Source organism: Triticum urartu, chromosome 5A (genome assembly GCF_056163025.1).
Source record: "Triticum urartu cultivar PI428250 chromosome 5A, HENAU_Tu73, whole genome shotgun sequence".
Lineage (NCBI taxonomy): Eukaryota > Viridiplantae > Streptophyta > Magnoliopsida > Poales > Poaceae > Triticum > Triticum urartu.
The window spans coordinates 548,935,173-549,007,261 of record NC_141877.1 but is presented as its reverse complement, the minus strand read 5'-3'; the positions used below and the strand labels follow the sequence as shown (position 1 = coordinate 549,007,261).

Genomic DNA, 72,089 nt, shown 5'->3' with positions numbered 1-72,089 from the left:
GGCACTTATCATTTGAGATCTAATATATCATGATAACTTAATCCCGCTACTTGATGTTCAAGATTATTTTCCTTTTATGCTACTAATACATGAATTTAAAAAGAGCATGTATAATAGATAGACGGACTTAACCAGATATAAAACGATGCAATCGTTTACCTTATAAGCACCAACATAGACCATACATGCATGTCAAACTTTTCGTTGTCAGCAGAAATTCAAAAACACAAAATTACAATCAACTATTACTCACTATACATGATAGAGCTTGTATGTAGAGTGCCATTTGACCTACATGTATATTAAAATAAATATAAATTCAAGCAAAATGTATATTCAGGTACTTATATATTTTTTCTAGCCCCATCTATAAAAATAAATTAAAAATTCAAAAGTTTGTTCTTGATAATGCCGAGTGTAACCGTCGACAACGCACTTGTTTGTCGAGTGTCAATTTTTTTTACCAAGTGTGACCACTCGCTTCTGGTTCCAATGCATATGGGCTTGATGGGTGGATTCTTTCTTATTGAAGTGGGCAAGGCAAATAGAGCCTTAGCTCAGTCGTTCGGCATGCGGGTGTGCAGCCTAACCATTCGGGTTTAATTTTTAGAATTGAAAGGGGATGCATATGGTTTTTCTTCATTTATTGAGAATCAAGCTTGGTGTGTGATGGGAGAACTCATCAAGATAATCCTGCTACTCATTAAAAAAGTCAATGTGGGCCATGCTTATCTTGGTACTCATACTACAAGGATGTGTGCATTCCTAGTTGGTGCAGAGGCCGGGAAGTGAAACTGTCTCCCAATTTTTAAGACATTATCCCCATAACAACTGTGGAAGGACACTACTAGAGAAAACCCTAGCAGTAGCGCATGTATTTTGCCTATCAGTAGCGCGGGATACCACGCTACTGATAAGGCGCTACAGCTAACATGTAGCAGTAACGCGTGTCATCCAACGCTACTGCTATACATGGCTAGCAGTAGCGAGCTTTAGTGCAAAACGCTGCTGCTAATATCTGCAGCGCTTTTCAGCAGTAAGCGCTACTAGTAAGGGACCGCTACTGTTAACTTTATTCCCCTCGCTACTGCTAGTTTTATAAGTTTTTGTTTTTTTCTGCATATTTGTTTTGTATTTGAACAGGCTTTATACAATAATCTTTAGCATATCATACACATACAAATGTAATCATAGCATATACATACAAATAGTCTCATCAAATCATGTCATCATCATAATCATCATCCAACACAAAGTGGTCTCTCATCATCATCTCGAAAATAGCGATACAAGTCTCGATTACTCGCAACTACATCGTCATCCATCTAAACAATGATATACGCGAGAAGAGCTATCACTATGAGTGAGAGTGGAACTATGCAGTACATGAGTTCGTATCCCTCTCTCGCATTAGCGTGAACCTAAACTAACTACTAGCTGTCGCTCGGAAACCGAAAACTGGTACACCTGGGCCTGACACTCCGGCCACTCGTCGTATACTCCTGGCGTAGCACTTCTTCGCCATCGATGATCTATGCACCTACATCGTCACATGAGTCGATGATATGCAACATATATAGTTGAGCAACAGAAAGAGACAGACTTGGCAAAAATACAAGCAACATATCATAAGCATAAATAGCAAAGTTCATCGTACCCAAAATGCCCTAACGAGAGTGATCTTCGCTAGTCGAGGAGGACAGTTTAATTACATCACAAATAAAGTTTCATCGTGTATAACTCAAAGTTTCGTCATACAGAAAGTATGGACTAAACGGACACATTGTCATATATCGACAATCACTCCAACATGTCGTGCCATCCATCCAAATCAGGGAGATAGTCCTCGAGCTTAGTGAAAGGCTTCGGGTCAAGACGCTGAGCGGCTACGCGTGTTCGGATGTCTTCCTGCGACATTTGTCCTTCTTCGTAGAACATCCCTATGTTTTGGACGACCTCCTTCATGATGATTTGGGCAAGTTCGCGCTGCATGTGATAGAACTCAGCTCGAAGTCGATGATCCTCAATATCTCCTAAGTTCTTTGCCCATTGCAGAATATGGGCATCGCCAGGTTTAGGTGACATGCAAAGGTTCTGGTGATCCCGTCTGTACTCCAGCATGTGGTGTAGGACATAGAATCCATCATTAAGAGAATCACTCGGTTGCTGGATGCGGCAGAAGTCGGTCTTATGACCGAAGGCGGGCTTGCTGTCCCTTTTCTTCTTGTTCTTGACCTCTCCATCCCGTGCGCCGTAGGAAAACATAGCACTGTCGAGAACAGACTTGGTATGGGTGTAATCCTTTTTGTTAATGTTCTTTGACGAATCCAAGTAAAGAGCGTGGGAGTATCGGGGGTAGAGGATGATGAGGACGGCACGCCCGCCGCTGCACAAAATAAGTACACCTCAAATTAATTAGCCTCCACCGTGCGAATAAATGATTGAAATCGAAGGAAGAATATCCGCGTGGATGACTTACAGGGGATGATAAGGTACGAGAATCGCCTCCTGGTCCTTATTGGCGAGCATGAAATTGACGATGTATTCTCTCACATATTCACGGTGCTTTACGTAGACTCCCAAGAAGCCCTCGTGCATGAAATACGGGTCAGCGACACAGATATGAGGTATCTTCTCAACCCCGATGAGGTAGTTCATGTGCAAGACATAAAGGCGGACAAACGTAAAATCCGGCTTCTTCAAGTGAAAAATGCCGAAGATGTAATCGAATCAAAGGAAGAACTTCTCCGAGGGGAATGTGTCGACGTATGACAATTGCCGCAGCACGTTAACCACGTAGATAGGGTATCCTGGATTTTTCGAGGTGATGAGGCCTTTCTCTATCCGCAGCACATCGTCATTAAGTCTCCTTAGATCGCCGAATCTGGCCCCTAACGCTGCTTTAATTAGGTAGGATTGGTTCACCGGGGATATGCCATTTTGCCGCACCGGGGATATCTATAAGGTCTTGAACCCGAGGCTGCTGCAGCGGCTGGATCATAGAAGCAACTTTGTTGCCTTTCCTCGGTCTCTTCCTAGGCTTCTTTGCTACCGAAAGGTCGTCTATAATAAGTTCAGCCTCCGGAGGCGGTAATTCAGGCACCGACTCATGACGCTCAAACCCTGAGTAGGCATCAGTATTGAGATACTGTTGAGTGTTATTGTCGTCCTCATCTATGACGACGTCACTAGCAACTAATGGAGCCTCTTCCTCACCCCGTCTGCTATTACCCTGCACGACAGCCGACGCTAATTGGATAGGTGGGATGTTGATGTTCATACCTAATTGCGTGATCGTGGGTGTGCTCCCGGCCGTCTCCAGACGAAGCAGACTCTTTGACCACAACAGGACCCACCCATTGCAATCACCAAGTCAGGTAGACATAATCGCGATCATCAGAACCCTGTCCTTCATTGTTGCTAGCCATGTTTCCTACGATTAAATCTAGTCAATTAATTCTAGACCTAATAAAATGAATATGACATAAAAAGGCCTATGTTTTGCAGAAACGTTGACTCCTTCCCGGTGCGGCAAATCTCGGGCAATCGATATGTCCTAGTTCGTAGCACAAGTCATGCCGAAATTCACGGAAAATTTCGGCATGACCTTTTGCTAAAAAGTGGACAAATCGAGCACCTGAAATTTGCCGGAACGGAAATGAATCAACATTCCGGCAAAACATAGGCCACTCGGCTTCATTCCCTGGAAACACCAAAAGGCCACTTGGGTACAATCGAACCACTTCAATGAAAAGATATAACATAACCACTTCAATGAAAAGATATAATCAACAATAAAAGTCTAGGAAGGGATCATCTTTAAAATAAAACTTGCCTAAATTCTTTTCCTAGAAAAATAGTGGTTTTTTCAAAAATCAAAAACCTTTGCAAAATGATCTTACAAAACACTTCTCTGCCTAGGACAGAACCCAAATTCTGTTCTAGCTATTCCTCTCTCTCTCTCTCTCTCACACACACACCTTATTTTCTCTAACCCTTCTCTGCCTAGGACAGAACCCAATTAAATTGCAAAGGAACTCTATTTCTCTAACTCTTCTGACCTAATGCTCTAAAATAAATCTTTCCTCTAACCTAGCGAACCTAGTTAACCTAGCTTGTTAACCTAACGAACCTAATTAACCTAGCTTGTTAACCTAGTTTACCTAGATAATTAACCTAATTAAACTAGTTAACCTAGCTAGTTCTCTTTCAAAGCCCTAAATAATTTTTTTCTTAACCTAGATAATTAAGCTAATTAAACTAGTTAACCTAACTAGTTCTCTGTCAATGCCCTAACTAAATTTTTGCACTAACCTAGATAATTAACCTAATTAAACTAGTTAACCTAACTAGTTCTATGTCAAAGCCCTAACTAAATTTTTGCACTAACCTAGATAATTAACCTAATTAAACTTGTTAACCTAGATAGTTAGTATGTCCAATGTTTGTGCTATGCATGAGAGAGAGAGAGGAGGGGTGCTTACAAAGGATTGCTCCAGTAGTACCGAGGGAGGCAGTGGTGGCGAGGGAGGCAGGGGCGTCTCCGGTGACGGCGAGGGAGGCAGGGGCATCGTGGGTGGCTCCGGTGGCGTTGATGAGGCCGCGCGGCTCCGGTGGCGTTGGGGGTGGCTCTGGTGGCGTCGACGGCGCGCGGCTCTGGTGGCTCCGGGGGCGGCGGCGGCGGCAGGAGACGGCGGCGTAGTGAGGCGACGGCGAATTGGGGACACGGCGGTGAAGTGGGGCGAGGGATTTGGGAGAGAAGTGATGGCCGGAGGGAGGGAAAACCGCTGGTTAAATCAAACATAGCGGTAGCGCGTTACTGAAAACGCGCTATAGCTAAGTTAGCTATAGCGCATTTCACAAAACGCGCTACTGCTAAGCCTTTCTTCTTTTTTCCTTTCTCATTTATTTTCTTTACATTTTATTTTTTCCTTTTTCCTTTTTCCTTTTTCTATTTCTTTCATTTTCATTAATTTTCTATTTGTTTTTTGATTTATTTTCTTTTCGTTAGTAGTAGCGCCTTTCTACGTAAACACGCTGCTACAATAAAATTAGTGGTAGCACGGTTTCTATATGAACACTACTACTATGTGTAGCCTATCGGCTTAGTGGTGAGAACTTTAGTAGTAGCGCATTTAAAGTTAGACACGCTACTGATGTGTTTGTATCTGTAGCGCGTTTATGCTGCACGCGCTACTGCTATTTAGCATGAGCGCCCTTTTTTAACAAGCGCTACTGGTAAAGTTATGTGTATAAGATTTTCCTTAGAAGTGGGATGCCAGCTATCCCTTCGGGAAGGCGGTGCTATGGAAGAAACTGACATAGGCATATGTGTTACATCCATATCTTGTATTGGCTTGGCCGTAGTTGCTTTTATTGTGTATTTTGCTGATTGTTTTGGTCTGACTGCTTTACATCAACTTTAATAAAAATAGATGTGTGCATCACATTGATACAAATGCCGGAAGTTCCAACCTCCTTTTCAAAAGCGGCTCTAGCGAATAGATTGATTGGTGATACGTGATTTTCGAATAAAAGCTACCCTACTCGGGCCTGTTCTTGTTTTAAAGCTTTGTCACCAGTACACTCGACAAACAACTTGCTTGTCAAATGCTCGATGACACACACTCGGCAAACCCGATACTAGGCATGCAACATTTTTCCTATAATGACTTGCCGAAGACTTTATTTTCCATTTTGACTCAACATTGAAAATGAACAACCACAATAACCAAAAGCCACACGTGCAATTCACCGACCCAAAGAAGAAGATGTTAGAGCGGGCCTAGAGAATACCCTAGATCTCGCCAAAAGGAGCACAAACTCCTCGACTAAACCGGCACTAACCAATCTACGCCAGTTAGTTGGAGCCCTGCCGGTCACCGGAGCCGGAAGAGCAATATCCGCAGCCACGCTGTCCGTTCCATAGAACAACGCCACCGAGACAGACATGCACAAGCAAAACCAGATCCATAGAACCAGATCTGAGGACACACCACCCTCTACACGCCGCCTCTCGGTGACACAAGGAGAGGAGGCGATGATATGATTTAGTCCACGTCAAAGGCAACATCATCGTCTCGCCATCGACGACCAGAGACCAGACCATAAACTTATTCCTACTCCTACCAAGGTCCCCTCCCTCTTGGTTGCCGGATCAACGGACGGAGGGGGCCAGGGCGATGTTCTCGCCGGCAATGAGCAAAAAAAAAAAAAAACCGGGTGCAAACAATCCAACAGCATGATCACTATAGCGTGGTCAAGGAACGCACGCCTGTACCGATCTACTCTGCCGGCGTCGGCGTGACCGTGACTACGACGTCAGTGAACCACCGGGAGCACGTGTAGACGGAGCAGAAGGCCTGCAAGGTGGTGAGCAGCAGCATGCTGATGGTGGCGAGGAAGGTGAGCATCTTCCATGAGCTGAGCACGTACTTACGCATGAACCGCTTCGCCTTGACGCTCCACCGGCGGCCGTAGTAGCGGTTCACGTCGTCGATGACCGCGTCCAGGTCCTGCACCTTGGAGTGCTGCACCGAGCGGCTCATGCCGTTCCACAGCTTGGCGGCCTCGCCGTCGCTCTTCTTCATGCGGTTGATCACCACGCCGCGCTTGCGGAGATGCGTGACGTCGTCGTCGGTGTCGATGATGCCGTTCATCAGCTCCGTGTATCGGGTGAACACCAGCGGGCCCGACGCGGCGGATGACTCGTAGGCGACCAGGTTCCGGAGCACCACCTCCGTGTTGCAGTCGAGGGTCACCGCCGGGAGGTGCAGCGTCGCCGTCTTGCGGTTGAAGGTGATGGTGGACAGGTTGCCGTTGGTCGGCTTAAACCGAACGCCGCTGCTGGCCAGTTCGGTCACCGATGGGATCGCGATCTCCTGGCTCATGTCTGCGTCCGCGTGCATGGACAAGCCTGAGATGCCGGGTATGCCGGCGAGCATCTTCCACGGCGCCTTGGCCGCAAACTCGATCGGCTTCATCACGTGGCCCAGGCGGCCGCCCTTGAGCCTCGACGCCATGCTCAAAATGACGGCGAGCAGTTGCATCACGTACTCGTTGCCGGTGCCGGCGGGAGGGCCTTCGCCTTCTTGTTCTTGGCCGCCATCGCCGTCCGGTCGCTGCTCCTCGATATCATCCTCGACGGGGCCAGACCACGCCGGGGCGGAGTTCTCAGAGGCAGAGGGCTTGGGCCTGGGCACGAGCAGGTGGTACAGCAGCTCGAGCAGGTGCGCGTGCTTGGCGATGTCCCTCTCGATCTGCTTCTCCGGGAAGTTGCCCTCCATCTTGAACGGACAGAGCTCCTTCATGAGGCCCGTCACCATGCAGGTGAGCCGCGCGGTGGACTCGTCGACGGACTGGGAGTGGCACTGCGCCTGGAGGATCTCGCGGAGGAGGAAGAGCGGAATCTGGTTCTCGAGCATGAGCATGTCACGGAGGATGAGGCTGTGAGCGGACTTCCGCCCGGTCCCGCCCAGGTCGATGAGGTGTGCCATCCTCGACGTCCAGTTAGAGACGGCGACCCTCTCGGGCTCGGCGGCGGCGGCGTGGTGGTGGTGGATGGTGAGGAACTCTAGCAGGAAAGCGCCGTCCACGAGCATCATGAGCGAGAGCGTCCCGTCGCGGAAGTCGAGGTAGCGGTGGTAGTGAGCGCGGACCTTGCCCTCGAGGTGCCGGAGCTCGCGCACGAGGTCGTCCAGGCTGCGGCCGGCCGCACGGAGCGCGCGGCGGGCGGCGTCGATCTTGTAGCGCTCCATGTCGTACAGGTGAGGGTGCCAGTGGTGGTAGGGGCCCAGCGCGATGAACTGCGGCGCGTAGGCCTCGGGCTTGTGCACCAGCAGCTGCTTGGGCACGTCGAACACGGACACGGGGATGCCGTCGTCGTCCTCCTCCCCGGAAACCTCCCGGAGGGATTCCCGGATCAGCTCCACCCACCGGGACTCATCCTCAAAGCCGTGCCGGGTGCTGCGGGCCTGCTGTAGTTGCTGATCGGAGGCGGCCATTGCCATTGCTGCTGTTGCTTGCCAATCTGCCCGTCAATGGCAGAGGTACTGCTATATATAGAGAGAGCGTGGCTATAAACGTACCGCATAAACCCTAAGCCCAAGCCCAAACCTAAACCCCGAATGGCCACCACATCTTTATCCTCTCCCACTTCCTCTCGCATCGATGCCCGCGTCTCCGCCGTTGACGTCGCCATCGCCATGTGTTGCGCATGCTCGCAACCCCAAAACCCCGGTGAAGGTCATCGTCTTCTTTGTCCAGGCCCAAACCTGATCATAAATTAACGACTTGTAAAGTTGCAAAGCATTGCTGTATGACAATAGTTCAACTCTTTTTTTATCTATCTATATATACTCTCCGATTTCTATTAAGGAAGCCCAGGTTCTACTACAAAGCGGACATACATCCACACTTTTAACTCCAGCTAGCTATATGTAAGGTGCCTGATTTATAAATTTGGTTAGCCGGTTTTCTCGTTTGTTGATTCTTTTGTCAAGATTCGCGCTATTTCAAGGCTTCTTGGACCGAATTTTTGACTTACCCTGTTTGGAAAAAACATATTTATTAGTAGCTTATATGCCATGGGAAGGTTACAATTTTGAGGATGCAGTACTAATTAGCCAACGTTTGGTATATGAAGATATTTATACCTCTTTTCTCATCTGGAAATATGAAATTCAGCCAGGGCTATCTGCTGAAAAAATCACTAAAGAAATACCACATCAGTCAGTACATTAATCTACCGGGCTTGAAGCCCATTACCCATTGCCTTTTTTTTTCCTGTTTGTATGTGTTTTTACTTATGTTTTCTCATTTCTTTTTAGTCGGGTTTTCTTTTTTCTTATATTGGTATTTTTGGGATGTTGGGTGAGTGTGCATATATACACACAAGTTGTATGCAGTATCTGTGTAAATTACACTAAAGTTTCAAAATTGCACTGTTATATGATTATTCTTTGCATATTACAAAAAAAGCGCAATTTCAGTACAAAGTAGTGTGCAATTTTTTTCATTTTCATTCTTTCTTGAAGGGTAATATCAATGTCACTAATTCACCTTTTCTTAAATATTTTTGTTATTTTTTTATTTTCACTCATTCTTAAGGGTAATACCAATTCCACTAATTCATTGCTAAAAAGGAAATTTATATTTTGATTAAATTTCACTATTATCTGCTTATTTTTGTATATTATTTCAAAACACAATTTTTGTGTAAATTGTGTGCAAAATATATCAATGTTTTTTACGTTTTTATTTTATTTTTTCTTAAAGGGTAATACCAATGTCACTAGTTCATTCTTCTTACAAAAAAATTGTAATTTTAAATTATTTTAGTTTTTATTTCATTTCTTTTATCATAGGGGTAATACTAATGCCATTAATTGATTACTTCTTAGGGAACTTATTTTTTGTGAAGATGTCACTATCAAATGCTTATTTTTCATATTATTTTTAAACATAGTTTATGTATAAATTGTGTGCAAATTTTTTCACTTTTTTTTATTTTTATTTCTTTCTTCTTAAATGGCAATACTAATGCCACTACTTCACTCTTGGTTAATTTTTTATTATTTTGATTTAATTCAGTTTCTATTTCATTTTTCTTTACTTTTTAAGGGTAACACTAATTCCACTAATTCATTCCTTCATAGGAAACTTCTTTTGTTCTGTGAAAATTCTACTATTATATGCTTATTCTTGCATATTATAAGAAATTTAATTAGTTTATGTGTCAATTGTGTGCAAATTTTGTCATTATTTGTTTTCATTTTCTTCTTCTTAAAGGGTAATACAAATGCCACAAATTTATTCTTTCTTAGAAAATTCATTATCTTGATTTAGTTTTATTTTCATTTCATTTCTTTCTTCTTTCAAGGTAACGTGAATGCCACTAATTAATTCCTTCATACAAAAATTCTGTTTTGCAAAATATCGCTATTATATGCTTATTCTTGTATATTATTATTTTTTGAAACGAGGCAAAAGATTTGCCATTTCATTAAATAAGAGAGAGTTGTAACAAGATCCGAGGACCACAGCCTAACAATGGCCGAACAAAGGCGAAGATAAAGCAACTACTCGCGATGTAAAATTACACCCAGCCCTTTGGCACCTGCCAGCGTCCACAAAGTCGCCTCATCCATGATTCTTGTATATTATAGAAAACACAGTTTCTGAGTAAATTGTGTGCAAATTTTGTCTTTTCATCCTTAAAGGATAATACCAATGTCACTAATGAATTCTTCCTTGGAAAACCTTATTATTTTGATTTAGTTTTAGTTTTTTATTTCTTATTTTAGAGTAATACCAATGCCACTAATTCAAACGTTCTTAGGAAGTTTCATTTTGCAAAAAGATTCACTATTATATGCTTGGTCATGTATATTATTAGAAAAGCAATTTGTGCGTAAATTAGGTACCTCTTTCTTTCTTCTTAAAGGATAATACGAATGCCACTAGTTCATTCTTACGTAGAAACTTCATTATTTTGGATTTTAGTTTTATTTTATATTTTTTCCTATAGAAACTATACATAATATAATAATATAGGCATGCCTGCGCCTTTGCTCATCATCCGCATGCAAAGATTAAGGGCCAGTTTGGTTCACTTTCACATCTAGTGACGCCTGGCCTGGCACATCCCTCAAACTTGCCTGATAGTTGTTTGGATGGTGCCCTGAAAGAAAACGTGATAGCCTGGCCTGGCCTTTCTGGGTTGCATGATTTTTTTAAAGGAGGTTAAACCCAGGCCTCTGCATCAATCGATGGATATGGTCATCTTTATTAATTATTCCATGAAGGTCTGACAAAAACATACATCAAACCACCCGAAGACACCACTCATACTTACAAACTTGATAATGTGGAGTGCTTTCACTCAACAGATCTATAACCGATGTTGTCGCCAATCCATCCATATAACGTATCGGAACCAATAACCTGTGTAGCAGACCTAAAGCGTACACCACGTGCACATATTTTAGAAGCCGCCATCATCATCGAACCGATGTCCCATATTCTGGAGAGAGATCTGCATCATCCTTGCCAGTCTGGTCATTAGTCGATGCCACCACGGCGCCCAACAACGCCACCGCCCTGCGCTCTTCCATCCAGAGGCGGAGACTCTAGAAGATCTGCCGTGTGTAGCACCTGCCGAACATGCATAAAATAGTGTAGCATCTGTCGGCCAGGCATGACTTGACATCTCCACTGAAACTCCGTTCCAGATGAAGCTGCTCCACCTTCCGCCTCTGTGTTCCAGCGCTACTCCACAAATTATGCTGCCAAGAGAGAAATGACACCATAGTGCCGCCATCGTCCGTTCTGGAAGACAAGATCCAAGGGTTTCCCCCGGAGCAGCACGAATGTGTTGACAGTAGTTCCACGACGATACCTTCATCAAGGTAACGACACAGAACACCACCATCGCCCGCCGTCGGATCGATTTTCATCGGCAACTATTTCTCTCCGACTCACAGCCGGGACTAGATGGCGGATCTCGAAATCTGACCACCCAGCCTCATGCCGACCACCTCCGACGGAGGAGAAGACCACCACCGCCGGCAGCACCGGCCAGAACAGATCTGAACGGATATGCCGCCGAGCAGTCCACCAGGCCCTCCACACTAGCGCCGATCCGAAGCCAAATGGTGCGCCGCCGCCCGTGGCCGGGCTTCCCAACGCGCCTGCAGCCACCGTCTCCCGAGGCAGGGCCGGCCACCGCCGCCATCGCCGCTGCTTGCTGGATCAACCGCGCCTCCACTCATGTATGGGCCCCGCACCACCCCTGAGACATGGGATAGAGGGAGTCCCCCGTCACCACCGTCGGCCCCTGGCGTAGCCCGCCAGCGTCCCCCGGTGGCGAGGGAGGGAGGGATGCGGGAGTGTGCGCCCCCGGTGGCTAGGGTTTGTGCGCTGCCCGAGTTGCCCTAGCGGGGACGACGTGGGGGCGTTTTCTTTCTGGGCGGCATGATTAGCATGGCTCAAATAAAAATATCAAATAAAACAAAGTACTTATCCCAGGCAGGCTGATCAGCCTGGCTCAGGCAACCCTTTTTGTGTGCCTGGCTCTACTGCCTGTACCAAATGAATAGATTAGTTGCACTTTGTCAAGTACTGTCACATCTCAACCGTATAACAATTTCTTCAAGCCGAATACTGAAACCAAACACCATCTTTGCATAGGTGCCTGGCCAGGCAAAAACTAGCAGATTCCCAAGCTGCTCCCAGGCTCTATTTTTTTCCCAGGCATGGTGCCCACGGCATGAATCAAACTAGCCCTAATTGAACTCTAACTTCATATATATACGCAAACCTAGTACCGTAATTAAGTTTCATATGATTGATCGATCAACACTTACACATAGAAGATATATCTATGAACTCGAACACATGTATGTAGTTTCCAGGATTTGATCAACACGGTGCTAGCTAGCTTATGCTCTGAGGCGAGCAAGACGTACATTCAAAGCTTGCACCTCATGACAAGAATTCAGGTTGTTCGCCACTGACTAGTATGTACGTGCGCCCTCTTGTAAAAAAAGTGACTGGTCAAAATTGTAAATTCAGTCACCTAACCCCGCCGGCTCCATACATTCAACATAACTAATAGACAAAGCTCAAAGCACAAAGAGAAAATCCCAAGCTTCTTAAGAGAAAGCCTGAACTACTACAACACATTCCACCAGCAGGACCTTGGGCAGTTAAATGTTGATTCAGGGCATATGTGGCTATAACTTTAGTACAAAAGAGAGCAAACCTTAGCAGGCATAGGCTCCTCGTAGAAAAAAATCAAATAGAGACAGGGCATGCAGCAACCTTGATCATCTCCTCGTCGTGAATCACTCACTGGTGAATTGAAGAACTCATGTTGCTCATCCATGCGAAGTTCTGAAGATTTCACTTCCTACTCATTTCCCCCTATCCCCCCACCACACTCACTCACCCATATCATTCTCTGTTGCTTTTTTGGCTTTTTCTGGAAAATGGACCAACCATTTAAGCGGTGGCGGATCAAATGGAACAATATGGAGGGATCATCAATTCGCCTATTGTTAGAACAAACATCGTTTCTGCATCTCCAAATTATCAAAAACACAGGAGCGAAAGTCGTCATTTTTGCGAATCTCAAGCTTAGCAACCAAGCAAGAAAAGAACTGATGGTCAATGTTTCCATCCTGTCTCGGAAGACACAAGTTTTATCCACTTCCCATCCTCTCTTAAGAAAATTTTCTTCCGTAATTATATAGCTCCTCCTCATTAGAGGAACACTTTGATTTTCACTGGAATCATCACTTTCCACGAAATTTTATGTGGGACATACATGTTGTTCAAAACCAACTTTGTATACAAAGATTTAACAGTGAATTTGCCATTAGCTGTATTAGCTGTAAGAACGCAACTAGCTTCTTATTCTGCTGAAAATTTAAACTGTGTGGAAACAAATCACGCGAGAGAACATACGTAATTGTACCATGCAATGGCTTGCACTATTCATTGGCAATAGAGCGTTAACCCAATCTGCTCGCTTAGAGCACCTACAACCGGACACGTCAAATGTAACCCCTCAAACGTCCGTGTCCCTCATCCCTCATATCACCCCCCCCCCCCCCCCCCCCCCCCCCGTGCAACCACACACACACACACAATGTACAGTAGCCATGCAACGTGATGCAAAGTACGTAGATCAACATTGGAACATACGGACAGCACAAAATAGCAACATTCTGACATCCAAGCATAGCACAAACCATACTTTTTTTCCGAGTGAAACCATACATATTTGACATAAGTTTGTACATTCTGACCCAAAAGTTCATCACATGATGATAGTTTTATTTGGAAAAGGAGGATGACCCCCCGGCCTCTGCATCTGGGAGAATCATGCGGCCATTTTATTGATTATTCTCGAGGACATTACAAAGTAGAACAACAATATGCCTGAATCCGCCATCTTGACAATATCTGCCGCTACTCCTATCCAAATGATGAAGGGGTGCAAGCTGGGCCACATACCCAGACTTCTCACCTAAGCCTAAGATCTAATCACATGATGATAGTTACTAGGGAAATAGCTAAGATGGAGGGAGGTAGCCGGACTTCACCATTTCTGCGCCGGGCCCTTGCCCTTGCGGTCACTGGAGCTGTAATAGTTGTCCTCAACGTAGGCGCCCGTTGCTGGAGGGGTGTCATCATCGTCCGTGCTCGTCATGCGCTGTCGTTGGAGGAGGACGAGAAGAAGCCCGCGAGACGACGGGCGGGTGTGACTCTTCTCCTTCGCAAGCCGGATCGCTTTCGTGTCGCTAATGAAAATCTTTTACGGAACCATGGTTCAGCCAAACCTACGCTCGACACCACTGATTTCTAGACACTAATCATGAGGATCCATGCATGGTTGATTAAAAAATGAAGTTGACATGCATGTCACAGATTCACATGTAATAGGATGTTAAATCATACGGCATAGACCATAGGTTCAGCTAAACCATGGTCCTGAATCACGCCTCTCGTGTCGCTAACCTCCCTCTCTATAGGGAGGGGCTTGGACTCCTTGATGCCGAGCCGGAGCGCCTTCTCGTTCTTGCGGCAGAGGCGCCTCGCACCCATCTCCGCCATAGTACCTTGCGCAGGAGTTTCTCCTCCGGATCTACCAGCGCGGGTGTGGACACACGCGACCTGCGGGAGAAGTTACCTCCTCCGCCGACGCCCTCTCCCTCGCTCGCTGCCTCTTGCGGTGTGCAGCACATGCTTCTGATTCTGGCGTCCATCAACATGGGATCTAGGCTGGCTAGGGCATGAGCACCCATCGTTGTTTGTGAGGAGAAGCGGACGGAGGGGTGGGAGATGGGTGGCGAATATGCTCCGGCGCAGAGCACGCGGAGCCAATGCTGAGCGACAGGGGATGGCATGGAGCTCGAGCTCCCGTCCATGTCCACCCGCAACCATGCTAATTTGACGCGGGTGGAGAGCACCTCCTCGTCCTTCGAGCGCAGCAAGCCGTCCTAGTCGAACGGGTTCGCGTCGTAATCCGATCCGCCACTGATCGCGTTGCCGGCGCTCGACATGACGGAGAGAGACGGGGAGCGGAGGGGATGGGACAGAAAGGCGAGGGGAGGAGACATAAAATGGATTGTGGACTGTTTGAGAGTGTTTGAGGAGCGGTCTAGGGTTCGTCCGGGGTGGGGTATATGTGGGACATTGTGGACCAGCATGGGCCGGTCCGACATGGCAGACTCGTTCGGGCACACCCAGGCCTTCCCATATACGTTATAGATATGGACTGGATATGGCTGGATGAGTGCTGGTCAACCCGAACGTATAGAGACGGTTTAAGGAGCCGTCTGGGTCGTGATTTTGTGATCGGTCACTAACCAGACCGTCTGACCGGACGTGCAGGGGGCATTTGAGGATATTCTTATGTGCCAGCCCGCTGAAGTCACCATGGATGGGTACGTTGTGGCCAGTAATAAACGACTCGACGGCAACAACCAGCACCGGCCCCGTAATGTGCTCGGCGCGAAAGAAAGAAATAAACGACTAGCAGGATTGATGTGATTGCTTGAGATGACTGTGTTTGTTTAAACTGGTTTTTAAGCTGCTGTTTTAAGCCGCTATTTTAAGTAGACATTACGTGTGCATAGCTTGTTCATTCTTGACATGGAAACCTTAACAACCTCTTTTATTCATTATCTAATTAATCGCGTTACATCATTCACCAAAAGAGGTACAACTGAGGGAAGGATCATCTAACCAAGTTATTGGGTCTTGGTATTTCGCCAAAATCGGCCAAATCATTAGCAATATACTGTAGTTGGCATCACGATAAGCACGCTCATAGTCATATACAACCACCTTCACAAATCCCTACCGAGGGATCTAGTAGCAGCAATGAAGATCGATGCTGCTGTCCGTGCAGCGGGGCGTCATCCTTCATGAGATTAATCACTTCTAGATTGTCCGAGCTGATGATTATTCTGTTACAGCCCATAGATTCTGCCAGCTGCAGTCCATTCCTCCGTGTCCATGCCTCAGCAAACAGAACATCTTGCGCAATGTCCAGCAACGAATTGCACCTGCTATCAGCTGTACCTTTCACACGGAACCTTTGCATTTTGGGCTACCATGCAGGGCTTGGTTCTGGGTGAGGAGACCTAGGAAGGCTCAGGTGTGAACGTGGGAAGGAAGAGTGTTGAGTCAGAATGTTACTAGATCATTCGCCATGCAGCAATTCCAATATGTACGTATAATATTCCAGTCTCCACTAATATGAGATGCTGATAAGAAGTGAAAATTCATCTTCTGGTCTAGACGATAAAATGTTGAAACTTGTCCCTCACTCCATCCATGTCTAGCCATCCATCTGGTCCTTCGTTTTTCACATATCTAGCCATCTGGCGACAGCCTAGAGCTGCGGAGATGCCGAACAAGGTTGGCCTTTCACTTTACAGTCACCCCGTATGTCTTCCTCCTTGGCTCCTTCTCTATGACTCTATCTGCTACCAAGAGTTTCCGATCAAACGCAAAAGGAAAGTGGTCGTTTGCATTGGCACCTGATACCCTGGTTCGCTTGCCTAATCTATGAACATTAGAGCATCTACAACTAGACCCCTTATATTGTCCCTATATGTCCGGGTGGACGGCCCGGTTAGTGATTGGTTAAGAAATCGCGACCTAGTTACACCCCTCGTATCAGCCCTATACACCGGGATTGACCGGCACCCCTTATAGTCAACCCATATTTGGGGGCGGATATGGGGAGGCCCGCACGCGTCTGAGCATGTCCACCACGTCGGATCCGGCCCACCCCCATCCCATAAATATCCACGTCCGGACGAAACCCTAACCACTTGCCGCTCCACTCCACATCCAGTTTGCGCAGCTCTGCCCTCTCCTAGCTCCTTTTTGGCGATCTCTGGCCTCCTCCGGCATGGTGGACAGTTGATCAGACTCTGACAACTTTCAATCCATCGAATGGGACCTCGTCCCATGCAGGGACGAGGAGGAGCTGGCTGTCCACTTAGGTCTCCGCCGCTCCCTGGAGGAATCTGCCCGTGCACCGTGGACTGAGTCAATCCGCCGGGAGTTCATTGCGTCCGCCTGCGCCAGTAGCTCAAGGCGCCTGACCAGTGTGACGACACAACCCCTGTAGTGGAGCCTCGTCCCTGCAACGTTGGGCTCTAAGTCTGAGGTCAATGCCACTAGATGCCTCCCCTTGGATGCACCGAGGGGCTTGACCGAGGGAGAGGCATGGCAAATAGCGGAGGACTTGTCACACGTTGTCTCAGAGATCGAGGATGCCCACTGAGCTCGCATCCTCGCGAAGCGGCAAACCCATATGGCACGTGCCATCGGAAAGCCGAGAGGTCCATGCCCTCGCTGGACTATCCCCAAAACAGGAGGACTGGGAGAAGGAGGATGCCAGTGACGGATCGGACAACTCTGACAATCCGTAGATCTGGCTCGCTCGATCCATATTGTGCTTCAACTGCTACTTTCGTGATAAAGACGACAAAGGCAAGGGCAAGGGCAGCTGTGGGTGAAATTTGTCCATAGCTTAGTATTCGGAACATGCCAATTTTTGGTAATCCGATGGCATGTATAATGATGCTATGTGTGTGTGATCTACATGAAGTATGTATGTTTATTTTACGTTGCATAAGAGTGTATGGATTTGAAAGTTGCAAATAAGATACACGGCTGGGTACATGGACATTTGAGGGGTGGTCGGTCACTATATGTGGACATGTTTACAAACGTTTAGGGGGCTGGATTTATTAGGTCCGGCTGTATATGCTCTTACTTCCTCTGTTTCACAATCTAAGTAGTGGATGAAAGATAAAACTGATGAAGCAGACTAATTAGTAATTTGTTATTGGCTGGTTGTGTCGGCACTTTTGTTTTCTTTTAATATAGTTTTGAATGAATGCTTCGTTTCTTTAATAAATATAGTTGTGTGCATCATCTGATGTAGAGGCCTAGGGAACTTCTGTTCTAGAATAACAATAATAACAATAATAATAATGATGATGATGATGAAGATGATAATGATGATGATGACGATGACGATGACGATGACGATGACGACGACGACGATGATGATGACGATGACGATGACGATGACGATGACGATGATGATGATGATGATGATGATGATGATGATGATGATGATGATGATGATGATGATAATTTTGAGTGTTATGACATAAAAATAATACAATGTAGTTACATTTATAAACACTTCTAAAAAGTATGACTTATGTTTCTTATAAATAACTATTTGTCAGTTCAATTGTTCGCTCAAGTTGAGCTTTAACGTTTGTCCACCCTTCAGATTATGGGGCGAATGGAGAAACATACACTCTTACTTCACTAGTATTGTGTACATTGGTGCAAATCGAAGTGTTTTGAGAAGATTTTCCACACATATGGACATTGTATTTCGAAGAATATATAGTACATAATACGAAACGTAACGTTATCAACTGTACAATGTAACTGAATCGATATACTCTAGAAAACATATTGAATTGGCGGAGATAATACGCTAAGCATCCAGGAATATATGCTATGCTAACACGTGTTCCCGTCACACCAATAGCTGGCCATATGGCGAAATTGTTCTCGAAATCCAAGAAAAGAGGTTATGCCAAACCATGGGTGAGGATATCATCCATTCTTAAAGCATAAAAAATGTACTCCTAGCAAGCAAGAAATAAAATTACCACTATTTCGTATTCCTAGGTAATAAACATAAGAATGTAAAACCAACAAAAAAATCTTTTGTTGCTTTCAAATGTTGCATAAGCAAGGGCAACAAATTAAAGACTGAAATTGAATACAAGAAGCTTAAGAAAGATAAATACAAGAAGTAAGAGAAAATACTAACTCTAGCGTTCACCTCCCTGACAACAACGCCACAAAAATCCTGATGTTGGATTCGTAGCAGTGGCGCTAGAAAAAGGTCTTGGTGAAGATTGTGTGATTTTTTCTTTGTGGTGAATGGCTTTTCTGTTACTTCCCGGGCCTCCAAGTGGAAAGATTTTCCATAAGCGGTGATTTTTTCCCTTGGTACCACATTTGTATCTTATTACTAATTAATAGTTAGTTCAAGTATTGTTCTAAGTTGAACGTTTAATGTTTGTCCACCCTTTAGATTGTGAACTAAGGCATAAACAAATACTCTTATTTTGTTACTGCAGTGTCCATTGGTGCAAACTGAAGTGTTTGTGAAGATTTTCCACACATATGGACGTTGTCTTCCAAAGATTATACAGAACATAATACACAATATAAGGTTGTCAAGTATACAAGAGAATCGCATCGCTCTATTCTAGAAAACGTATCAAATTGGCGGAGATAATACGCTAGCCATGCAGGAATATATGCTATGCCAACACATGTTCCCATCACAGCGGGAGCTTTCCATTCAGAGAAATTGTTTTGAAAGTCCAAGGCAATGATAATGCTTAACCCTTTGTAAACATATATATCACTCATTGTTAAACCTGAAATTGAATACAAGAAACAAAAGAAAAATTAATGCAGGAACTAAAAAATATTTTGACTCTAGCTCCCCTCCCTGGCAACAACGCCAGAACAATCCTGATGATGGATTCATAGCAGTGGCACCAAACAAAGGTCTTGGTGAAGACTGTGTGATTCTTTGTGGTGATTAGCTTTTATTTGCTTCCTTGGCCTCCAACTACAAAGATTTGTGTAAGTGATGATTTTTTATAGCTTATGTACCTTATAACTAACTAATTATTAGTTTAGTTGTTGGTCTAAGTTAAACTTACAAAACAAATCAACCCTTTAGATTGTGGGGCGAAGGGAGAAACATGTATTGTTACTTTGTTAGTGTTGTGTGCATTGGTGCAAAATGAAGTGTTTGAGAAGATTTTTTCCACACACGGTTATGTTTTATTCCAAAGAATATGTAGTACATAATGAAAAGATAAGTTTGCCAACTATACAATAGAACTGAATTGATCTCTTCTAGAAATCATATTGAATTGACGGACATAATGCACTAAGCATGCACGCAGGAATATATGCTATGCTAACATGCACTGCTGTCATAATGGAGCCAGCCATATAGTGAAATTGTTCTAGAAATCTAAGAATGGTGGTGATGAAAAACACTTATGTCAACCATTGCTTAAATCTAAACAATATATTAGCGACCAAGAAATATGATTAATGGCAACTTTTTTTATGCAAGTTAGTAAACAGAAAACCCATAACTATTTTTTGTTATTTTCAAATGTTGAAAAAGAAATCACAAAGTAAAGATAATGAAGAAAAAAGAAAAAAATCAACTACAATAATCTTTAAGCAAATTTAATGCAAGAACCAAGAAAAACACTGACTCTAGTGCTTTCCTCCCTTGCAGTAGTGCTAGAAAATTCTTGATCATGGATTGATAGTAGTGAAACCAAACAATGATCTTGGTGACAATTGTGTGATTTATTTTTCTGTTGAATGGCTTTTCCATTACTTCTTGGGCCTCCAAATGGAAAGATATGCATAAGTGTTGATTTTTTCCTTAGTATCGCTTTGCATCTTACAAGTAACTAATCATAGTTAAATTGTTGGTCTAAGTTGCACGTTTGACGTTTGTCTACCAGTTTGAAAATGGAGAAACACATACTCTTACTTTGTTAGCATAGCGTACAGGAGTGTAAACTAATGTGTTTGAGAAGATTTTTCACACATGTGAACGTTGTATTCCAAAGTATAGTACATAATACAAAAGATAAGGTTGCCAACAATACAATAGAATAAAATCTATTCTAAAATCATATAGAATTGGGAGAGATAATACGCTAAGCATACATGAATATATGATGTACTAACATGCAATCCTGTCGGAACGAGATTTTGCCATATAGTGAAACTATTCCATAAATGCAAGAATAGTGACGATGACAAAACCTTGGTTAAGATACCACCCATTGTTAAAGCTTAGACAATGTACTAGAAAGTAATTAATATGATTACTGATGTTTTTGTATTCTTAAATATGGTGCAAGGTAATAAATATATATAATAATGTAAAAGAAAAACTATTTGTTTTTTGCCCTGTTCAATAATTTGCCCGATTAACCAGTTAACTCGTCAATTAGTCCCTACTTGTAGGGTCAGCTAGTAGCCGATAAACTAATAAATCGGCCGATAATTGATTAATGCTTGATTAACTTGCCAATTAGCCTATTAATTAATCCCTACTCGCTAGCGAACCGAGCAGTTACCAGATAACGATTTCCTCAACAGTAGTTTTTTGTTATTTCAATGTTGCATAAGCAAAAGCAAATTAAAAAAATTAAGTAGATAACTAAAATTGAATACAATAAACTAAAAGAAAATTTAGTGCTAAAACTAAGAAAAATAACTAACTATATTGCTTGCCTCCCTTGAAGTAGCGCCTAAAAAATCTTGATGATGGATCCATGATAGTGGTGCCCAACAAAGCTTTTGGTGACAACTATTTGATTTGTTGTTTGTGGTGAATGGATTTTCTGTTACTTATTGGGACTCTAGGTGCAAATATTTGAGTAAATGATGATTTTCTCTAGAATGACTAAGGTCATGGAATCCTTGAAGGGGTGGTTTTGAAATACTTCTTGCCTCCCTAGTTTTGACTTAGGCAACAATGAATGGAAGTGGAATCAAACTTATGCAGCAAGTAACAAAACAAAGAAGGAATGTTGTGATTTTTGGTGCAATTGTGCAAAGAGAGTAAATAATATCTAAGTGCAAACAAGAAATGTAAAATATATCTAAGTTATATAAGCAAGTGAATTTTTTGGTGGAGGGGTGTTTCTTCATGTGTGAGCAAAAACAAATATACTAATTTGGGAGGGGAGGGGTTTAGACAAGTATAAAGCAACAAAAGGCAATTCAAAATAGAGTAAGAAAAGAAATGAAAAATGAACTAATATGTAGATATGGTAGGAATTTAATTGCATATATGTTTTCATGAACTAGCCCCAAAAGAATTATTCCTCCGCAGAAGTGGCAACATTTTGGTAGCTTCAATTACACCTAGAAGATATCTTGAATTATTTAGGTGATTGTGCGCAGTTTTTGGTGAAGATCAGCAACGTTGTTTTCGAATACCTAGTGTATTTGTTGGTCCCTGAGCGTAGAGGATTTTAGTACATGTCTATTAAAGGCTCATTTATTTGTTCAAGACGAAGATAATAAATCCTTGGAAAACTCGACTTTGAAATTGTTCTTCTCCTGCAATCAAAGTAACAAACCTCTCTTGTGTCACTAGTGAACTAACAACATTCTGAAGGATTCCAAAAAATTTCTTATATGATATATTAAAATTGTTTGGAAATACAGTTTTTATATATTTAAATAATAGAAATTGACGAGGTCCTCGTCAAAATTAATGACTTGCTAGTTGGAAGGCTACCTTTTTTCATATGGCGGCAGTTGGCTTTAATTAATGCCATCCTCAACAACATTGATTTATACATCTTCTACTTCTTTCAGTTATCGACGGGTGTACTACAAACACTAAACTATATTTGGGTTTTCCTGGCGGAGTGATATTAAGACTACAAAATATCGACTGGCCAAGTGGAATGTGATTTTCCGACCCCAAAAGTCGGGTTAGTTTGGGTTTCAGATCATGAGATCAAAACATCGTGATTCTTAGTAAATTACTATAAAAACTTCTTACTGGATACAGGGTGTGGCAGAAAATCATTTGTAACAAGTGTGTGGGTAACAATGTCATCTCTCAACTCCATTGGAAACTTGGTGACTCTGATCTTTGTGTAGTCTGATGACGGCGAAGGAATTAAATTTCCAATTATGTAATTTATTAGTCAAGGATGGCTCTCAGGTTAGATTCTGAGAGGCTGCCTTAGCTGAGGGATAGCCCACTTAAAGTTAAACATGCAGGACAATATCAGATTGTTAAGCATAAATTTGTAAAAATCGCACATGTCTTGGGTAAAACTGGTACTGATATTGAGCCTTCGTCCACATCATGGAATGAGTTGCTTATTCCTTTGGTGCCATCCTAGTTGTAGAATGAACCAGACATGTTTAAATGAAATTTGCACTGTAATGACAAATTTTCCGTCAAGTGATGTCTCTATGGATAATAAAAAATTGTGGAAGCTCAAAATACCACATAGGATCAAAATATGCTTCTGGTTTCTCCACCAAAGAGTGGTCCTGACTAGAGACAACCTAGCACATTGTAACAGGCAGGGTAGCAGGAATTGTGTATTTTTTCACCATGAAGAGTCCATGAAACACTTTTATTAATGTACACTGGCTCATCTAGTGTGGTCCATATACCCACCCACCCCCCCCCCCCCCCCCCCCCTCTCCCTAGTGTGCTCCAACATGTTTGGTAGTTGGCTGCGGGCATCGATAGGAAGTTTTATTCACATATCCTTCGGGAGGAGACAACCTTATCTTCGGCTTTGTAGATTTTTGGGAATTATGTGATTTTTAACAACAAAATAATGTGTTCCACCTCCTATGCAGGTTATTCATGCATGTACACACGGGCTCTGTATATGGTTTGTCCCGAAGAGGACGGAGAACATACATAGACCTTTTTAAGACGGCTCTACCCAGCTAGAATATATGGCCAGGGAGATTTTCTCTCATATGGATGACGGAGTAATATTTGCACATGACCTTCACCATATGCTTGCTTTTTTCTCTCCCCTAAAACAGTTTTATTTCTAGACGTGGTGGTTGTGTGCATCTTATTAGGCATAGGTTGACCATTCACGTGTTGCTGTTGTACAAGTTCAATATAAGGATTGAACAAAAATGCCCTTTATCAAAGAACCAAGATATAAAAGGGATCCAAAAGTTTACAAGTTCACAAAATAAGCTTTGAAATCAAAACAAGCTGAGATGTACGTCACTAGCCAAAAGCTCTAATACAACTGGAATGCGGCACTCAGCTCGCAAGCTGTAACTTTTGGTGTTCCTAGCAGGAAATGTGCAAGTATCTATAGTAGACATGGTCTTCCTTCCCTACTTCCATGACTTAGGCGACTAGGGGTGGTAGGTGATCTACCACTTTCTTGGAGAGACCACATGCCATCTCCCCCTCTATCTATCGCTCCGGCGATGCGAGGGAGCTGAACCCCAAAGCTTCGGTCCAATAGTGGTAGGGTTAGAATTTAAATTATATTTTGTCTCCGATTGGCGGTGGTGACACAATGATGTCACCGTCGGTGTGGAATAAGATCTGTGCCCCACTCTCATTCTGTGGTGCTTCTTCATATCGCCAGGAATCGTATGCTGGATGGTGTGCCCCTTGATCTCTCTCTTCGGGTGGCGTTTTTGTGTGTGGGTTTGTCTCAGTGGCCATGTCCTATGTAGCGGACAACATGGTTGTGCATCTTGATCCTACAAATATAGTTTGAACCGAGGAAGGTTGGCCGGCCTTAGCCTCGTCAAGGAGCATGTGAGATTCCGTCTGACCGGATCTGGGGCGTTATGTCGGCCCTCACCAATGTTTTCTTCTCCAAAACGGCAATTTGCTACGTAGATCGTGGCTGCTGATGTCTTCCAGTCTACATCGACGACTCGCCGACCCACTAGTATGTATCTAATGTAACATATGTGAATGCATAGTTCTTGATTTGGATAACTAAGCCACTTTGTAAGTGGGCATAGCTAAGTCCTGATACATGCATACATGCCGCAACCATGTATCACATACGCCACCATCGTTCCTCCCCACAACTGGTTACAGGGAAATGACTACGGGTTTCCCGTGGACGTAACAAAGGCGATCTTAGGTAATCCCATATCAAGTGGTCAGGGAACGAAGAAGATAGCTTTTGGCACCAGAGTACGTCCGCAAACCCATTATCGCACCAATAGTAATAACTTTTACTTCCCTAAAGGAAAATGTTGAGTGTTCCACTTCACTCAAATCGAAATATTATTAGCATAAACATACAAGGAGGATGTTGAATGCTATCAATGTTTAGCACCTAAACATTCTTTTTCTCTTTAATGCTCTAGATTCCCTCCTCGGTCAAGATCCTGGTGAAATAGGACAAAAGGGTGTGCGAATGCAGTAAAATGCCGGAAATACTATGACTACAACACAAAACTAAAGGTAAAAAGTGATGCAATTTCGGACTCATCACGCCAATCACTTGAATAATGTAATACCACGATATTAGTCTTTAGTTCTCCGCATCATGCGGACATTTGTCTAAGCCTCCACCTTTATTTAATAAAAGTGGAAAATATTTCATTTTATTTCAAAATAACTTTTTAAGGGATTATTTCAAAATAACTTGCAGCGAATGATCACTGCAATCAAATAGAGTTTTGTCTCGCACTCGGATCAATCGGACCACCAACGCAAACTACACGAATTGGACCGGGGCATCTTGAGCCCACAGGCCTTCTACAGAGAAATGGTCAATTAACTAGTTACCCACACCGCTTCCGTTTCTCTCTTTCGGCCCAACCCTGTCTCACCAAATCACTTTGTATGTCACGAGTTTTGTTTTATAAAAAATTAAACTGTTTTTATGGAGCCAACTAATCACTACTGGACGATCTAAAAAAACTGATCACTACTGTTTGAACAATGTTTAAATGATTCAGCAGCAGCAGCAGCATCCCCATATTGTGTCGCCTTTATTTTCACTTCTAAACTATATTAACTTCTCATGCGGCACGATCATTTTTGGCTTCGAGAGAACATGCCAAACTGAGAAGGGTGCGATATTGCTTGCTCCGTAGAGACAATGATCGGATCGAATAAAAAAGGAGAGACATGCACGAGAGAATAAAGTGACCATGGAATACGTAGAGTAACATGTAGAACACACTCCACAAGCTTCATTTTGTAGGCATAAGCATATATTCTCCTATATATTCGTTAGTGTAGCTCCTCTGTATATGTTCAGATCGGGGGCATCTAAATGTAACTAGCTAGGTATGTGGTGCTGCTCCATAAATATGTGCGGGCCTAATAGATAGCTCTCAGCAAAAAAGACAAATTTGAGGTTTGTAAAAAAGTTTACTGTTCGTGTACTGTTCTGGCTAAATTTGCCTTTTTTGGTGAGAGTTACTTGGATGTCCATATGATGTGAAATTTGGAGTGTATCTCACGCACCAAATTATCTACCATACAAAAAAATTGAATTTTTTTGAATTTGTCTGAATTTTTTGAGAATTTTTTTGAACCGGGTGCAGATGAGTCTGGACTTAGAAATAGATATTCGACAATGTTGGTATCTTTACTGATCAATAAAGCCACCATGAAAGTTTTGAAAAAACAGACGAGCTGCTCTGCTGGTCTTTATTTTTAGAAGGTTTACTTGAACCCCCGGTAGGTAACAGTTGCATAGCTGCTTTCACCATCGTGATAGCTGGCCCTCCCCACCAATTCATCTTTTATCATCACGTGTAGAGCTCAAACAGCAAGCAAATGTATACACATGGCATTGCCGCATTCCAAAAAAGAAATCTGGATCAAGTTGAACATGAACTGGTGGCTAGCTTGTGAGGTTATCCTTGGCGTCCTTCACTGCATAGTCTGATATATTATATTCACCATGTTTGGCTGCTAAGAATGATGCTCGAAATCAAAGAACAAGAATTGAAATTTGGTAACGAGGCTGCTTGATTGCAAGTAAATATGGAACTGCAGATTCTAGGGCCGATTCTGGGAGACATAATAGAACTAGAGGCAATTCAAACCTTCTAGGCGCATTAATCGGTGGGTCTCACTAGTTCTTGATTGCAAGTGTTGCAACTTTGTCATGATACTGGTGACGGGTTTCCCGTGTGCTGTATTCTTGTTCTTGTAACTTGTTTGATGTTACGTACATTTGAATAAAGTGTGGATATATGTATATTTCAATTGCAAGATGCAGAGGCAATGAGGGTGACCTTCAGTTGTCTAGAAAAATAGAAGAGGGGCTATAGTGTAACGCATAAGCATATTGGAGCACTCGCATGAATGCGGAAAGGGGATATAATTAAACTATGTTCAAATCGCTTCAAGAATTCTATAGATTAGGGTTTCTTTGGTTCTGATGAATTTATATGAATATTCCAATATGACCATTTTCTTAAAAATTCATTCAACACCCTATTTGTTTAAAGGCGCACAAAATCTTTCATTGTCCATTCAATAATGGGACCAATGATTAGAGGCTTCATTATGTTGGCCGTGATCAATCTCACCATCTGCAGGAAGCAGGGTACACATGTGCATTGATACATTGATGCATACCTCAGTATTAATCACATCTCATCTATATATTTAGAAAATCATAGTCATTCACATGATATATAGAGCAGACAACAAAAATTTCAACGTGCACCTACAACGACCCATGGCACGACCTTCATATAGTAGATCAAAACCAAAAGGTTTCACCGATTCTAGCTTGCCCACAAAAAAAATCACAAGTACTAGTTATTTTTAACAAGTTGGGTGTCGGAGAAGATGTTAAGTGACAAAGATTTTGTAGAAATAGGATGCACTGGGAATGCGAGTTGGAGGCATAATCTTTCACAGTTAAGAACCCCGACGTTCCAAGGCATCCTCTCAAAGCTGAGTAGTGTGGCAAATATAATCGAGCATGAAGTCTCCTTATGGGCTACTACCACTCTTGCAGGTACGACCCTGGAGAGGGGCAGGGGGTACGACCGCCCCAGTCCCCCAAAAACCAGGAGTAATATTCCAGGCAAGCAGGTAAGCCCATTGGGAAAGGGCTAGGTGGAGACATCTAGGTAGCACGCCTAGTAGGTAGCCCTTCTGGTCACGAGTTTTACGGTGTGTTGTTTTTCCTTTCTATCAAGAGTTAGCATCTTTCGATGCGTTTGTGAGTGTGGATCGCAAGAAATTCACGATCCAAAGGGAAGGTGGGTAGCAATTTCAGTTTCCTCTTCCTAATTTTGTGAATTTGGGTTTGGTTCACGTCGCTCTGTTGCCGCCAGGTCTGCCTCCGATGTTCCTAATGAGAACGAAGAATTCCTTGAAAGAAAAATGATCTGCCTCCGATCTCCTGATTGCTATGTGATTATTTTGTCCGTCCTCTCCATAGCTTCATGCTCTTCTGCGCAGGTGAATCTTAAGCTCTTTTTTTCTCAATGGTTGTTTGGTCGTACTGAGTCACCATGTTGTGTTCTTTTCGTTGAAATTCTTGCTTGGTCAGTCAAGGATTCGGAGTGATTATTTGGTGCGGAAGCGAAACAACTTTGGTAGTCTTGGAATGTGGTTGTTCCTAAGTGTTTGCTGGCTTCTCGAAGCATGCATTGATCGAGAATTTGCGGTAAATTAGAGTGTGATAAAAAGTTTTGGTTTTATAGGTTTTGGCTAATAATTACAATATGGCTCATGTGGTCAATGTGTTAGGTCTTGTTTTCTTAGAGGGGATCGACTGGGATCTAGGTCCAATTAATGTCGATCTGCCTGCATGGTCACAGTTTCACAATGAGGGCATTTTCATGTTTGGCCGAGGCTAGGGTGGGGAAGTTCCCATCCTAATCGTCGTCAATCAACGCGGCATAGAAAAATTGTCTCAACCTGTGTAAGGGCTCGCAACGAGGAACAACAAGGCATAAACCGGTTCCATAGACAGAACAACACAGGGCAAAGCCCACCCTAATTGACGACATGTCGACCTGCAGCCATACAACGCAGCTCCGACTCTAACTAAGAACTCAGAAAAACGAAACCAGGCATGGCTGGCGCCATGGAAGATCGCCGAAAGTGCCGTCTGCAGCCAGTCATCATACATCATAGGGCCCCGCCGCCGCAGTTTCGACTCCACAGCAACAAACAAAACCGAGGCAATACCATGGACACGCCGGAGAAGAGCCGACTATCGCAACCATTGCCGCGTCGCCGACATCGCTCCCGCCATCATCTTAGCCACAGAAGTCTGGTCGCCACAGTGATTCTCTCGGGGCCGCCGCCCCGACATCCACCGCTCCGTCGCGCCCAGCGCAATCCACCGGCACCGCCTTCCGGGGCCGCCGCCCCGACATACCACCGCTCCCCACAAGTAGCAACGCTGCACAACCCGGCTGCCCGCAGCCCATGCTGCTCAGGGCAATCGGTCGCAGACCACGAACGTCGCACCACATCCGGGGCCGCCGTCCCGACATGAAGTCAGACCGCCCCCTCTGGAGCGCGTCGATCGGACCGACAAGCCTGCCACCCAAGTGGCCCAAGATTGCCACCCAAGCAAGGCCGAGCCGTCGCCCCGCCCCATGGAGCCGCCCCGCGCATCACTTTCCGAGGCCGCCGCCTCGACACACATTAGCCGTCCGGGGCCGCTGCCCCGGCATCCACCAAACCCGACGTAGGGGAAAACCAGACACATCAAGTACAAGCTGACTCTCCCAAGCAACGCCCCCAAGGGGGAAACGACGAAGACGCCACCGCCCGCCCACTCCGGAAACATCTGGAGCTTAGGTTTTCACCCGGAGAGCCCAAGCCCCACGTAGAAGAAGATGAGTTTCACAACGGCGCCTCCAAGGAGGGAAAACGACGCCCGAGAACGCCGCCGTCGACGGCACCAGCAAAGTCAGGTCAAGGCTTTCGCCCGGAACACACACATCAATGTCATTATGGCTTTCTCTCCACCACCACGGTTGGAAGCAATCATATTCAATGGCCATCATGGGCTGATAAAGGGGGGAGCACAAGGATGAGAAAAGGTGTCTCATTTAGATGGGATTGGGATGCATGTGTCGTCATTACATGTGATCGGGAGTGGAGGAGGAAGACAAAGAAATAAGCAGCGGAAAAAATGCAAGCATGGTAATGGAGTCGTTAAGAGAGGAGAGGTGAAATGGAACATACAATGAGAGGGGTTCCAACGGAAAATATCACCACAAAACAGGAATTTGCGAGTAAATTGTTTTTTTACAAAAGAAAATGTGAGCATGAAAAAACGCAGAGCAAATTGAAATTAAGGGAGTACTGTTTGTGCTAAAGATAGAGTGTCAACGTATAATTAATTAAGACAGTTGGACCTGACCGAAAAACGAGTTAAACCATTGAAACTGTTCCTAGCTTGTGGACTCCCTCGTAGCACCAAAGCACAACCAGCACCAATGAACAGGATGGCGATGTATACTAATAATGAAGAATCAAAATATCAATTCAAAACTGCTGCCAAGGTGGGTTCATCGGCACTAGTATGAAATTAAATTGAAGGGGTATACGCCTTTTATTTTTTTTCATGCATGCACGTGCAAACTTGGATGACGATAGGAAGAATGGAAAAGCAAGCAATGACATGGGTCTATACTCTGTGCATATTTGGCGAGTGGCGGATACAAGGGTGGGCGAACATTGCATAGTACTTCCTCCGTTCCTAAATATAAGTTTTTATAGAAATTCTTGTATTTTTATATCCTTGCATAGTGTGCGAATAACTTTGAAAGATGGTCATTGGATGAAGTCAATCTGACGGTGTAGAGATGACGAATCCAAGCACTACTGGCCGTTGGATATCATCTATATTTCATTAGATTCTGCCACATGTACAATTTAGAAGACTATGGTTGAGCTTAAGCATAATGCACAAATCTCAAAACACAAACACTTCTCCTTTGTTATAGAATCTTCCATATCATAATTGCCCAAACTTTTTTCTAGATGAATTGCCATTATTTGTTTTACTTTATGCTTTACAATGCATAATTTCATGAATCTTAAAATAGATTAGCTTTTTTATTAAAATTAATTGATTTTGAATTAGATGAACTATAAGGATTAAATGAATCATCTACATCATGCATATATTACTCGAAGCTTACATGCTATAGTATGGTATTTATTCATAATTTGGTTGCCAAATCTTATGCGTGCAATGCACGTGTACCTTAATAATAGGAACCGAGGGAGTACAAATTAGTTAGCGATATGATTGCACGTACGTAAGTACTTGGCCCCGACAAATCCTATTGCGCCCACAGCTTCCAATTGTCACACAAATGCACAGTCAGCTAGCAAGTGATGCCTTTTTGGCTCTACGGAATCTTTGTTTCGGGAACCTTCTAAAAGGTTCCTTTTGGGTTTTTTCGGCTTCATTTTACAGTTATTTATTTTATTTTATTTCAAGAAATGTTTTCTAAATTTCAAAACGTTCAAGATTCCAAAAAAAAATCACCAATTTTTAAAAAGTATTCATGTTTTGGAAAATGCATTTTCAGAATTTTTCAAAATGTTCTCATTTTTGCAAAACATTTAGATTAAAAAATTAAAAAAAATAGTGCTCTTATGGAAAACCAGTAAAACCAAGAGGAAAACAGAAAAAAAACAGATTGGCTCCCCTAGCTTTTTTTTTAGCATCTGTAACCTTTATTAAATCTGGATGTTCATAGGGATACAGATGATGTCGGGCGTATTAACGAGCCACAGGTGGCGCCCGAGAGACAGAGAAGCCGTAGCTTTTGCAAGAGCATGCACTTCAAAATTATGCTTTCTATTCTCATGAACAAAACGGATATTAGGGAAATTTCTAGCCCTATGGTTTATCTCACTCAAGACCGAAGCGAACTGACAAGGAACTTCCCCGCCGATCATAGAGATCACGGTGGCACAGTCTGACGCCACGCAAACAGAGTTGAGATTGAGATCCGTCGCCAACGCCAGGGCTTCACTGCATGCTTGTGCTTCCAAAGAGGGCGGATCCGTGAGACCGTCGAAAACTCTGGCAGAAGCTCCCAGAAATAGTCCCGCTCTGTCACGGCATACCACAGCTGCTGCGCCTCTGTTACCAGATCTGGACACGGCCCCATCTGCACCCCTAGCTAGACCGATTGTCCGCTTCTAGCGAGACCTAGGGACCCCTCACTGCAGGGGAGAGCGAGATGCGCCGGCCAGGCGCGTGGGAGGACATAGCCTCGTTTTTTCCGCTTTTATGTTTTCTGTTTTCATTTCTTCCTTTATTATTTTTATTATTTTTTCTATTTTAAGATATTTTAAATAACAAAAATCACTATGAAAAACCATTTCAAAATGTTGACCAAGCATTTGAAAAATGTTAAATATGTATAGAGAAAAAGTTTATCACATATACGAAAAATGTATACAAAAAACAGTATGTATGAAAAAAATTGATCAGGTATTTAAAAAAAATTAATCAAGCATTTGAAAAAATGTTGAATAATTATTTGAAAAACGTTAATCAAGCATTTAAAAATGTTAAATATGTATAGAAAAAATGTTGACCATAAATTAAAAATGATGAGAAAAATGTGATTATGTATATCCAAATGTTAATCAAGCTTTTGAAAATAAAATAAAATATTAATAAATAATTTGGAAAATGTTAAATGTGTATAGAAAAAATGTCGACCATGTACTTAAAAATGGTGAATTTTTTATCATGTATATAAAAAATTTAATCAAGCATTTTAAATAATGTTGAACAAGTATTTCAAAAATGTTTATATTTCCTTTGAATAGTGTTAGTTAAACATTTTAAAAAATGTATAGAGAAAATGTTTACTATGTATTAAAAAATTTAATGTTGTAATTTAAAAATGTTAATCAAGGATTTAAAAAGAGTTGATCATGTATTCAAAAAAGTATTGGACTTGTATTTGGAAAATGTTAAGCGTCTATTAGAAAATTTGATTACATATATACCAAAAATGTCTATTGAAAAACAAGGAAAGCAGAGGGGAAATAAAAAGAAAAATAGATGAAAGCAAGAAAGAAACAAAAGAAAACCGAAGAAAAATGAAGAAAACTAAAAAGAAAGGAAAAAACCAAGAAAGAAACAAAGAAAAATGAAGCAAAACAAATAAAAAGAAAAAACTATGAGAACCATGAAAGGAAATAAAGAAAGCCAAAGAAAAATAAAGAACCAAAAAAAATGAAATTTGAGAAAGGAACGAAGAAAAATCGGTGAAAAAACAAAGGAAAAAAAACTGAAAACCCAATCGAAAACCGGTTCTTTTCCCCTTAAGTAGGTTGCGCCCTACTATTTTCCGCAAAGCCGTAGCCGTCGCTAACTCACTGGCTTGCAGCGCTGCCTATCATGCCAAAGTCCTGTGTTCGATTCCAGGGTTGCTCGCCTTTTTCTTCTCCCTTTCTTATAAAGGTGCACTATTGGGCCGGCCCGGAACTGTAGATGCTTAACGCAAGACGTCCTACCATCTCGTTGAATGCGAGATATAGTTCCACTCTGCTTTCGCTAACCTTCAATTCTTTACTATGGAGGTTGATTCAGTCATCAACTCTTTAGGCTGCCAATGAACCAACAAAGGCTAACACATCACGTTGTCTACTAATTTCTCTCAACTCTCATGTTGTAACATGTCGAACTTATACATTAGATTACCTATTTTTTATTGTCTGATTTGTGATGCATCACCGCATTAGGTCATAGGCATCCGCGATCGTTTGAAAGCTCGGACCAGTCGATGCCTCGTTGAACATTGGTAAGCACAGATGGTTGTTGCATGGCTGCCAAAGATGACTAAGCAATCAGGTTTCTCCTAGCAGTAGAGGGGATGGGCACGGGCTAGATTTTCTCTAGGTATGTATTCTAGCAACATTGATAAAAAAAATCTTAATATAACAAAAAAATTCCTATCACTGTTGATTTTTCATTAAACCTGTATAGATACATGCTAAAAGTCATTAAGCCATCAATTTGGTTATACAATGATTGTTATAGTTCGTATATCTTAAATTCCTTTTGATAATGTTTTGTAGCAAGGCATTTAATTCATGTAATATTTCGGAGTAGTTTGATTATGATATTCGTCTACTTGGCACGTAGAATTATGAACCAAATTAGCTATAGCTAGACAAGCTCCAACTTCAAGAAAAAAATTGTGAATCTACTGTCTTGGCAAGCCTTAGCTATAGCTAGATATAAACTATTGAGTAGTTTGTGAGGACAAAAAATGACTTCACCAATATCTTGCCTCCCTTATGTCTAAATCCTGACTCGGCCCTTGCTACTAGCTAGCATGTGATGTTGTTCTATGCATGCTTGCTGGATGCACAAGTTCATGCTACCTGTTCGGCATCAAGTGTGTAATGCTACATGAAACAATTTATGCACACTATTTTGTTATAGGTTAAACTTGGAAGGCTCAAATAACTAAAAGAATGTTTAATATACAAGTCTGTTTTATAGTATCAGAGTCACAATATACATATCAGCAGTAGGTGATTGATCAGTCATCGGTCATCGCTAGTTGCTTCTTGCACCTACTTACATTTCTACCGTTACACGTACCTTATCAACTAGTTTTCTGTCGTATTGGTAGACACTCAAAATTGTATCCTTCATTTTTTTTTCAAAAGGGGGTGTACCAACAAAGTTGATGCACATAACCAATTTGTTAAAAAGAACAAAAGTAGTTCACCAACTTCAATTTTTTTTTACTTAAAGTTGATACAAGTAGCTCAAAAAAATTATTTCAACTTATTATCTTCTTTTGATGGTAGTGCTGTCACATGATATATGCTTGCACTGCTACTGCTACACACAATGACCCGTTACTAGATTCGTAGTTTGGCTTTCAAGCTTCATGTACCATAGCACGGATGAACGCCTCTCGTCTAGTTGAGTTGGATGCATATGGGATATTAACTAGCTGCGAACATGAGGATGATGCTGGATGGAGCGTATCAATAGTTCATCGGAGGATTCGATATTAGTAGCATGAATGGGATACATCAGGGATACAAATTCAAGCTCAGGAACATGAATATGAGTTCAAGCTCAAACAGACGCATCTATATGATAGACAGGCTCTCAATGATAGACATCCTCTGTGTAATTGACAGGTGACAAGTGAGGGCCACATGGGAAATATGCTAGCAACACAAAGTTGAGGAGTAACATCTAGTCGCTCCTTACGTCTCCCTGCACTAGGAAGCAGTGCACGCCCAGCCCTATGAACCACATGAGCTGGCCGGCGCTAAGTGGAGTCCCCAACAACAGCCACCGACGACAAGCATATTATCTTGTCACTAACAGAGGAGTAAAGGTCAGATGGCCAATTTGATAGTTTAATCAAGTACTTCCTCCGTCCGGAATTACTTGTCATAAAGATGAATGAAAATGGACGTATCTAGAACTAAAATACATCTAGATACATCTATTTTGCCGACAAGTATTTCCGGACGGAGGGAGTATTAAAAGACAACCTGGTAGTTATTATTGTTGTAACTTCTATCATGTCAGTTGAGTCAATTGAAGAGTTGGATCATGGCAAGATTTAACTGAATTGGTGGTATGGAATATACTGGGATTTGGATTCTTCTCAGCCTGCAATATCAAGGGATTTTGGTTTGTATGAATATTTACATAATTTATACCTGGCCATGGCAAGATTTAACGAATTGGCAAATTTCTGCAACCAATTCACAACCACTGAACCAAACAAAATAAAAATATTACATCAGAAGTTTCGAAGAGTTGCATCTGAATTTATTACTAGAAGAGAATACCCTGTACATAGTTGCAATGAACAACACAAACAAGGATTGGACACGAGGAACTAGACCCAGGACTCCCATCCAGATAGCGAACACGCTGAAAGTCTGAAAACAATGCTCCAAAGCATTTTATCGCTAGCCAGCATAGAGTTTACGTAACCAGGTACATTACAATGCCAAAGCAAAGTGCCACCAAAGTTCTCATCAGTTCCTCTAGCAATAAAGTGAGACCAATGACCTCTTAGATTGGCCGCATGCATCTTTCGAATGCAGAGGCCGGGGGATAACCTCCTTTTCTATAAAAAAAAATGACCTCTTAGATTGGGATTAGCGTGCTCCAGCCATGTCTTAGTGAATAACAGCAAAATATGTTGTAGCTGCTGTGGCAAGCGAACCAGTAACACCTGGACTAATTCCCTTGTAAAAACCTGCAAACAGGTCAAACAGTAGGAAACATCAAAAAATAGAAGGCCAGGAATACTTTGTTTATAAAGATTACTACTAGTGCTGTGAACAAGTTGAATCATTTGGCTATCCTTTACCTTCGGGATCAGGCGGTATGCATTTTCGCCGAGTACAAAAGCTGAAAAACATGCATGAAATCAGTGCGGTGCGAGAGAGGAGAGGAGAGGTGGCATGCATGGGGAGAATAATGGCGAGACAAGCCATGTGCGCAAAAAGGAAGATGAATAAAGCTTCCATGGGTATAAGTCTAGAGTCTAGAGTAGATGTGGATTAGCAGGAGAGGCTCTGAACTTTCCCCTCCTGTTCTCTCAGCATCTCACCTACTGTATTGTTCCCTCATCTCGTCCCACCCAATGAATCCTTGCTGTATCCTGTACCAAAAGTCAAGAGAGTTTGGGACATGGCAGAAAAGTCGGTGAGGTTTGGAGATTAGTGAGTTGGGCTCCGGACGCTGCTGCTTTATTCGGACGTGACACCACTGTCCCGCCACCGCAGCCAGCAAGCTACAAGAGAGGCGCAGCGGCAGCGGGGAGTAAACTCGGGCAGATTCCGCTGCCAAAGATCTCCCCACCTTCCCGAATTTCGCCGCAGGCCAGAGGCCGTTCGTCCCCTACCCGGCCGGATCATTACTTGGTAAGCCGCCTCCCTTTCCTGCTGCGATTGCTTGTGTGCACGCGCGCGCGAATTCAGTTCTGGTTCCAGTTTAGTTGACTCATACCTGCAGTTTCCCTCCTGGATACCTGTGTTGTTTACTCGCTTCGCTTTCTCGTGTTCGTCGCCGGCATATCATCAGGGGAAAACAAAAAGGCTAGCCATCTGTGTTCCTCTCCTAGATACTGTCTGTCTATTACTACCTCCGTCCTATAATATAAGATTTTATTACATCCAACATGTATAAGATCTTATACTATGGGGACAGAGGGACTATATATAAACAAACTTGCTACCCCCTTTATTTGTCTGTCTCTTTTGGCCAACCAGATTTGTCCCTTTGTTCTCTGTAGTTTCTTGTACTAGAGCACAGACCTCATTGCACACTGTAATTTCCTACTGCTCCATCCGATCTAAATTAATCGACGCGACTTTAGTACTACAACTTTAGTACAAAGATGATAGTGCTGAAGTTGCATCAATTAATTTGGATCGGAGGGAGTAGAAGATTTGTTGGCCTGGCCATGTCCATTTTGCTGCAAGTGCTGGACAGTGGATATGCTTTCAGAGTTTGACTTCTTTCTTCTATGTAGCCGTGGTCTTATCAAAGATTTCAGGGGGAAATTGCGGGGTGGGGGGACAAATCCCATCCTTTTAGATCTGCCTTTGCTTCATAATAATGTCTTGATTAAGGCTAGGTTTCTGGCTCTCCTAATGATTGCCTCCTGTCCCTTTCCCATGGGATCCATGTGCATGTGCTTAATGCGTTCCTGCAGTTTGTCTCTCCTAACTAGAGTATCTTTTTTTGGTTCTCTTGTCTCTGTATCCAGTTTCCCCTCCTGGGATTCGTTTATATATTGCATATGGGATGGATGGCTGTTAGTATTTACTCCCTCTGTAAACTAATATAAGTAGTGATCTAAACGCTCTTATAGTAGTTTACGGAGGGAGTACTACATGCTTTAGTGTCGGGCTGCTGAGATAACTTGTAGGATGTCATGCCAACATGGTCAGGGTACTACCTGTTTACTGTGTGCCTGTGGCACTATACAGAGGATACTCTGCATAACTTCTACTCCCTCTGTACCTAAATATAAGTCTTTTTAGATATTTCAATATGAACTACTCCCTCCGTCCCATAATATAAGAGCGTTTTTGACACTAAGGTAGTGTTAAAAACGCTCTTATATTATGAGACGGAGGGAGTACATTTTGCTTCGTATGTAGTCCATATTGGAATCTCTAAATAGACTCAGATTTATATACATGAATGAGATGCATCTGGAATCAGTGGCGGAGACCCAAGAGAACACCCAGTACGTGTGTGCAAAATATTTCTTCCTCTGCGCCGAGCCATCTGCCGAAACCCTCCTAATTCTCAGATCAAAAAAAAAACCCTATATGAAAAACTTATGACTTCCTTTACATATCAATTTGGGCAGCCAAATTTGTCCTTTGTTCGCTGTAGTTTCCTAGATTTACCGGCCTGGCTATGAACATTTACTGCACTACCGGGCAGTGGATGTTTTCAGTTATGTGTTTCTGGGAGAAGTTTCGTCCTGGTAGAGCTACCTTGACTAAGAGTAGTTGTGTTTTGCCCCTGGTTATGATTGCCTGCCTGCCGTTCCCATGGAATCCATGTGCTTAATGGGCTCCTGCAGTTTGTCTACGCATACTTTTTTTTTGGTTCCTTTGTCTCTATCTCCTCGTATTCGTTTTACGTAAGCGACTTAAGTATTTACATGATTTACTTTGGAGCTACTGAGATAAATTTGTAGGATATCCCCGTATGTCCACTTTGTAGCTTGGGACTTCTTTCAGAAGTTAGTCTTGATATTGCTGTTCTGCAGGTTTATCGCCATTTAGTCAGATTGTGACAATTGTTTCTTTATGCAGATCTGGCCACGGTTCTGGAATTTTCACCAGTGAGAGAGGGCCCACTCTGCTTGCTTTGACTAGGAGTATGAACTATCACTGACTTGGTGAGAGTATTTTTGTGGTCAGAGAAAAGCTCCATAAGCAGCCCTCTGGTCGTCTGGTTGAATCCCTTCTAATGGAGAGGGTTAGGACCATTCTGACTCATGGATACCCATACCCACATGAGCATTCGAGACATTTCATGATTAGGAAGACTATCAAGCCACACTATTCACACTTTAGTCGCTGGTAAGCAATCTCGGGAGTCTTTGAAAAGATAATTGGAAGCAAAACAAGATGTATAAGTTCCCTGATGCTGTTTCTGAATACAGGTACGTTGCTTGGATATTCTTGGCAGCATTATGGCATCTCCCTAGTTTTCAGTCAATGGGGTTGGATTTGAGGATGAATCTTTCCCTCTTCCTCGCTGTTTATATTTCCTCTCTAATCATCTTCCACGTCATATTTCTTGGACTCTGGTATTTGGATCTTGTTTCTCGCATGGCAGAGAAAAAGCCAGAGATGCTTACTATAATCAAAAATTGCGCAGTAAGTTTTTTGGCATACAATGATTCAGGTGTTCCGTTCATGTTCTCTTAGATACTTGTGATTTTTCTAAGATTTGCATTTTCTGTCACATCACAGGTGGTAAGTATAGCTTGCTGCGTGTTCTACGACCACTGTGGTAACAGGACCCTTTCAAGGGACAAATCTATTGATCATAGAACTGCATTTTCACTGTGGATAAAGCAAAATGAGTACAATACACTGATTTCAAAGCTATGGCGTATGCATAAGTTTAAAGATCATATTTGCTCGCCCTGGTTTGCTCCGGTTGGCTCTGCCAGTGATTATCCACTTCTATCGAAATGGGCCATTTATGGAGAAGTTAGTATACTTCACCTTCTGTTCATGCTTGGATATCTCTTCGGTTTATTTACTGCTTTATTGTTATCTTGTATGTTTGCTCCAGTTAGCTTCCAATGGATCCGAACGCTCCAACATCATTTCACCTGTCTACTCTTTGTGGGATACATTCATTGGTCTTTACATGGCCAATTATGTCGTGGAGCGGTCAACTGGGTATGCCTACTGTCTGCACACATCCATCTGGTAGAATTTCTTTTTGATGTATTATAAACAAGTCAACAAGCCTGCCCCAACTTGTTTGGGACTAACGGCTTTGTCGTCGTTGTTGTTGTATTATATAAACAAGTCAACAGATAAGTTTGCATTCTGTCATCTTCAGAGGGAACTTATGGTGATGAAAAGGAAATGCAATATGTTCGTCATGGTTTCATCTACGTAGAACTATAATATGGTATTCAACGTCCATAGCCCCTTAACAAAATGCCAATGGTTGTTGGCGAGCCATGGTACTGAAGAGTTTATTACCTATATGTCACATGAATATGCTTTAGTGAATAACATGGTGTGACTGGGTAAGATATCCTGAGCTCATTATTACTTATTAGGGTACTGAAGAGTTGGACATGATGATGACCACTTTATTTGTCTTTTTTCACATGTTTGTCTAGCAGATAAGAAAATAGGGTACTGAAGAGCTGAACATGGTGTGCATACTTTGATCATTTACATCACTTGAAGTTTTCAGTTCATGTTTGCTGATTAATGACTAGTAAATGTTTTGCTTGTCATATGCTAGTTTATCACGAGTTGCATTCCATACATGGATGATGCCACATATTAATTATCTTTGCCAGCTTGTTATATTGGATTTTGATTTTTTTCTGCCCTTTTGAGTATGCTCTCCAGCCTCCTGCTTGGTATACGCCTGAACACGTAACATTGGAAAAACCTGAACTTCCTCTTGGAGTTTCTGAGCTCAGGCAGTGTAGCTGACCACAATGTTTTATGATTCCTGGAAACCACGGTAAATATTACCTACCTATGATCTGCACTGTACTTTATGTATTATGACATTCATATACATGTCTTCTTCCTTGCCCATCAGTGTTACAATTTTTTCTTGGCATCGGAGAAGTTAAACTATATATTTTTTAATACAGTATTGTGACGAGAGCTATGTAAATAAGGATGACAAAAGCTGCTCCACAACATGGGCTTAGCCCCAGCCTCTGTACGTATGTGCCTCCAGTCACACTGGTTGAGCATGAGCCGGGTAAGGACGTGCTTCGTGTAGATGCAGATGCGCCTGAGGACTGTGTAGGATACACCGAGTTTTAGCACCACAAAGATATCCTCCAAGTGAGCCAAGTCGCGGATATGCTTGTCCATTTTTTCTTTGGTTAAATAGCATCCTGTAATACCTTCCATGCCCATTCAACCAAGCTTTCTCCACCTCCAGTGCCCTTGGCAACCACGCCGATTGTCAGCTCTAGCAGAACGACACCAAAACTGTAGATGTTAGTCTTCTCGCTCGCCCTTCCATTGTACTGAAAGTATTCTGCAAAATTCGTATTTAGTTAGCATTTGATGAAAATGTTTGAGATTCCTTGATGGATTTGAGACCCATCAGGGGGTCATGTACCCGTGTGTAACACAAATGGTTGACATGTTGTGGGACTGGCCTGGGTTGATAATCATTCGAGTAAGGCCAAAGTCGGCGATCTTAGCATGGAACTCTGGGTCAAGCAAAATGTTGCCTGACTTGATGTCCCGATGGATAATAGCATCTCCCCACTCTTGGTGGATGTAGTTGAGGCCCCTGGCCATCAATAGCGATGGTCAACCTCCTCAGCTAGTACAATGGTGCAAGGGCGCCCTTGCGGTAACGGTGGTGCAACCAGTCGTCGAGGCTGCCCTTCTCCAAGTGCTTATAAACAAGCAGCTTGGCATCTTAGCTGGAGATTATGCAGAGCAGCTTAGTGATGTTCTTGTGATTGAGCCCAATGTCTTCACCTTCGAGCTGAGTTGTTTGTGGTCCGGATTTCCCGTGTTGCATATCTTCTTGACAACCACTATTTTGCTGTTGCGGTCCTTAGTGCCACCATCAAGGCTAGGAGGTGGACACGGTACACCTTTCCAGACCGTCGCTGATGATAAAATTATCCTCAGATATGTTGTTGACCACGTCGGATTTCATGAAGTCCAGAGGTGTGAATGGTGTCCTTTTCCAATCAGTCACGACTTCTTTCACCACTTGTGTGTTCTTCCGGCGCCGGAAGTGCAGCCATATGATGATGCTCATAGAAGTGATGATGACCGTGACATTAAACACTAACAAGATTATCACACACTTCTGGAGGTGGGTGCCTCTGTGGCATTTTGGCGGATTTATCCTCGAGTCCCGCTTGTCACAAAGCCCACGATTTTCATGGAAGTTGTGGTTGTACTTTGCACTTTGCAGAGAGAGGGACACGTCCCCATTGAGCTAGTTAAATGACAAATTGAGGGACACAATTGAATGGTTGCCAAAGTCAGGCAGAATTTTGCCTGTTAGCTCGTTGTTGGACAAATCAAGGACTACCAGTGATGAAATTGTCTCAATGCTCCATGACGGTATTGCACCTGATATATGATTGTTGCTAAGGTCAAGTGATTTGAGATTTTGCAACAATTTAATTGATGTTGGTATGGATCCAGGTATTTTGTTCCCACTTAGTGAAAATTCAGAAAGCTTGTGGAGATTGCTCATGTTGACAGATAGCTCTCCTGAGAGTTAGCTATTATGCACCATCAACACCAATAACCTAGTTCCAAACGTCGGGATCGAGTCGGAGAAGTGGTTGTTTTGCATCTCAATTCGAGAGATATTCGAAGATATGTTTCGTCATAGTGCTAGTGAAGTTGTGCGATATTAGCACTGTATGCACCAATAGCAACCACCATATATTCATCGGAAACTTCCCTGAGAAGTTGTTACCGAGCATAATATTATCCAGTGAGAGGTAGTTGCCAATGCTTGCCGGAGAAACCGTTGTTAGAATCTACTATGTCGAATAGTTTCCCATGAGCGCAAAACTCCTCCAGTAGTGAGCTACACAAGTTTTTGTTGTAGACCTCAATATTTCCAAGCGGCGAGTCCTTCCCAAGTTCTTGTAGCACCTCACCCCGAGAGCATATTGTCGAAAAACTAGATGTATTGGAGGTTGGGAATGAGGTCAGTGCTTCTAGGGATGGGGCCTATGAACTCATTGTTGTATAGGATGATAATGGTTAGTTTCTTGAGAGTCCCAAAGTCTTCTGGTATGCAGCCAGTGAGTTTGTTTGCCGACAAGTCTATCTTAATCAAATTCACCATAGTGATGTTGCACGACAGCTCCTCGGTGAGTCCATTGTCATACAAGTACAAGATCTCGAGCTTTTGGTGCTGCCAGATCCAGACATGGATTGAACCACTAAGCTTGTTGCCCCATGGGTCCAACATGGTTAGTTCCTTTAGGCTTGAGAATGCCTCTAGAATCTCGTCGGTGAAGTCATTCGTGTTGAGAATCAGGTTCTGGAGTGCCGAAAGCTCGGCCATCAGCATTGGCAGAACTGCAATAAAGTTGTTGTTAGTTAGGTTGAGGTGCTTCATAGATGGTGATAACCGGCTGATTTCTTGAGGAGGGAATCCATGGAAGCCATTGTAGGAGAGATCGATCAAGGTATCGAAGCCAGGACCGGGTGTAGAGCGTGATGCCGGGGAATCTCCCAGTGAACTTGTTGTATGAAAAGTCAAGGTGGATCGGGTACTTGAGGTTGCACATAGATGGAGGGATGTTGCCGGTAAGATTCAAAGGCTTGAATGAAAGCCCCATAAATAGGCCTCCACCGCTTTCCACACAGCTGACTGGGCTGGTGTCAGCTGCGTGGCAGTAGGTGGAGGCCTAGTTACGGGGCTTTCCTTCAAGCATTAGAATTTTATCAGGAACATCCCTCCATCTATGTGCAACCTCAAGTACCTGATCCACCTCGACGTTTCATACAACAAGCTCACTGGGAGATTCCCTGGCATTACGTTCTACGCCTACTCCTGGCTACGGTACCATGATATCTACTACAACGGCTTCCATTGAGTGCTTCCTCAAGATATCAGCCGACTATCACCATCTATGAAGCATCTCTACCTGACTAACAACAACTTTTGTGGTGTTTTGCCGACGGCGATGGCCAAGCATTAGGCACTTCAGAACCTACTTCTTGACACGAGTGGCTTAACCGGCGAGATTCCAGAGGCATTCTCAAGCCTAAAGGAACTAACCATTTTGTACATGTTGCACAGCAAGTCAGTGGTTCGATCCTTGTTTGGATCTGGCAACACCAAAAGCTCGAGATATTATACTTTTATGATAGTGGACTCAACAGGAAGTTGTCTTGCAGCATCATTGTGGTGAATTTGATTAAAATAGACTTGTGGGAAAACAAACTCACTGGTTGCATACCATAAGACTTTGGGACTCTCAATAGACTAACCATTATCATCCTATACAACAACGAGTTCCTAGGCCCCATCCTCGGAAGCATTGGCCTCATTCCCAAACTCCAATACATCCAGTTGTTTGACAATATGATCTCGAGTGAGGTACCACAACAACTTGGGAAGCACTTGTCGCTCAGAAATTTTGAGGACCGCAACAACTTTTCTAGCTCACTACCGGAGCAGGTTATGCGCCCATGAGAAACTATTCAACATTGTAGTTTCTAACAACATCTTCTCCAGTGAGCTCCCGAAGCATTGGCAATTGCCTATTGCTGGATAACATTATGCTTGACAACAACGACTTCTCTGGGAAGTTTCTGGTGAATATATGGTGGTTGCCATTGGTACATACATTGCTAATATCTGACAAAACTTCGCTAGCACTGTGCCAAAAGATATATCTTCGAATATCTCTCGAAGTGAGATGCAGAACAACCACTTGTCCGACTCGATCCCGACATATCAGACTGGGCTATTGGTGTTGATGGTGTAGAATAACCAACTCTCGGGAGAGCTACCTGTCAACAGAAGCAATCTCCACATGCTTTCTGAATTGTCACTAAGTGCGAACAAGATATCTGGATCCATACCAACATCAATTGAATTGTTGCAGAATCTCAAATCACTTGACCTCAGCAACAATCGTATATCAGGTGCAATACCGGCATAGAGCAGTGAGATTATTTCATCACTGGTAATCCTTGATTTGTCCAACAACGAGATAACATGCAATATTCCGCCTGACTTTGGCAACCATTCAATTGCATCCCTCAGTTTGTCATTTATGACCAACTCAATGGGAAGATGCCCCTCTCTCTATAAAGTACAATTGTGGCTTCCTTCGAAACCGTGGGCTTTGTGCTAAGTGGGGATCGAGGATAAATCTCCCAAAATGCCATGGAGGCACCCACCTCTAGAAGCATATGATAATCTTGTTAGTGCTCGGTGTCACTGTCATCACTTGCATGAGCATCATCATACGGTTGCTCTTCCAGCATCAGAAGAACACACAAGTGCTGAAAGAAGTTGTGACTGATTAGAAAATGACACCATTCACACCTTTGGACTTCATGGAATCCGGCATGCTCAACAACATATTTGAGGAGAACATTATCAGCAGTGGAGGGTCTGGGAAGGTGTACCGTGTCCACCACCCTAGCCTTCATGGTCTCATTGAGGATCGCAGCAGCAGAATAATGGTTGTTAAGAAGGTATGCAACATGAGAAATCTACACCACAAGCAGTCTGACTCGGAGGTGAAGACATTGGGGAGCATCAATCACAAGAACATGATCAAGTTGCTTTGCAGCATCTCCAGCTAAGATGCCAAGCTGCTTGTTTACGAACACATGAAGAAGGGCAGCCTCGACGACTGGCTGCACCATCATGACCGCAAGGGCGCCCCTGCACCATTGGACTGGCTGACAAGGCTAACCATTGCTATTGATGCATCCAGGGGCCTCAACTACATCCACAAAGAGTGCAGACAGGCTATTATCCATCGGGACATCAAGTCAGGCAACATTTTGTTTGACCCAGAGTTCCATGCCAAGATCGCCGACTTTAGGCTTGCCCGAATGGTTGTCAACCCACGCCAGTCCCACCACAGGTCAGCCATTTTTGGGACACACGGGTACATGGCCCCTGATGAGAATCTCAAATCCAGCAAGGCATCTCAAACGTTTCTGTTGAGATCTAACTGATTGCAAATTTTGCAAAATACTATTAGTACAATGGAGGGGCAAGCTCTAGAGGGCCGATATCTATAGTTTTGGTGTGGTTCTACTAGAGCTAACAACCGACATGGTTGCTGAGGGCGTTGGAGGAGGAGAAGGCCTGGCTGAATGGGCATTGAAGGTATTACAGGATCCCTCTTTAACGAAAGACAAAATCATCAAACATATCCGTGACTCGGTCCATTGAGAGGATATTTTTATGGTGTTGAAACTCGTGTTCCCTACACGAGTCCTTAAGCATATCTATGGCCAAGCATGAAGCGCGTCCTTACCCAGTTCATGCTCATCCAATGCGACCGGAGGCATGTGTGTACAGAGGCTGGGGCTGAGACCATGTTGCGGAGGAGCGTGTCCGAGAGGGGCACCAACAGCAGTCGGTATGGCCGCCGGCGCAACTCTGTAGCGCATACATGGATGAGTTATTAAGGTACGGTCCCTTTATATCACTCGACCCAATTTTCTCGTTGTAGGCAGTCGAGTTTACCAGTTAGCTGTCTAGCCAGACTTATTTATTGCATTTGTAGTTAACATTTGATTGTTTTCTTATTGTAACCAGAACAGGTGGATCATGTTGCCGCTGGTGATCACTTGGCTCCTTGTCTGTCTAACCAGGAGATGGTATGGCTTGCGTCGCTGCGCCAGCGTATCATGTGAGCGGCCGTAACACTGGATATTTTCCTGTCTAACCAGCAGATGGTATGGCTCGCGTCACTGCGCCAGCTACAGTTGCGTTCGGCATTCACGTGACCATGTCCTAGATGAGTTTGGGCTTGTAGAATGCACATCAATAATTGTGTTTGCTTTTCTTTTTCTGATAATAGTGTAGTGGAGTGGGGCAGTGACGCAGTGGAGGAGTTCATTTCTTCAGTCCAAGATGTTGTAGCTAGCTTGTGACTTGACGCCTTTGCCAAATGATTGCCTAGCGATAGCAAATTAAACAATGTCGCAACGATACTAAGGTACTTCAAAAAAATCCAGTCTCCTTATCAAACGCATATACTAGCATGTCTGGATGAGGTTTAGATGTGATCTCATATGGGCTGCTTTCCTAATTATTCACTACCTACAAGTACTAGTGGATGATCCGAAAAACACTTCTATTTGCAAAGACATCTTATATTAAGGGACAGAGGTAGTAACTAATTGTTTTTAATAACACCAATCCTCTATATACCCAATGCCAACTCATATCATCATGCATGGAAAATGACACATCCTTAATGCACCTTCTATTTGAAATATGCCACCAAGAGCTTGTCTTGGTTGGTCTCATCTCATGTTTAATACTCCAGCTGCATTGCCATCTGTTTCTTCATAATTTCACAAATATGTTACTAGTATTACTATTGCGTACCTTTCATTACATTGCATTGCACAATTGATACCCAAAGGCAACCTGTGAGTACGGAAAGACCTAATCTATACCGTGTGAGGTTGACCTACGCATCGCTCCTTTATTATTGACTGCCAGATTTTTTTCTTCTTAATGATCATGGGTTGTAGAAGCAAATCATAACACCAGGTCATTTGGTTTGAGCGATCACAGGACCGCAAGCATCTTGTTTTTTGTAGCAATGTCAGTTCATTTTGTTACACGTGTAACCAATGGATTGATAAGATATAAAAAAAACTACTCCCTTCGACCCATGATATGAGAGCGTTTTACACTAGTATGGTGTAAGAAAGCACTTATATTATAGTACGCAGGGAATACTTACTTATTTAATAACCCGTCGATGTCTCGCCCGTCATGCTTTCAACTCATCGTGTCTTAGCTGATGATTAGTTAGTGGGCTGATTACTGCCTAGCCTAGTGTGTGTTGGGACCCTAGCTTTCACCCTTTTGTACTCCAATTTATCGACTAATTATTTTCTGCCTAACTAACAAAACAGCAAACATTTTCATCTCATTGAAGAAAAAACTAAACAAATCTTCTCGGCTATGACCGAATCAACCCCAACTCGATTACTTGTTTTATGTGTCTTTGCTTGTGTAGCATCGACCATGACCGAATCAACCCCAGCTCGATTACTTGTTGAATAGAAAGATAGGTAAAACAGTAGGAGATGACGTGTTGCTGATCACGCTCCAAGTGAAGACCGACTGAATGTATAGGACCAATTTGATGATGCAACCAGTAGCAGCAAAAATTAACATTCAAGTAGTATAATTTTATATTGTATTTACTTGATATTATTGATATTCATGTTTTTCTCTATAAATTTGGTCAAATTTTATTAATTTTGACTTCAACAAAGATCCATACACATTGTTTTTTTAACATAGGGAGTATCAATTATACGATAACTCTTGTTTCCTCATAATGATTACTTGATTAACTACTTCACCTACAAAATAAGATTTCCGTTTCAAAAAACAAAAGATTTGAACGTATAAATGAATGTAGATATATACCAATAAAATTTCCTCCGTCACTAAGTCAAGGCGGTTGATTACGTATGTGGTATTATTAAAATGGAAAGGCATAGACGTGCAAATGTTGCTAATCTGAAAATTCCTACCACTTCATGACCAAGCAATATTACAGCTGCACCGTCGCTTGTTTCTTCATAAATTCGGCAAATTTATTATTAGTGTCCACCCACCATTACACTGCATAATTGATATATGAAGACAACATGTAAGTGCTATAAAATAAACCTATAGTAGACTTGACTATAAAGTCTATTGTATGAGGTAGTATTTGTCTCACCATGATTTCCATCTTTACGTGACTTCATTTTGGGATAAGACACACCCATGCACACAATTGTAAGAGAAATTTGAATTGCGTCAATGGTGAAAGTTCATACTGGTGGTCTAGGACTGGGATGCATCTAGAACAGGAATTCAAGCATCTGTTGTCCAGGACGTACGACTTATGCATGTGTTTGATATGAAATATAGAGTTGTTCATCTATGCTGCCATAGCGGGCCCTCACTTATCCATTTACATTAGTTGTTTCATGACACTCGTGATGTGTGCTATGAGAAGAGCCAGGATCCATCGCTTTTTCATGCCTCTAAGGCCACAGGAGACGAGTCAGATTGATAGCGGTGCATGCAGGAGGCAGGAAACCCTAAACACCTAGCGGCCGCTTGCCCGGAGGACGCAGACCCTCCATTTTGCAATAATTGTAGCCTAACCTCATGGCATGTGCCTGTTTTACTACTAGTCCTCTCACATTTAGAACCTAATGGACTCATGTGCCTGTTTGGTTTGGAACCAAGCGCAATTTCACAAATCACTGGTACTATCCTTGCACTTGTTGCAAGCTCTGTGTCTAATTTTTTTTTTTGACAAATCAAAATAAAAAACGAGACCAACTCAGGCTAGATGGTCTGTTGACATTTTTTTATAGAAGAAAACTCCATAAACACCAAACACTCTAGCCCAGACTTGAACCCTGATGGGTTGGCTGCTAACTCCCGCGCCTAGCCAACTGAGCTGCGCAGCGGGCACAAAACGAACTATTCTTTCGCCTTTTTTTCACAAATCACATTGATATACTTGTGTAGGCTTCAGCTAGGCTCGATAGAGTTGCTAAGTCGTACAGAAAATCATTATCCACTCATACAACAAATTAGACCAGTATAGTTCAAATATGCCCGAACTTCTTAGCAAAATCATAAAGAATATAGATCAATATTCATCTAACTAAGCGAGCTTTGTCGAGCTCAGCTAGAAAATATGCTTCTCTCTCTAAAATAATAAGGGGAGTATTTTGCCATACAACATACTAGTACTACAAAAGAAGGAAAATTCCACGCAAGAAAAGTTACATGAAGGATCGAACCAAACCTGCATGGGCGACGTTCTTAAAAAACTTACACCTGCAGCAGCAGCAGCTGCTGCTGCATTTTTTCAGGTACTGTTTGCATGTGGGGGCCGGGGCCCACGTGGTGAGCGGCTCGAGTAGAAGAACGTCCACGCGTTGGCATGGGTTCCTTCTAGACGTTGCCACAAAGATGCCTCCATCGGTGGCCACCGGTGCTGGTCATGGACGCGTGGACCGAGCACACGGACGCATGGGCCTCATGGACCGCCAGCTTTCGGCAACGGACGGCGTGGACGCCTGGATACCCATAACTCTGGTTGTTTGATTTCTGACTAACTTAGTTAAAGATTGTCACAATTAAGATTAAACAAGTTTAATCAATTTAAATAAGTGTTTGGTTTAAGCCACATTTTAAGAAAGTCATACTTGGATTCCACATAACAAGGTGTGGGAAGATTCTTTTAGACTTGCTAACGTGTGGTTTTTATTTTAATGAACTAACCTTAAGCAAGCTTGATAAAAACGTAGACAAAATGTGACAATGCTAGTCCTAAAACCAAACGGCAGTCCGTATATAATTCGCATCCGTACAAATACGCCCTTTTGTCTGTATATGTACTACAAGTACGTAGAGTACTACTTTGTCCAAAACGACGCAGATTAGTCCAACATGTTGTAGCTGTAGCTAGCTACTGGCTTCACGCCTTCGCCAAATAATTGCCTAGCTATATCAAAGTAGCATAGCTTGCGCGGCGGCACGCCGCGCCTGGTGATGCATTATATTTAAATAGATCGTAAAGGCCATTGTTATATTTTTAATGACAAAATTGCATAACTAAAATCCAGAAAGAGTTCTAAAAGGTGGAAAATGAGTACATTTATTGCAGCCATGTATGATAAATACTGATGAACGAAAGTATACACGCTAATAATAAGGTTTACTTATTGGCACATTATAGAGACCGTTCTATGGAACATACCATATACAATGATACAACTGCATGAAAGTAAATGATTGCGGATGGCCTAGTTGAGTTAAATCATCCTAGTGTAGCCCCCTGTAAGATAGTTTGTAATGAAGTAGTCAAGAGCTTTTGCAAATTCCTCTACCTGTTAGTCTAACGGGTGTCTTAGCTCCTTTGTATGTAATGATGGGATCATCTCTCTGAGAACGTTGGGGTACATGCGAAGAAGTGCCACGTTGGAGAAATCATTGCATATTATCGCCAAGATCATTGTTTGTCTTGCAAATTCATTATGTTAGGTACTTACTTGCTAGCGAGCCATGTTGAATTTTCATGCCTGTGCGGTGGCACGCCGCGCCTATTGATACTTTATGTGAGAAACTCTATGTACAATAATATTAAACTTCATATACCAATTATTTTATTATTTTATTCACTTTTTATGTGTTCACTTCAAATTTTATATTATGGTGTATGTAAAAAAAATATTGGTACAAATGCTATAATCTTTCATAAAGAAAAATTTTATTGAATGAAAAGAGTCAGTACATTAATTGTACATAAAGAGAATACATATTGATATTGCATGATAAATTTCTGATTCCTTGGTAATTCAAGGCATCCTTGTTTGACCGCCCATTGGTTTTGTGTTCGTAATGAAATGATAGCTGAGGAAGCTCACATCAGTAGTTAACATGATAGAGCTTGTATATGGGGCAGTTGTTCAGCTTCAGTAAAAAAACAGATTGTTAATGCCTTGCAATTGCTTCCGGCTTTTCACCCCGTAAGGGTCTTATTATGTAAGTTAATAGTATGTTATCCAAATTCATCATAGCTTGATGCATCCATACAATAAATATGAGAAGGGATCGTTCAAAAAATTAAATATGAGAAGGGGTTAAAACCATATGTCTAGTATTGATGCCTACATACAACAAATATGATAAGGGGGTAAACCCATATTTAGTCTTGATGCTTGCATAGAACAAATATTAGAAGGGAGTAAATCATGGTCATCCCAAAAACCATATCATCAAATTAACAGCAGATGCAGCAAATGACACGGGACCATGAAGAATATATCCCACACTGGAACCACCGTGGGTTTAACGGTTGCAAATTCCTGCACCAAGGACAGATAGTAAATGTTTGCAGCAATGATGGAAGGGATACCATACCTTAAAAGCACAAAAATGAACCTGAAGCTTAATAACACCAATCAATTAGTGGCCATCTCTGAACCTTTAGTCACAAGAAAAGGCTTCAAAATAATCGACAGAAGCAATCCCTATATGGATTATCAAGAAGAAAGAGGATCAAGAGAAACCTTATCTTATTACATAGCAATGATAGCACCAGAATTTTGACCACTTGCAAATCTCCCTCGCTGTTGAGCTGCACAAAAAATATGAGAGAGAGAGAGATGATCACACGAACCTGGACGTATGCGAAACCTCGTCGCACCATGCAAGGGGATACAACGCCGATGGCATGCATCGCGGTTTGAGTGCACTTCATGTTCAACAGCATCACATAGCAGTGCAATGCGCAACGCCAGGCCGTGCCTTACTGATGGATGTTTCACGTTGAGATCAACATACTCATCCACATGCCCGCAGCATCATCAGCAACAGCCGATCCTGGCTAACAACGGACCACTCCGGCTCCAGCCGCTCCTGCGCAGTGTGGCCGCCTTCGACACCATCCTGCTGTCTGCTGCACCGCCTCCCCTCCGTCTCGACGCTGCAACCTAACCCCTTGTCGGCCCATATGTTGGGTTACGTAGTAATTTCAAAAAATTTCCTACGCTCACGCAAGATCATGGTGATGCATAGCAACGAGAGGGGAGAGTATGATCTACGTACCCTTGTAGATCCACAACGGAAGCGTTTAGTTGATGTAGTCGTACGTCTCCACGGCCCGACCGATCAAGCACCGAAACTACGGCACCTCTGAGTTCTAGCACACGTTCAGCTCGATGACGATCCCGGACTTCGATCCAGCAGAGTGTCGAGGAAGAGTTCCGTTAGCACGACGGCGTGGTGACGATCTTGATGTACTACCGTCGCAGGGCTTTGCCTAAGCACCGCTACAATATTATCGAGGACTATGGTGGAAGGGGGCACCGCACACGGCTAAGAATATGATCACGTCGATCAACTTGTGTTCATGGGGTGCCCCTTGCCTCAGTATATAAAGGATGGAGGAGGAGGAGGCCGGCCAAGGCAATTGGTGCGGCCAGGATGTGGAGTCCTACTAGGACTCCAAGTCCTAGTAGGAGTCCACCAAGAGGGGAGGAAGGGAGAAGGAAGTAGAGGAGAAGGAAAGGTGGCCGGCCCCCTTTTCCCTAGTCCAATTCGGACTAGAGGGGAGGGGGGGCGCAGCAGCCCCTTGGCCCTTTTTCCTCTTCCCACTAAAGCCCATCAAGGCCCATTGCTTCTCCCGTAACTACCCGATACTCCGAAAAATACCCGAATCACTCGGAACCTTTCCGATGTCCGAATATAGTCGTCCAATATATCGATCTTTACGTCTCGACCATTTCGAGACTCCTCGTCATGTCCCCGATCTCATCCGGGACTCCGAACTCCTTCGGTACATCAAAACTCATAAACTCATAATATAACTATCATCGAAACCTTAAGCGTGCGGACCCTACGGGTTCGAGAACAATGTAGACATGACCGAGACACGTCTCCGGTCAATAACCAATAGCGGGACCTGGATGCCCATATTGGCTCCTACATATTCTACGAAGATCTTTATCGGTCAGACCGCATAACAACATACGTTGTTCCCTTTGTCATCGGTATGTTATTTGCCCGAGATTCGATCGTCGGTATCTCAATACCTAGTTCAATCTCGTTACCGGCAAGTCTCTTTACTCGTTCCGTAATACATCATCCCGCAACTAACTCATTAGTTGCAATGCTTGCAAGGCTTCAGTGATGTGTATTACCGAGAGGGCCCAGAGATACCTCTCCGACAATCGGAGTGACAAATCCTAATCTTGAAATACGCCAACCCAACATGTACCTTTGGAGACACCTATAGAGCACCTTTATAATCACCCAGTTACGTTGTGACGTTTGGTAGCACACAAAGTGTTCCTCCGGCAAACGGGAGTTGCATAATCTCAGTCATAGGAACATGTATAAGTCATGAAGAAAGCAATAGCAACATACTAAACGATCGGGTGCTAAGCTAATGGAATGGGTCATGTCAATCAGATCATTCAACTAATGATGTGATCCCGTTAATCAAATAACAACTCTTTGTCCATGGTTAGGAAACATAACCATCTTTGATTAACGAGCTAGTCAAGTAGAGGCATACTAGTGACACTCTGTTTGTCTATGTATTCACACATGTATTATGTTTCCGGTTAATACAATTCTAGCATGAATAATAAACATTTATCATGATATAAGGAAATAAATAATAACTTTATTATTGCCTCTAGGGCATATTTCCTTCAGTCTCCCACTTGCACTAGAGTCAATAATCTAGATCACATCGCCATGTGATTTAACATCAATAGTTCACATCTTTATGTGATTGGTTAACATCTCCATGTGACTAACACCCAAAGGGTTTACTAGATTCAATAATCTAGTTCACATCGCTATGTGATTAAGACCCAAAAAGTGATCATGTTTTGCTTGTGAGAGAAGTTTAGTCAACGGGTCTGCCACATTCAGATCCGCATGTATTTTGCAAATTTCTATGTCAACAATGCTCTGCATGGAGCTACTTCTAGCTAATTGCTCGCACTTTCAATATGTATCCAGATTGAGACTTAGAGTCATCTGGATCAGTGTCAAAACTTGCATCGACGTAACCCTTTATGACGAACCTTTTGTCACCTTCGTAATCGAGAAACATATCCTTATTCCAGTAAGGATAATTTTGATCCCTGTCCATTGATCTACTCCTAGATCACTATTGTACTCCCTTTTTTAACACAGTGTAGGGTATACAATAGATCTGGTACACAGCATGGCATACTTTATAGAACCTTATGGCTGAGGCATAGGGAATGACTTTCATTTTATTTCTATCTTCTGTCGTGGTCGGGCTTTGAGTCTTACTCAATTTCACACCTTGCAACACAGGTAAGAACTCTTTATTTGACTGTTCCATTTTGAACTACTTCAAAATCTTGTCAAGGTATGTACTCATTGAAAAAACTTATCAAGCGTCTTAATCTATCTCTATAGATCTTGATGCTCAATATGTAAGCAGCTTTACCGAGGTCTTTCTTTGAAAAATTCCTTTCAAACTCTCCTTTATGCTTTGCAGAATAATTCTACATTATTTCTAATCAACAATATGTCATTCACATATACTTATCAGAAATGCTGTAGTGCTTCCACTCACTTTCTTGTAAATACAGACTTCACCGCAAGTCTGTATAAAACTATATGCTTTGATCAACTCATCAAAGCGTATATTCCAACTCCGAGATGCTTGCACCAGTCCATAGATGGATCGCTGGAGCTTGCACATTTTGTTAACACCTTTAGGATCGACAAAACCTTCTGGTTGCATCATATACAACTCTTCTTAAATAAATCCATTAAGGAATGCAGTTTTGTTTATCCATTTGCCAGATTTCATAAAATGCGGCAATTGCTAACATGATTCGGACAGACTTAAGCATAGATACGAGTGAGAAACTCTCATCATAGTCAACACTTTGAACTTGTCGAAAACCTTTTGCGATAATTCTAGCTTTGTAGATAGTAACACTACTATCAGCGTCTGTCTTCCTCTTGAAGATCCATTTAATCTCAATGGCTTGCCGATCATTGGGCAAGTCAATCAAAGTCCATACTTTGTTCTCATATATGGATCTCATCTCAGATTTCATGGCTTCAAGCCATTTTGCGGAATCTGGGCTCATCATCGCTTCCTCATAGTTCATAGGTTCGTCATGGTTAAGTAACATGACCTCCAGAACAGGATTACCGTACCACTCTGGTACGGATCTCACTCTGGTTTACCTACGAGATTCGGTAGTAACTTGATCTGAAGTTACATGATCATCATCATTAGCTTCCTCACTAATTGGTGTAGGTGTCACTGAAACAGTTTTCTGTGATGCACTACTTTCCAATAAGGGAGCAGGTACAGTTACCTCGTCATGTTCTACTTTCCTCCCACTCACTTCTTTCGAGAGAAACTCCTTCTCCAGAAAGTTTCCGAACTTAGCAACAAAAGTCTTGCCTTCGGATCTGTGATAGAAGGTGTATCCAATAGTCTCCTTTGGATATCCTATGAAGACACATTTCTCCGATTTGGGTTCGAGCTTATCAGGTTGAAGCTTTTTCACATAAGCATCACAATCCCAAACTTTAAGAAACCACAACTTTGGTTTCTTGCCAAACCACAGTTCATATGGTGTCGTCTCAACAGATTTAGATGGTGCCCTTTTAACGTGAATGCAGCTGTCTCTAATGCATAACCCCAAAACGATAGTGGTAGATCGGTAAGAGACATCATAGATTGCACTATATCCAACAAAGTACGGTTATGACGTTCGGACACACCATTATGCTGTGGTGTTCCATGTGGCATGAGTTTGTGAAACTATTCCACATTGTTTTAATTGAAGACCAAACTCGTAACTCAAATATTTGTCTCCGCGATCAGATCATAGAAACTTTATTTTCTTGTTACGATGATTTTCCACTTCACTCTGAAATTCTTTGAACTTTTCAAATGTTTCAGACTTATGTTTCATCAAGTAGATATACCCATATCTGCTCAAATCATCTGTGAAGTTCAGAAAATAATGATACTTGCCGTGAGCCTTAACACTCATCGGACCGCATACATCAGTATGTATTATTTCCAATAAGTCAGTTGCTTGCTGCGAAGAACGGAGTCTTAGTCATCTTGCCCATGAGGCATGGTTCGCAAGCATCAAGTGATTCCAAAATCCCATCAGCATGGAGTTTCTTCATGCGCTTTACACCAATATGACCTAGACGGCAGTGCTAAAAATAAGTTGCACTATCATTATTAACTTTGCATCTTTTGGTTTCAATATTATGATTATTTGTATCACTATGATCGAGATCCAATAAACTATTTTCATTGGGTGTGTAACCATATAAGGTTTTATTCATATAAACAGAACAACAATTTATTCTCTTACTTAAATGAATAACCGTATTACAATAAACATGATCAAATCATATTCATGCTTAACGCAAACACCAAATAACACTTATTCAGGTTCAACACTAATCCTGAAAGTATAGGGAGTGTGCGATGATGATCATATCAATCTTGGAACCACTTCCAACACACATCGTCACTTCACCCTTAACTAGTCTCTGTTTATTCTGCAACTCCTGTTTTGAGTTACTAATCTTAGCAACTGAACTAGTATCAAATACTGAGGGGTTGCTATAAACACTAGTAAAGTACACATCAATAACATGTATATCAAATATACTTATGTTCACTTTGCCATCCTTCTTATCTGCCAATCACTTGGGGTAGTTTCGCTTCCAGTGACCAGTCCCTTTACAGTAGAAACACTTAGTCTCGGGCTTAGGACCAGACTTGGGCTTCTTCACTTGAGCAGCAACTTGCTTGCTGTTCTTCTTGAAGTTCCCCTTCTTCCCTCTGCCCTTTTCTTGAAACTAGTGGTCTTGTCTACCATCAACACTTGATGTTTTTCTCGATTTCTACCTTCGTCAATTTCCGCATTACGAAGAGCTTGGGAATCGTTTCCGTTATCCCTTGCATATCATAGTTCATCACGAAGTTCTACTAACTTGGTGACGGTGACTAGAGAATTCTGTCAATCACTATCTTATCTGGAAGATTAAATCCCACTTGATTCAAGCGATTGTAGTACTCAGATAATCTGGGCACATGCTCACTAGTTGAGCGATTCTCCTCCATCTTTTAGCTATAGAACTTGTTGGAGACTTCATATCTCTCAACTCGGGTATTTGCTTGAAATATTAACTTCAACTCCTGGAACATCTCATATGCTCCATGACGTTCAAAACGTCTTTGAAGTCCCGATTCTAAGCCATTAAGCATGGTGCACTAAACTATCAAGTAGTCATCATATTGAGCTAGCCAAACGTTCATAACGTCTGCATCTGCTCCTGCAATAGGTCCGTCACCTAGCGGTGCATCAAGAACATAATTTTTCTGTGCAGCAATGAGGATAAACCTCGGATCACGGATCCAATCCGCATCATTGCTACTAATATCTTTCAACACAATTTTCTCTAGGAACATATCCAAATAAACACAGGGAAGCAACAACGCGAGCTATTGATCTACAACATAATTTGCAAAATACTACCAGGACTAAGTTCATGATAAATTTAAGTTCAATTAATTTACTTAAAGAACTCCCACTTAGATAGACATCCCTCTAATCCTCTAAGTGATTACGTGATCCAAATCAACTAAACCATGTCCGATCATCACGTGAGATGGAGTAGTTTCATTGGTGAACATCATTATGTTGATCATATCTACTATATGATTCACGCTCGACCTTTCGGTCTCCGTGTTCCGAGGCCATATCTGTATATGCTTGGCTCGTCAAGTATAACCTGAGTATTCCGCGTGTGCAACTGTTTTGCACCCGTTGTATTTGAACGTAGAGCCTATTACACCCGATCATCACGTGGTGTCTCAGCACGAAGAACTTTCGCAACGGTGCATACTCAGGGAGAACACTTCTTGGTAATTAGTGAGAGATCATCTTATAATGCTACCGTCAATCAAAGCAAGATAAGATGCATAAAAGATAAACATCACATGCAATCAATATAAGTGATATGATATGGCCATCATCATCTTGTGCTTGTGATCTCCATCGAAGCACCGTCGTGATCACCATCGTCATCGGCGCGACACCTTGATCTCCATCGTAGCATCGTTGTCGTCTCGCCAATCTTATGCTTCCACGACTATCGCTACCGCTTAGTGATAAAGTAAAGCATTACAGCGCGATTGCATTGCATACAATAAAGCGACAACCATATGGCTCCTGCCAGTTGCCGATAACTCGGTTACAAAACATGATCATCTCATACAATAAAATTTAGCATCATGTCTTGACCATATCACATCACAACATGCCCTGCAAAAACAAGTTAGACGTCCTCTACTTTGTTGTTGCAAGTTTTACGTGGTCGCTACGGGCTTAAGCAAGAACCAATCTTACCTACGCATCAAAACCACAACGATAGTTTGTCAAGTTGGTGCTGTTTTAACCTTCACAAGGACCGGGCGTAGCCACACTCGGTTCAACTAAAGTTGGAGAAACTGTCACCCGCAAGCCACCTATGTGCAAAGCACGTCGGGAAAACCGGTCTCGCGTAAGCGTACGCGTAATGTCGGTCCGGGCCGCTTCGTCCAACAATACCGCCGAACCAAAATATGACATGCTGGTAAGCAGTATGACTTATATCACCCACAACTCACTTGTGATCTACTCGTGCATATAGCATCAACATATAAAACCTAGGCTCGGATGCCACTGTTGGGTTACGTAGTAATTTCAAAAAAATTCCTACGCTCACGCAAGATCATGGTGATGCATAGCAACGAGAGGGGAGAGTATGATCTATGTACCCTTGTAGATCCACAACGGAAGCGTTTAGTTGATGTAGTCGTACGTCTCCACGGCCCGACCGATCAAGCACCGAAACTACGGCACCTCTGAGTTCTAGCACACGTTCAGCTCGATGACGATCCCGGACTCCGATCCAGCAGAGTGTCGAGGAAGAGTTCCGTTAGCACGACGGCGTGGTGACGATCTTGATGTACTACCGTCGCAGGGCTTTGCCTAAGCACCGCTACAATATTATCGAGGACTATGGTGGAAGGGGGCACCGCACACGGCTAAGAATATGATCACGTCGATCAACTTGTGTTCATGGGGTGCCCCTTGCCTCAGTATATAAAGGATGGAGGAGGAGGAGGCCGGCCAAGGCAATTGGTGCGGCCAGGATGTGGAGTCCTACTAGGACTCCAAGTCCTAGTAGGAGTCCACCAAGAGGGGAGGAAGGGAGAAGGAAGTAGAGGAGAAGGAAAGGTGGCCGGCCCCCTTTTCCCTAGTCCAATTCGGACTAGAGGGGAGGGGGGGCGCAGCAGCCCCTTGGCCCTTTTTCCTCCTCCCACTAAAGCCCATCAAGGCCCATTGCTTCTCCCGTAACTACCCGATACTCCGAAAAATACCCGAATCACTCGGAACCTTTCCGATGTCCGAATATAGTCGTCCAATATATCGATCTTTACGTCTCGACCATTTCGAGACTCCTCGTCATGTCCCCGATCTCATCCGGGACTCCGAACTCCTTCGGTACATCAAAACTCATAAACTCATAATATAACTATCATCGAAACCTTAAGCGTGCGGACCCTACGGGTTCGAGAACAATGTAGACATGACCGAGACACGTCTCCGGTCAATAACCAATAGCGGGACCTGGATGCCCATATTGGCTCCTACATATTCTACGAAGATCTTTATCGGTCAGACCGCATAACAACATACGTTGTTCCCTTTGTCATCGGTATGTTATTTGCCCGAGATTCGATCGTCGGTATCTCAATACCTAGTTCAATCTCGTTACCGGCAAGTCTCTTTACTCGTTCCGTAATACATCATCCCGCAACTAACTCATTAGTTGCAATGCTTGCAAGGCTTCAGTGATGTGTATTACCGAGAGGGCCCAGAGATACCTCTCTGACAATCGGAGTGATAAATCCTAATCTTGAAATACGCCAACCCAACATGTACCTTTGGAGACACCTACAGAGCACCTTTATAATCACCCAGTTACGTTGTGACGTTTGCTAGCACACAAAGTGTTCCTCCGGCAAACGGGAGTTGCATAATCTCATAGTCATAGGAACATGTATAAGTCATGAAGAAAGCAATAGCAGCATACTAAACGATCGGGTGCTAAGCTAATGGAATGGGTCATGTCTATCAGATCATTCAACTAATGATGTGATCTCATTAATCAAATAACAACTCTTTGTCCATGGTTAGGAAACATAACCATCTTTGATTAACGAGCTAGTCAAGTAGAGGCATACTAGTGACACTCTGTTTGTCTATGTATTCACACATGTATTATGTTTCCGGTTAATACAATTCTAGCATGAATAATAAACATTTATCATGATATAAGGAAATAAATAATAACTTTATTATTGCCTCTAGGGCATGTTTCCTTCACCATAGAGCAACCTGCTGTCTGCTGCACCAGGAGCATCCGCCCTCGCAACTGTCACACCGCTCGCACTGGCAAGTGATCGTTATCCGGCGGTGGTGATGCCGTCATCGTTGTCGTAGAGGTTGTTGTCGAAGGATCTATGATCCCCGAACAGGGCGTCCTACTACGTCCGAGCGGAGACCATGGCCCCGCCAAGGGGATACGCAAGCGCCGGCCGCCGGGACACCCGGTTTCCGCGCAGCCCGTAACCAATCGACAACATCTTCGACGTAGTCACCGTCGGCCGCGGACGACCGGTTGGACGGACTCAGGGCGATGCCGGAGCCAAAGCTGTGGCTGATCCTCACCAGGCCCACCAGCACCGCAAAGAAGGTCAAGGGAGATTAGGAGGCCCGGGGCAGCAGCAGCGAGTTGCCGACAGCCAGGGCATAGCGGCGGCAACGGCCGATCATCAGAGGGCGAAGCATGCTCCATACATACGCCGGCCAACCAGAGCTCCCCGCGACGGAGGAGGCCGAGCAGGACACCGCGGTCCATTATGACAGGAAGAATGATAATACCATAGAAACAGTATAGGCTAACCCAAAGAAAACCTAGCACAATGATATGAGAAGAAGGACGATCTATTTATAACCCCCAGGACGTAAGCGATGGTGGTATGTGGCGAGGTTTCGAGATCAAATGACTACAGCGGCGCAAACCAGAAACAAAAAGCAGATTCTAGATCGAAACATGAAAGCGGCACCGATCAAAAAACGCAAGAACCCTCCAGATCAGGTGATGGAAGCGGCACATTTTTCACCATAGAGCGGCAAAATCGCTAACCGCACCCAAGAATTCAGCACACAAGTTCAAAAAATTTGAAACTAAACACCGAATCCACAAAGCGTTTGTACACAGCCATTTACCAAAATAATACCATGTGCCAATCCCAAAATTCACCATGGGTCACTTTCATCCAAGTAGATGAATGTTGGGGCAAAAACCTTGCCTGGAATAGAGGCTTGGGTATTATGCAATGTCAAACGTACTTAGAGCCAGGGCTCCGCCTCCTCCTCCTCTTTCAAGAAAGAAAGTTAGGGTTCGTGCCTCTCGTCGGTGTCGGGGCAGGTCCACCTCGTCTTCGGTGGCCCTAGGGTCATGAAGGCGCGGTGGATCCTGTCAAGGGCCGGCGGGAGGGCTCCGTTTTTAGAGGGTGTCTGTTTCCAGGGACTTATTGGTTTAAGGACTTAAAAAAGTCCCTATAATTTCCATCTAAACCAAATAGGAGGGACTTATAGGGACTTAAAGTGGGTATTTGGGACTTATAAAATAAGACTCTCAAGGAGGGACTTATAGGGACTTATAGTTGTAATATGATCTTATAGAGACTTATAAGTCCCAGAAACCAAACAGGTAGGGACTTTTTAGGAACTTGAGACTTATAAGTCCCAGAAACCAAACAGGTAGGGACTTTTTAGGAACTTGAGACTTATAAGTTGGGACTAGAAAAAGTCCTAGGACTTATGAACCAAACAGGGCCTTAGTCTTTTTTCAATCTTGCTAAGGTTTGTGTCCTATTTAGAAAGGCGAGACGGCGGCGACTCTCTGAATATGGAATAAAGGTCTCCTCGCATAGCCCCGTTTCGACGGTGCGTCTAGCATCGTTGGTGGGCGTGTGGAGGTGTGTCTCCGGCAGATCTATCTTTGGTGAATTTGCTCGGATCTCACCGTTGCTCGTCTATATTCGTGTGTCTTTGGTTTGGATCCTTCCGATCTATGTTATTTTCATCGGCGGCGGTTGCTGTTCTGGGGTGTTGGTTCTATGAGGCCTTAGCACGACGACTTCCAATTGTCTACTACAACAAGTTATGTCCGGCTCTGGCGATGGAGGGGCGATGACGGCGGCGCTCCTTCGGCTCGCTTCGGTGCTTGTAGTCGTCGCTAGGTGGTTTACGGATCTGGATGTAATTTTTATTTCTGATGTTCGTTGTACTGTCATGATTAAAGATAAATAGATTGAAAATTAAAAAAATGCTACTTTAAAAAGAACCAAATTATGCAATGTCAATTGTACTTTAAAAAAGAATCAAATCTCCTTATCCATAGCTATGCCAAGGCCTGTAGATAAGGGTCGTACGGGGAAAAAATGTCAAGGCCGGTTGTTGAGTAATTGGAATGCGTGCATAATTGCACAATGCTATAGCGAAAAACTTATCCATGAGACGCGTATTCTTCATGTCCAAGCAATGCAACAGGCTAGTAATGTACTCCCTCCGGTCTTTTTTAGTTCACATATAAGATTTGACTGAAGTTAAGCCTCGTAAAGTTTGACCAACTTTGTAGAAAAAAGTATCAACATTCATAATCTGAAATCAATACCACTAGATATGTCATGACTTAAAGTTTCATATTATATAACTTTAGCATGGCAGATGTTGATATTTTTTATATAAATACGGTCAAACTTTGTAAAGTTTGACTTAAAAAAATTGTAATATGCAGAGTAAAAAAGACCGGAGGGAGTACTTTGGGCTGCCAGCACATTGTCATTGAACCGATCAATGATGCAGCTCCACGTAAGTTGGTGTGTGTGTATGCACAGTGCCATCTATTGCGCTGCACAGTGACGAATCAACAGCCAGCTGACCGTTGACTCTAGTGAGTAGTTAGCTTGTGAGGTTGTCTGACCAAAATGGCCAAGGAAACACATGCATTCGTCATTACCGTTAACATCAGCATGCAACTGTGGGGCCACGTCTCTACCTGGGTTCCGGTCGTGCTGGAAGCTCGTGGCTTGGAGGCCCAGGAGGGCACCACATGCAAGAAAAATGTTTTGTTTAGAGAGAAGTCCATCAACACGTGGGCTTGTGGAGCACAACATGTGAGCTAGTAGTATTGACCAGAGGGTCGACGTGTGAGCCAGCTAGACCAGCCAAGGAAAAACGAATATACTTCTAGCATGTCCGGATGGGGTTATTAGATGCTTGATTGATGCTTTCCTAAGAAAATATTAAAGCCTTTTCTTAGAACCAGCGTCGACTCATTCCATGACTTTTAATCCAACCAACACCAAGAAATTATTTGCATACATAATAACACGTTCATGTCTTGCTCGAGGACGGTTTTGTTTCGGTCCATACATTAATTAATCACATGAAAACTTGTGTGTTTCTGCGCTAATGGTTAGTTTATTAATTGCTAAGGAAGAAAATAAGGTTTCCACATGAGTCAATGAATATATCTATAGAAAACTATAGTACTATGACATACTTCATCCGTTCCAAAATAGATGACCCAACTTTGGTTGAAACGGAATGAGTATATGCCAATCAAGTTCCGTCTGTCACCCAGTCAAGGCAGATTTTATTATGTGTATGATATCATATAAAAATTGGAAATGTATAGGCGTGCAAAAGTTGTTAACTGGAATTTTTATATTGCTAACTGAAAAAACTATACTACTTCATCACCAAGCAATAGTACAACTCTACTACCAGTTCTCATAGATTTGACAAATGTATTATTAGTGTCTATCCTCCATCTATTCACAATTAATGTGGAAAGACAACTTACACGAGTATTAAAAGACTTATAGTACACTTGATCATAAACTATATCTTATGAGTTTGATCTACGCGTCTCCATAGTATTTGCCTCACAAATGGCTACGCCTCTATGTGCTCCATAGTGGACACACACACACACACACACACACACACACACACACACACACATGCACACACACCGCAAAGGTCCATCCATCGGGGTACGATTTTATTGTGCAAACCATGTGATAGAAAGGGCACATTGTCCAGAAAAACGCGTGTGTGATAACTAATCTTAACACACACGAGTCATCTAGAATTGTGTCCGTTCTTTGACAAATGAGTTGTTTATATTGGATAAGATCACACTGTGTGCGAAGTTCTGCACACAGTTTTGTAAGGGCAAATCATGTGTGACAACTTGTGCCAACACATACGTTTGATTGCTCAGAATTGTGTACTTTTTGGCACGCAGCTGAGTTAATGGAAGTGTGTGCCATGCCGACAATCATCTTTTACAGTTTCGTCGATGTGACTTGCTTTGTCCGCAAGAACAACGTGCTCTGTTTAGAACAACAACATATTTGCCTATACTAAAAACATCATTGCACATCTCGTTGCATAATCAAACTAATAAACACCCATTACACAAGTAACTGAACATTATATTGCATATTTTGCTGCATAACGACCTAAACTATGAACATTATTAAAGCGAGTTACCCATCCTTGCTAAAGGAGCAGTGGTTGAAATACTCGTAATTTGGCTTCTTCATTGTCGGTGCTTCCTCGAGCTCAGTGGCCTTTTCGTTGAAATATTCCCTAGCCGCCTGCAACATCCTTTGTTCAAAGGAGGGACCCCTGTTCTTGCCCGCATAAACCATGTCCTTAACCATTTCGTAAGCACAGACCTTGCCAAGTGTCAAGATCGACTTCCAAGTTGGTGTGAAGAGAGATGTCGAAGTTTCCGCATCTTTGGCTGATCATGTTGCTGCTAGGGGAAGGCTGTGGATCGTTGATGCTGCTGGTGCCCGAAGTGGATGAGTGGATTGGGCCTTCTCTTAGTCTATTGCATGTACGTGTTGGGGTCTCCTTTTTTGCTCGCTGGGGTTTGATGCCCGCTGAGTTCGCCGCTTTAGCTCATGCCTAGACTATGTTACTGTGTCACGGTCTATCTTTTGTTGGTGGTTGATGGTGTTAACAGGTTTTCGCCCCTTCGATAGTTGCTCGCATTTGGGGCATATGTGAGGTGGTTTTCCTGTTAATGCTTCACTACTGTCTCCTTTCCCATCTGTAAACGGTGCTAGTTATGACGTTCTGGAACACTTGTACAGAATATTTCTGTTAATAAATTAATGAAAAGGAACAAGGGCCAGATTAAAAAAAGCCCCACAAATGATCAAGGCTAGAAAAGGTTGCACTTGCCGTGTGAAGCGTATGCTGAAAGAACCGTAAAAAAATGTAGTACTCACATATAATAACCCATCGATGATGCCTTGATCAAGCACCCTTTTCAGCTCATCGTGCTTTTGCTAATGATTAGTGAGTGGGTTGATTACCGCATAGCATGATGTAACCCTGCCTTCCACTTTTTGGTTTTCTCTAATTGATCAAACAATACTTTTCGATATTTTGCGCCTTTAGATAGCTTACCACATATACCATGTGGCGGTTAATCTAATAATTCTCTTTTGCTTAATTGTTGTTCACTGCTCAAATGACGGCACGTGAGAAAGGGGCGTCGACCCGTTGGCTAGGCAGTTGGGGTAGCCGCCGGCCCGCCCGCGTTCGAGCCTCGGCTCTAACGCCCGGTGCTCGTGGAGTCTTCTTCTATAAAAAAGAAGCCAATAAGGATTAGCCTTGGGTTGGTCTAATTTTTTTTTAAATAGAGTATGTAGCCTTAAAAAAAGAGAGAGAGCCACCGGCCGTGACCGAATCAACCCACCCCAATTTCTTTGTTAGTGAGAAAGATAGGTAGAACGGTGGGAGATGACGTGGGAGTAACCACGCACGCCGACCGCATAGGACCAATTTGACGACGCAATGGCCCAAATTCAGCACCTTCTGCTGGAATGATGCGCGTCCGGCCATGGATCGATGTGGTTGCTTTCCTTTCCTCCATTGCTGCTGAAAGGAAGGAAAAGACTCTGGGTCAGAGTCGGACCACGCCGCCACCACCACCGGCAGGGCAGGGGAGGGAACACCAAAACCGCAAGCATTTCCTTCCTTCTCCCTCCAATTCTTTCCTCCTTCTTTAATTAATTATTAATCCCCCGCGGCCGCTCCCTCCCTGCGTGTCCTGCTCTGCTCGCTCCCCTTCTCCCTCCCCCCACCTCCCCACCACCGATTTAACCACCACCACCACCAGGCAGCAGCCAGCAGCAAGCTACAAGAGCAGAGCGGCGCAGCGACGGCAGATTCTACCGCCAAAGATCTCGCCTTTTCCCCCCACCCTCCCGAATTTCGCCGCCGGCCAGAGGCGGCGCGGCGCGGGCGTTAGCGTTCGCCCCCTTCCCGGACTATCAGTTGGTAAGCCTCCCTCCCCTCCCCTGATTGCTTCCTTCCTTTCGTGGCGCTCGGCGGGATCGGGGCTGGGATTAGGGGGCGCGGATCTTGGGGGTAGGAGCTCGTGCGCGCGCGCAATTCAGTTCAGTTGCTTCCTCTGCTCTCTACCCCCCACCAATTTAGTTTTACTGGCAGTTTCTACTCCTAGATACCCGTGTTGTTTATAGTAGTCTCACTCGTTTCTCGTGTTCGTCGCCGGAGTATCGAGGAGGGGAAAACAGAGTGCGTACTACTACTATGTTTGTTCCTCTGCGCCTAATGCTCCGTGTATTATATGATATAAAGAAACTTGCTAGTACTACTTCATCTATTTGTCTTTCTGGGCCAACCAGATTTGTCCTTCGTTCTCTGTAACTTCCCAGATTTATTGGCCTGCCCGTACATTTTATTCATTGGATTACTGGACAGTGGTTGGTCTCAGGCTTTCAGTTCTCTCTTCTATGTAGCTGTGGTCCTATCATCAAGGTTTCATGGGAGAATTGTACCGGGGAAAGTAGTTTTCCTCCTGTTATTGCTAGATTTGCCTCATAATAATGTCTGATTAGGAGCTGTTTTTTTAGTCTCCAGTAATGATTGCCTGCTGTCCCTTTCCCAAGGAATCCATGTGCTTAATGTGCTCCTGCAGTTTGTCTACTTGTACTTTCTTTTTTGCTCTCTTGTCTCTCTATCCAATTTTCCCTCTAGGGATTCGTTTATATATTGCATAATATGGGATGTAGGGATGCTTGTTAGATTAATGCCATTGCCCAATTTGCCACATGATATGGAGATTCACCCACCCTTTTACATGTCTGCATTCGCAAATTCCTGCTGCATCTGTCGAAAGCATCCTATACAGAAATACAATCTTATGTAGTATTAAGTATGTTTGGCCACTTCATTTTGGAAGAGGATTGACTAAGTGAGCAACCATAAAAGGGTCTCGGTAGGTGCTGCGAAAGTGACTCAAGTATTTACATGCTTCAGTGTGGAGATACTGAGATGATTTGTAGGATATCCAACTTGGTCAGGGTACTATGGGTTTTACTCAGTGGCTGTGGCAGTATACAGAGGATACTCTGCATAACTTCTAGGATTCTCTTCTTTCTTTTCGTTAAGTGCTCTACTGTTAGCTTTGAACGCAGAAAGGAAGTACCTTTACAATCACTGTAGATCATCTCTCTGCACTAGCACATCCGCATGATAAGCATCACAGCAATTAGGTGGTTGAGAACCACTATTGTCTGAATCCCTCCTTGCGCCACAATCGATTTCTTCTCTTTACAGCAGCGTAGTGATATATATATGTGCTTGCACTGCTGCTGCTTCACAATCGTCCTTCACTACTTTGGTAGTTTGGCCTTTGAGCTTCGTGTGCTCTATGATATATTAACATCTCTAGTTGCGATGGCCAAGTTGGATGCACAATTGAGGTTATCCAGCTGGATAACATATCAAGGGTTCATTGTATGATTCATTATTAGAAGCCTATCTATGAATGAGATGCGTCGGGAATAGGAGTCCATGTCCAGAACAAAGTGATGCTGCTAGAACGACACAAAGTAGGATAGGTACATCCAAAGGGCCTAAGACGACAGACCACTCCGATTCTTAGGTCTTTGTTCTGACGAAATCCGCCTAGTAGACATGGATCTGTGTTTCTATGAAGATTTTAGGGGGAAATTGTTGGGAAAGTTTCGTCCTGTCAGAGCCATCTTTCCTTGACAATGTCTTGATTAAGAGTGGTTTTTGTCTCTGGCGATGAAGACCTCCCTGTCCCTTTCCCATGGAATCTGTTAATGCCATGTGCTCCTTCAGTTTGTCTACTTGAACATTTTTTGTGTTGATTTATCTCTATATCCACATTTTCTGTCTTGGGATTCATTTATATACCATGGGAGGATGGCTACTAGATTCATACCATCGCCATATTTATGAAATGATATAAGGATTCAGCTTTGAGGATGTCAGTATTTGCAAAAGTGCAATGCATTCTTAGAAAGCATCCTATGCAAAAAGACAGTCGTATGTGTTTACTATAGGGCCACTTTATTTCGGAACGGAATTGACCAAGTGAGCAATCCTTGAAGGTCTCGGTAGGTTCTGTAAAGTGACTAAAGTATTTACATGATTTAGTGTAAAGCTGTGTGATGATTTGTAGCTGTGTGTACTGGCTACTATGTGATATTTTGTGGCTGTTAGTTATACTGGCTACGGAGCTTGTGTGTGTGTGCGCGCAATTCTGCTCTGGTTCCTCTGCTTTCTACACCCCACCAGTTAGTTATACTGCCAGTTTCTCCTCCTTGATACCTGTGTTTCTTAGTCGCACTGGTTTCTCGTGTTCCTTGCCGGCATATCGAGGGGAAAACAAAAGCAGGCATGATCTTTGTTCCTCTCCCAGATTTGTTGTCTGTCTCTTTGGGCCAACCAGATTTGCACCTTTGTTTTCTGTAATCTCTTTTACTAGAGAACAGACCTCATGTCACTCTCTAATGTCTTGATTAAGACTAGGTTTGTGTCTCTGCCAATGATTGCCTCCTGTCCCTTCCCCATGGAATCCATGTGCTTAATGTGTTCCTGCAGTTTGTCCACTTACAATTTATTTTTTACGGCTCTCTTGTCTCTATATCCAATTTCCCTCCTGGGATTTGTTTATATAGCATGGGATGGATGGCTGTTAGTCTAATACAATTGCCATACTTCATTTTAGTTGTCGCCATTTGCAAATCTACAATGCATGCTTCCTGCTGCATGTGTCGAAAGCATCCTATGCAAAAAGACAATCAATCCTATGCATTGATTATGTTGTGTGCTTCATTTTGAAACAGAATTGATTTACTGAGCAACCATTAGGGGTATCAGTACTTGGTAGGTGCTGTAAAAGTGACTTAAGTATTTCCTACATCCTTGAGTGTGGAGCTGCTGAGGTAACTTGTAGGATATCATGCCAACAGGGTCAGGGTACTACCTGTTTACCTGTGTGGCTGTGGCAGTATACAGAGGATACTCTGCATAACTTCTAGGATTCTTCTTTCCTTCCGTTGAATGTTCTATTGTTAATTTTGAATGCAGAAAATAAGTTCCTTTACATTCATTGTAGATCATCTCTCTTCACTAGCTCATCCACATGATAAACATCATGGCGGTAGGTGGTTGACAACTAGTCTGGTCTGAGTCCCTCCTTGCATCGCAATCTATTTCTTTTCTTTACAGCAGCATAGTCGACCTATTTATATATGCTTGCACTGCTGCTGCTTCACAATGTCCATCACTAGTTTGGCAGTTTTGCTTTCGACCTTCTTGTGCTCCATGGCAGATTAGCATCTTTAGTAACCAATGGCTGAGTTGGATGCATGATTGAGGTTATCCAGCTAGGTAACATATCAGGGGTTCGTTGTAAGATTTATTGTTGGAAGCCTATGTATGAATAAGATGCATCGGGAATAGGAGTCCACGGCTAGGAAGGATAAGAAGTAGGATAGGTACATCCAAGTGGCCTTCGTCGGCAAATCACTCTGATTTTGCTATATTTGTTCTGTCAAAATCCGCCTAGACACTTACTTTATTTTTCTGTTTGGGTTAGTCAGATTTGTCTTTTATTCTCTGTAATTTCCTAGCTTTATTTTGCCATTGTACATTACTAGATGGTTTCAGTTATTCGTTCTATGTGTAGACCTGAACTTGTGGTCTTATGAAGATTTTAGCGGAAAATTGTAGGGATAGTATTGTTCTTTTAGAGCCATCTTTGCTTGATAATAATGTCTTCACTAAGAGTAGTGTTTGTCTCTGGTAATGATTTCCTCTCCGTCCCTTTCCTGTGGAATCTGTTGATGCCATGTGCTTAATGTGCTCCTTCACTTTGTCTACCTGTACATTTTCTGTCTCCATTTGTCTCTGCATCCACATTTTCCCTCTTGGGATTCATTTATATAGCATGGGAGGATGACTATTAGATTAATACCATTGCCATATTTTGTGAAATGATATAAAGATTCACCTTTGAGGATGTCAGCATTTGGAAAAGTGCAATGCATTCTTAGAAAGCATCCTATGCAGAAAGACAGTCGTATTTATTTACTTTAGGTCCACTTTATTTCGGAACAGAATTGACTAAGTGAGCAATCCTTGAAAGTCTTGGTTGGTTCTGTAAAGTGACTAAGTATTTACATGATTTAGCGTGCGATGATTTCTAGGATAGCATGCCAATCTGGTGAGGGTACTATGTGATATTTTGTGGTTGTTGCAGAATACAGAGAATACTCTGCATAACTTCTGGGATTCACTCAAGCACCAAAGTACAATAAATTAGCTTGATCTTTTCGGTATAGAGCAAAAGAGGCACATTTAATCTTACCAGTTGTTTCCCACCCTATGTCTACTTTGTAGTTTGTGACTTCTTTCAGAAGTTAGTTTTAATATTGCTGTTCTGCACGCATATCGCTATTTTGTCAGATTTTCACAAATATTTCTTTATGCAGATCTGGTGGCACAGTTCTGGAATTTTCACCGGTGACAAAGGTCCCTCTGGTTGCTTTGAGTAGGAGTATGAACTATCATTGACTTGGGAGCAGTGTTTTTATGGGAAGAGAAAAGCTCCATAAGCAGCCATCTGGTCGTCTGATTGAATCCCTTAAAATGGAGAGGGTCAGGACTATTCTGACTCATAGATACCCATACCCACATGAGCATTCAAGACATTTCATGATTGCTGTGATTGTTGGCTGGCTTTTCCTCCTTTCATCAGATAACTTACAAACCCTTATAATGAAATTGGACAAGAATTTTAAATGGTGGTCGATGTATGCCTGTTTGATTGGTTTCTTCTATTTCTTCTCATCACCATTTATTAGGAAGACTATCAAGCCAAACTATTCAAACTTTAGTCGTTGGTAAGCAATCTCTGGAGTCTGTGAAAAGATCATTTAAGTAAAACAAGATGTATTAGTTCCCTGAGGCTGTTTCTGAATGCAGGTACGTTGCTTGGATATTCTTGGCAGCATTATACCATCTCCCTAGTTTTCAGTCAATGGGGTTGGATTTGAGGATGAATCTTTCCCTCTTCCTCACTATTTATATTTCCTCTCTAGTTTTCTTGATCGTCTTCCACGTCATATTTCTTGGACTCTGGTATTTGGGTCTTGTTTCTCGCATGGCAGAGAAAAAGCCAGAGATGCTTACTATAATCCAAAATTGCGCAGTAAGTTTCTTGGCATACAATGATTCAAGTGTATCGTGTTTTCATTTTCTTCTTTAGATAGTTTTGATTTATCTAAGATTCGCACTTCGTGTCACATCACAGGTGATAAGTATAGCTTGCTGCGTGTTCTACAGCCACTGTGGTAACAGGACTCTTTCAAGGGATAAATCTATTGATCGTAGAACTGCTAGCTGGGTTGCATTTTCACTCTGGAGAAAGCAAAATGAGGACAAC

At 42.9% G+C, this 72,089-nt stretch overlaps 3 protein-coding genes and 1 pseudogene across 12 annotated transcripts in view; 2 read left to right on the top strand and 2 right to left on the bottom strand.

Moving 5' to 3' along the window:
• Nucleotides 1-5,657: 5,657 nt before the first annotated feature.
• On the bottom strand, nucleotides 5,658-8,041 carry LOC125510453 (putative UPF0481 protein At3g02645). The gene has a single exon (XM_048675631.2). It carries the CDS (start codon nucleotides 8,007-8,009, stop codon nucleotides 6,285-6,287), a length of 1,725 nt encoding a protein of 574 aa, XP_048531588.1. The 5' UTR covers nucleotides 8,010-8,041; the 3' UTR covers nucleotides 5,658-6,284.
• Nucleotides 8,042-36,179: 28,138 nt separating this feature from the next.
• LOC125510451 (uncharacterized) lies at nucleotides 36,180-46,603 on the top strand. 10 transcript variants are annotated; one of them, XM_087521665.1, is made up of 9 exons: nucleotides 36,180-36,553; nucleotides 38,468-38,737; nucleotides 38,821-39,037; nucleotides 39,134-39,376; nucleotides 39,462-39,601; nucleotides 40,265-40,382; nucleotides 40,519-40,589; nucleotides 45,927-46,037; nucleotides 46,172-46,603. In XM_087521665.1, exons 2-6 carry the CDS (start codon nucleotides 38,625-38,627, stop codon nucleotides 40,293-40,295), a joined length of 744 nt encoding a protein of 247 aa, XP_087377791.1. In that variant the 5' UTR covers nucleotides 36,180-36,553; nucleotides 38,468-38,624; the 3' UTR covers nucleotides 40,296-40,382; nucleotides 40,519-40,589; nucleotides 45,927-46,037; nucleotides 46,172-46,603. The 10 variants fall into 10 exon arrangements, with proteins under 10 accessions (XP_087377791.1, XP_087377789.1, XP_087377790.1 ...); XM_087521663.1 differs by having other exon boundaries at nucleotides 46,167-46,603; XM_087521664.1 differs by having other exon boundaries at nucleotides 40,519-40,593.
• On the bottom strand, nucleotides 40,759-42,989 carry LOC147972753 (proline-rich receptor-like protein kinase PERK12; annotated as a pseudogene).
• A 19,657-nt stretch (nucleotides 46,604-66,260) lies between the features above and the next one.
• The window catches only part of LOC125510461 (uncharacterized), an 11,382-nt gene continuing 5,553 nt past the window's right edge, over nucleotides 66,261-72,089 (top strand). Inside the window, exons 1-4 of the mRNA XM_048675643.2 lie at nucleotides 66,261-66,643; nucleotides 71,137-71,547; nucleotides 71,630-71,855; nucleotides 71,958-72,089. The exon at nucleotides 71,958-72,089 is cut by the window's right edge and continues 123 nt beyond it. Coding sequence (XP_048531600.1) covers nucleotides 71,237-71,547; nucleotides 71,630-71,855; nucleotides 71,958-72,089 — 669 coding nt within the window. The 5' untranslated portion in view covers nucleotides 66,261-66,643; nucleotides 71,137-71,236. The remainder of the gene's footprint in view (nucleotides 66,644-71,136; nucleotides 71,548-71,629; nucleotides 71,856-71,957) is intronic.

Coding starts and splice junctions, on each gene's coding strand:
- LOC125510453 (XM_048675631.2), bottom strand. CDS start 8,009: ATGGCAATGGCCGCCTCCGATCAGCAACTACAGCAGGCCCGCAGCACC.
- LOC125510451 (XM_087521665.1), top strand. CDS start 38,625: ATGGAGAGGGTTAGGACCATTCTGACTCATGGATACCCATACCCACAT. Junction 38,738..38,820: donor TATTCACACTTTAGTCGCTG/GTAAGCAATCTC, acceptor TTCTGAATACAG/GTACGTTGCTTGGATATTCT. Junction 39,377..39,461: donor AATGGGCCATTTATGGAGAA/GTTAGTATACTT, acceptor TGTTTGCTCCAG/TTAGCTTCCAATGGATCCGA.